At 45.3% G+C, this 72,089-nt stretch overlaps 1 long non-coding RNA gene across 1 annotated transcript; it reads left to right on the forward strand.

The window, feature by feature from the left end:
• Window positions 1-30,551: 30,551 nt before the first annotated feature.
• Window positions 30,552-54,620, forward strand: LOC142830482 (uncharacterized). Its single transcript, XR_012905768.2, has 3 exons — window positions 30,552-30,692; window positions 32,764-32,828; window positions 53,927-54,620. It is a non-coding gene; the product is annotated as an uncharacterized LOC142830482 (long non-coding RNA).
• Window positions 54,621-72,089: the final 17,469 nt, after the last annotated feature.

The following is a 72,089-nucleotide window of genomic DNA, read 5'->3' on the forward strand; positions in this document are numbered from 1 at the left end:
AAATCTACTGGGACAGTAGCAGCGCCGGCAGGCTCTCTATGTGAACGATGATTTTGACGCTAGAAAAGGAAGTGTCTGAGTTGTCCCTCACCACTTCAAGGACCTTTGATCCGAACTGCAGATTGGAGCCTATGGCTATCTTGACAAGCCTCAATCTGCAGCCACTCTTCCCACAGGGATGGGGAGAGAAGATGCAGGATTCAAACCCTTGTGTTCTTGGCACAGAACGGCCAGAGGTGCTCACTGGCAACAACGTCACTCTGGTGGGGGCACCTGGGTTCAGGGGGTGAGCCCCAAATTCCAAGCCATGGGCCTGGGTGTAGAGAATCCACTTGCCTCTCTTGAGACCCAAACCCCTTTCACAACCTCACAGGCAGGAATTCTCCCCAGTGCTCCGATAACCTGCCAGAGGCCACCCACTTTACCGGGGCAGGAGCAAACCTCAGTTAATTCAAGACACCATCTGGGAACCCTATGGGCGATGACAGAGAGATATTACAGTGTGCTGAGTCCCCGTATAACTCTGCATATGTGGATTCTCAGCTGGGTAAGACAAGCCCTTGTCTCCTAAGATAAGTCTACACAGAGCACAGAAGGGAGCCTCCAAGCCCTCAAGGACGGACTTGAAGCTCGTCCCCCACCCTAAGCTTTAGGCCTCACACTGAAAGTGATGTCCAGACTCCTCTCTTTTGAACGCTAGTGTACGCCCAGCCAACCTGAGTCTGTCAGCCCACACTGGGAGGCTCATTTTCGAGAGTCATGCAATGCGGGGCAAAGAGAAATTTCCCATGATTGATGATGGTGCGGATGGATTGCTGGGGGAAGATGCAAACAGAAGGGAAGCAGCAGGAAGTGTTTCTAGTCAGAGCTGTCCTTACCCATATGCAGAATATGCAGTTGCATAGGGCACCGCTGGATCTTAATGTCCACCCATCCACCTCTTCCTATCCCTGTTCTGTGGCTCTGCTTTCTCCCAAGAGGGTCTAGTTAACTTACAAGTGACAAAGCCTGCCAGAGCTATGAGCAGAACACGGAACCGGTGAAAGAGCCATTCGAGTGGTAACGAAGCCATGGCACATGTATATACGCCAGTTTCTGAACTGGCTGTGTTAGTGGACAGGACCTTACTTCAAAATGTGTTTGAAAAATATTTCACTAGAGTGTGGCTAGAGATTATAAAATCACATTTCTTAAAAAGAGTCATCACCCCAACCCAGCTGCTATCAGGCACAGGGGCACAAGTTTAATAGTACCGCGGAGGGCCCCACAAATCCCAAGGACGGCCCAGCCGCCAGTGCCCACCTGGGCTACCTCCAGTCTTTTGCAGCGGTCGCTGAGGCGTGGGTGTGATGTAGGCTTGGAATGGTGATACCAGTCTCTGCTCTGGTGCCTGTCACTGTGCAAGTCAGGGCTCCTCTGCTGGGCCTAACCTGGGCCTAATTATGTCTGCTGGGCCCAGACATAGCCTCAGGTATTCCCTGTCTGCAGTGAGAGGCAGGCTGGCAGCAACCCTCCCCTCTCTGCCTGCTCCCTAGCCAAAGAGAGCCTGCCACCACATCCTGTGATTTATAACAGGGTGTAACAAAGCCAAGCTGTCCCATTTCACTCGCTCTCCAGGCACTATTCTTCTGAGACTGGCTGTTGCTCTTCTCCTCCTGTTTTCCCTCCCATCACCTGATGTGTTACAGAGGCTTCAAGCCACATGCTTGTTCTGCCGAGGCAGCAGTACGCTCACATGTACAGTCGTATAACTGCTTCATGCCATCCTATTTGAGCAAACCCAGATGCCATCGACTGGTAGTTTTACCCTGAGCAGGCTCCAGTTAGTGAGCTCACAACAGTGGGCAACCTGCAATCTATTAAAGAAACAAATCCATATGGTTTTACTCTTGATATATTAATACTGCCAAATCCCAGCACCATATTGATCTGCCTGCTTAATTATCTTTTGTAAACAGCATGTACAATGCAGAATTCTGCCTCGTAGACGATAGTTGGAGTTATGCATGGAAACGCATATGAATGCGCTGAAGCCTAGAGCTTTGATTCCTTTAGGGGAACACGGGCTGGCCAGTATTAATCTATATGTGTACATATAAAAGATACTTCCTGTACTCCCAATTCTCAGATTTATTATTGTTTTGACATTATTAGTTAAGAGGGAGTCATTCATTTTTTGGAACAATCATAGAGAGAATGCAGTTTAAATGTTAATCGTTTTTTAACTTCACATTATGTGATCCGTTAACATTAATATTTAATTTAATGCAGTCAAAGGATTAATGCCTGTGTTTATTTCTAAAAAAAGGCCAAGATGCTGCAGGGTAACATCCAGCCCTGTTGTACTTGAGAAAACAGAGTCGAGGAAAATGTATTCATGCTGCAATCAGACAAATAGCCTTTTCCCCTCACCTCCCTCCTGCCATCTCTCCCATTCTTTATTCCTAAAAATAAGCCATAGGGTTCTAATGGGGACACTGATTGAATATGCTGCACTGTAATTTATGCAAAAGCGAATCCCAACAGGAATCAGGGACTCTGAAAATCTGTTGTGAAATAATTATCCGGAATGACATTGTAGAAATGGTCCATGAGGATGTTGTCAATAATACATTACACAAAATCTGTTTGAAATAAGCCTTGAAAATTACATGATATTCACGGGAACCTGAAAGAATTATCAGTAAACAAATTTAATCAGCTTGATGTTATGCATACCACTCAACCTCTTATTATCTGATCATCTAGATTTTAAAAGGCTGTGGGGAATTGAGTGACAATGAATAGCAAGATATGGCTGTAGAAGCTCATGTGACGGTTGTTGGACTACCTGATTCTTTTAATTTTTGCTCAGCTCTCTTCATTTGCATTCATTTGTTGCTGCCCTTATGTCTTCAGTGCCATCCACTGAGGGTGGCCTGGCTGGTTTATTCTTGCAGTCATTCCCTTAACAAGAAAGCACTTGTTAACAAAAGTACGAACTGGCTCCACAGTGCAGCCTTTCTCATTTTTACCATGCAACGTAAGGTCGCCAAGCCCAGGTCTAGACATTTCTTACTGGCTTTGTCTACACTGCAGGATTTTTGCGCAAGAATCTTGCGCAAAAACGTCTTGCACAAAAGCACGTCCACACCTCAAAAGCGCATCACAAAAGCGATGGGCTTCTGCGCAAGAGAGCTTCCAGACTGCATGGACACTCTTGCGCAAGAAAGCTCTGATAGCCATTCACAGAATGGCCTTCACAGCACCTGTGTTTTTTCTGATAGGCTCTTTTTGCACAAGAAAACCCTGCTGAGCGTCCACACGCACCTTTTTGCGGAAGAGCTGTAGCCGAAAAGGAGTTATTCCTTGTGGGGAGAGGAATAACTCTACTGGCAAAAGCCTTCCGTCATGTTGATTTACTGTGGGGTTTTTTGCACAAAACCACGCTTGAGGTCTGGATGCTCCGTCAGTTTTTGTGCAAAAACCTTGTATTGTAGACGTAGCCACTGTGATAGTCAAGGTGTGCATTGTCAGCAGAACCCTCATCACAAAATCAGGTGTGGTAGAAAGCGGTATTAAATCATCGACAGCATTGTTGTCGTGTCTTCCTGAGACTGCGAGAGTTGTGGTGCACGCGCAATAGAACCCTCAGTCTATATCCAGGATTGTCGCTCTGCGTGGTACTTGTGGGGGGGGGGGGGGCAGAAACAGTCGCCTCCATGTGAAGTGATGGAAACAACAGCAGATATGGGTGAGAGCTTGTTTTGCTCAGAATGTCACCGGGTTAAATTGTTGCTGTGATTCGCTGTCTGTTATCACCTTAGTTCTCAGCCATTTGACCGTACAAATTATGTTGGACTGCCTCTAGTCTGCCACAGCCATCGGGCATTGCATACACTGCTATTCAAGCTTTTAGTCTACTGGTGCCTTGGCTCTTCATTTGCAAAACGTGGGCTATGAGAGTCTCCTACTGCCCTGCGAGCGTACGTTGGTTTGGGAGATACCCAAGTAGCATGGTGAGAAGGGGCCACAGAAATCCCTAGACAGATCGAAAAGTGCTACAGGAGTCTCTAATGCCTTCACTGAAGATTTCTGGAGTTTAGGGTAAAAGCACAGTAAGTATTAAATCTGCAGAGCAAACATGAGTAACAAAAAGGGAATTCTAGGAAAAAAGGAATTTCTGACTGTGATGACCGAGTTGTAGTTTGAGGGGGCCTTGCATCCCTCCTATCTACATGGGTTCTATCTACACTGCACGCTACATCTTGGTCTGTAGGAACTAGACTTACCGACTCATGTCCAGATCTGTGCTTGAGCATTCACGCTGCACTGGAAACCTGGGATTATGATTGCTGGACCTAAGTCAGACAGCTGTGCTAACATGTCCATACTGCACTAGGTGGACCTTCTGACTTGGATCTATGGCTTGACCTGTGATCACGCTGCTAAATGACAGGGTTTGGACCCAGGTAGGTCACAGTGGGACTCAGACTCTAACTCGCTTCTCTAGTACACCCCAATGATCTGGGTCCTCCATGCTGGGTGACCTGAGTTGGAGCGATTTGTGTTTGAACAGAAGCAGGACTTATACTCCAACTGAGTCAGACCCTGGGCTTTGTGTGTGCAATGAAAACGGACAGCTGACATGGGGAAATGATCTTCTTCTCAAGACTTTTCCCACTTCCACACTGCCTCTTGTTAACCCACCTGGAGTTTCATGAAATTCAAGAGCTAAAATCAGCAATGAGGAAAGCTATGAAATGCTGCAGGACTTTTCAGGGCCACTGACCTATCGCTGACGAACCTCTATGAACGTATTAGGCTACGAGGTCAGTATCGTTACACATCGCATAGCTGTTGGGTCTCAAAGGGTATTTAGGTGCCTCGGTCTCATTGATTTCAATAGGAATCAGATGCCTAAGTATCTATAAGGATCTGGAATATTGTGTGTATGTCCGTCAGATGTACGCTATGGTATCTTTGGCATTCATCCATGTTTGAGATGGGAGGTATGATGGGGTGGACTAGGCCCCGATATCCCTGCTGGAGTCTGGAAACCTTTCCACACCCTGCCCAGCAACAGGAGCAGAAGAGAGGTCCTTCAAGCAGAACAGTGGCAGCCTCTGCTGCAGCCAGTCAGGGAGCAGCAGTCTGATATAAAAGAAGCTGCTGGAGCTCAACCCAAGCAGACCTAAGTACTGACTGGGGGAACAGCAGTACTCTAGACAGCTTCAAGTGGGAGCTGGACTTCAGACCTGGTTGGAACTAGGTTCAGCAGCTGAAGACGATCCAGTAATACAACGGCAGCACTTTGCAGAACTCTGGACAGGGAGGACTTGACCACAAAGCTCAAAAGAAAGGGCTGGACGGAGCAGCTTCCCAGGGAAGTGGCCCAGGGAACGTGACAACAACCAACTTCTTTTAGACTCAGCAGGTAATTGCTACTTACAGGGTCCCTGAGCCGGGATCCAGAGAAGTGGGCAGGCCTGGGGCCCTCCCCCATAACCTCCAGCAGCCACAACAGTGGGTAAGAAGCCTGGTCCCAGGCCACATACCGGACACTTCCTCTCCCACAGACAGCTGGGTAGAGAGACTACAAGACTCCTCTCTGCCACCGAGGGGGGCTCACAAGAAGAGCAGAGCCCTTTATGGGGGGGGGGGGAAGGGATGAGAATGAAATGAAGATTAAATCATTTTTTTTTAAGCCAAAGCCTATTGTTGCAATACCCCTCCGCCCCCCATTCATCTTAGAGACCCCAACGTGCTGTACTTGGCTGGAGTGATCTAAAACTGTGTTTAACCTTCCTGCCACAAAGGCATGAACAGATGTGCACCGTCAGTAGAAACACGTGCTGCCAGTTGTGAGTGTGCTGCTAATCAGCGGGGCAGCACCTGAACCTGTCCTGGGTGAACCCCCCAAGAGCACAGCTTCCAGGGAACACTGCCCCACTGTGCTCCAGAGGCATTTTGCCAGCCCAAACACTGAATAGGCATCATGCCTCTTGGGCGTGGCTCTGCCTTCCTCTAGCCAGCAGCCACGGCTTGGTGTGTACAAGCCGACAGCAGCGTGCTTTTCTTCCTGCACGAGCAAGACTTGCAATGGTAACCTTGACTTGAAACCGTTTTCTTTGCGGCATAGATGGCCACAACACATGCACATTCATTTAGAGTTAGAAGAGGCATGATGTGACCTTTGAAGAAATATCTTGCTTGATGCTAGGGCTCTGAAGGAATTTGGAATGGAAAGGAAACTGCAAGTTCAGAGTTCTATCTGAGCTGCTAAACCTGGTAGGATTGAAGATACTGAAGATGATACCAGTCCACAGTACTATGCTGTGCATGTAGCGCTGAATAACTATTGATTGAGCCATTAGAATTTGCTTCACAAATTCTTGCTTTTCTCTCTTTCCTTTCTCCGAGTCCCTATTACCTTCCTCTTCCTCTCTGTGGTTTTAGCTGTGCATTTCCCATCATGACCTTAGCTCTGAGACATGCAGACTTGTCAGGAAAACTGACCAGCTCAGCCACAAATCACTCCCCAATTCTTAGACAAGGCTGATACAGAAAAGTAAATGAAATTGTATTCCTTTAAAAGAATACTTATCCCAGGCAGATGGGCGAGTGGGATTTTGTATGGTTGCCTCTCTAGATTATGTTACAAAGGTGGGATACACAAACTGCTTCCTCTGTGGAAAGAGGAAATGGGAAGTAAGCAACAGGGGATAGGAACAGGAGGAGTTAAAAATATTTGCCTTCAAATAATATACAGCCAGTCCCCGGGTTACGTACAAGACAGGGACTGTAGGTTTGTTCTTAAGTTGAATTTGTATGTAAGTCGGAACTGGTACATATTGTAGGGGAAACTCTAGCCAAACATTTCTCCAGAGCTCAGTTTTATTCTCCCACACCTCACTTCCCTCAGTCCTTTAGTCTCAAGCTGAGGTGTCTGCTGAGAAAAGCCGCTCCGCGTCTCCCTGGTCTGCTGGGGGGAAGCAGCTAGTGTGGGGTTGCCTCACCCCGTTTGTAAGTAGGGATCCGATGTAAGTCGGATCCATGTAACCCGGGGACCGCCTGTACTCATTAGTTTTACTGTGAAACTTTTACCTCCTTTCAGCACCATAGTTTTGCCGCAGGATTTACTAATAAAATACTCAAAATACAGATGACCTAGAAGTAGTTTGCACAGACTGGAACGTAATAAATGGGGATTTTAATTCACAAATTTGGGTTATTTTGACCCAAGTCTGTGTATGAACATTCCTATTTAGGATTAAGAATGTTCTATTTCTACTTAGCTTAAGTCAATACAAATATATGTAAATTAAACTGTAAGAGGACAAGTGTTAATCAAAGACAAGGAGCCACAAACAGACGTGTTCCAAAAATAGCTTAAGTTGTGAAATAAAACTCATTTAGTTAGTTTGACTTAGAGTGTGACTGTCCTCCATGTGTGTTTTTTGAGTTGGTTTAACTTTATTTCCCGACGCAAGAAATAATTACTAGAAACACTCTTGTGTTCACACAAGCATGTCCACACTAAATGGTTGCACTGATTTAACTCAGTCACTGAATTAATTGTGTGTAGATAAAGCCCTTAATTCACACGCCAAAATCTAACCAGCAAGGCAAATCTTCCATAATCTCCTTTGACTTATTTTGCTGACCTCCTTGTCCAAGCCTTTGATTTCTCCGATGCCCCAGACTTTTCCATTTTGGGCAACATTTTCAGATGTCCCTGAGTCATTTAGGAACCTATGTCTTATGAGACTTAGTCTCCCATGTCATGTTGGCATTTCTGAATGTTTTGCCATTTGCATCAGTTTGAATGTTCTGGGTTTTCAGTAACTTTCAGGGTTAGTTTGTCCCAAACTCTTCTTGCAGCATGTTTGCAAGGGAATAATAAACACAGAATTTAGTGCACGGTGAATTTTAGTATATATGTTTATGGAGAAATTTACAGACCAATTAATATTCATAAATGGCCCTACTACCTAGATATGTTAGGAGGTGGGATAAGAATATTTCTTTCAGCATTCATGGTGGCACTGAATTGTGGTGCTGCTTAATATAAAGCAGTTTCTCTGCACTGCAAGTTAGAAGATGGAAATTTAAAGGTAAACTTGGCTGGGAATTTTTTCCCCTCCCATTTAAAGTGGCATTTCCATTGCTACAAAGACTCTAGCTCCATGCTCTTTTCACTGAGTACATTGTAAAAGCTTTGCATTGAATCACGTAGTACTTCTTTGTACCTCACTTGACTAGTTTAGTCACGGGAATCCACTTCTTATTGATTTATGTATCCAAATCCCAACTTTACCCGCTCCTCTCCTAGAAACTGGGATCTTTCCGCGCCCTTCTGGGAGCTTCATAAATGTTATTCCCACCACCCCAGCTGGCTTAAGGAAAACAGTGGGCGAAACAAATGCCACATGGCAAAGGTCACATGGTGTCTCATCACATGTTCTAGTCATTGGCAAGCAAAGCCTTCATCTGGTTTTAGCTCAGATATAAGCCTCTGTCTCTTTCTTTGGTCAGCTCGCATACTTTTCCATACAAATTACAAAAGATACAACATTCAAAGCCTGATCCTTCATATACTACCAGGTGCATATACTACCAATCCCCCCTCCACCCAAAAAAACCCCTCACCAACAAACAGGGAATACCGTATCTTCCTGTTCTTGTAAAGAAGTTGTAGTTTGTCTCGCAAAAGCAAAAATCTAAAGTACCCTAGCACCTAAAATAGATAATTTGTGTGTGTGTGTGTGAGAGAGAGAGTGTGTGTGTGCTTGGAATTTACACTATTGAACCCCTAGATTCTGTGTTGACAGTTATAGAAAACAACTTGTTCAACAAGTGTCCAATGTATCTGTGGTAACCAGTATTGAATCTACTGTCTGGGTTTGGATATTCAGGGCAGTAGCACTCATGAGGCTATTGGGGATGGCGCTGTATCATATATACAAGCAAGCCGGTGGTTGACTGAATTTGAGCGTAGGAAAACAATGCAGGTGACATGAATAGCGTTCGACTGGTACTGAATTGATTTAATAAACAGATGTTAAGATTTAGCTGATAATGATGCATTACTATTCAGACCCCAAACTGATAGGGCTGTGCTTATTCCAAGCATTAATTAGTTTATGCTTCATCATTCAGACAGAGGAGAATGTAAATGGTGTTATTAACTGTAGAGTCGTTCTGTTATAAAATTAATTCATTCTATTAAGCAATAAACCCGCAAATCACAGAGTCTAAGATAAAAATAATTGCATTTTGTGTGTATGTGGAACCACGATCATTTGTGTTTCTTCTTCATACACTGGGAAATCCTACATGGAACATAGTACATGGTGGCTGGATATTTAAACATTTTGGTCATGGGCCAGCATCTTCCTGATGCTCTCATTTAAACTTACAGTCTTGGCTGCTGATCTCCTTTGAAACTTGTTGGGTAAATACTACCCTCCGCTAACTCTGACAAGGAAAAGACTGTCCTTAGATCCACTGATGAACTAAAATAAACAGCTGTTCTACCTTGTGTCTGATATTGCCAGCGTCATGTTTTTCTGACTCTGGACTCCCCAGTTCATCCAGATTTTCTCCCCTTTTCCTCAATCACAGTGCTATTTAATTGCAAGTTTCTATGGCATATGTTGCATTTATGCTACCACCAACCTGTTTTTTTTCGTTTACAGCGGGTCTACACTATGGGGACAGGTGGAGTTAAGCGATGCAATTTGAGTGATGTTAGTTCACTAAATGGCTGTGATTTTTAGATGAGTTGCTTTCCCTCTGTGCCTCACTTTACCCCTCAGAATTCTGTGGTTGGGTATTTTGCAGGCATGTCCTTTGAAGTTCATTAATGTTGATGCAGTTCCATCAAATCCTCAGGGACAGCAAGACATGTATATTATACATGCATCAGTTTCATATGCCATTAATCAAATCTGAAAAGAGATGACTAAGCCTCTTGAGGTACAAAACCCAATTACTGCAGAGAACAGAATCATTTTCACTCGCGGTCAGTATCAGCACTTCTTGGGTGGCCCCAAGAGAGCACCTGGAACATAAAATGAAGCAGCCCCATCTTACAAAGTCTGCAGACAGACTGACCTAAATCAGCTTAATATCCAAGTTTTCTTGCCTGACACTATGATCTCATCTTTTCCTTTCATATTATCCACGGACTTCAGCGTCAAGTTAGATTTCTTACACTGACTTTTAAGGGCAGGGGACTGGACTCGATGACCTCTCAAGGTCCTCTAGTGTTCTATGATTAAGTCACTACACAGTTCTGACACAGACTAAAACTGTAACCCTGTCTCCTATCCCACCATTTCATTTTCCAGTGAAGACTAGGTGGTTTGCCAGATGGGCTCCCCAAAAATACCGGACACACGGTATTTTTTTGGTCGAGCAAAAAAAAAAAAAAGAGGAACGTGGGATAATAAGCCCCCCCCCCCCCCGTTGATCTCGCAACCCCACCTCCCAGCTGGGACTCCCAGGCTGGGAGGCGGGGCCACCATCGGTGCTGGGAGCCTGTGATTGTGCAGAAGCCTGGCGGGGGTGGGAGGAGTGGCTGGGCTGTGCGTTGTGTAGTCTCACCTTAATCTTTGTATTCATGCTCATCAGTGCGAAAAGTTATTTGCACATATATTTGCATGTCCATGCAACCTCACTTAAGCTTCAGCCCTCGGCATATGCTCTGAGTATCACTCTGTCCCCCGGGGCTGCCAACGTTGAGTAGCCCTGATCTAGATGGTGCTTGGTCCTGCTGAGAGGGCAGAGGACTGGACTCGTTGACCTCTCGAGGGCCCTTCCAGTTCTAGTGTTCTATGATTCGGTGTTTCTATAAGCGATGAACATGCTGAAATGTGAGGTTGGAACCCCTCTCCCCTCCCACCAGCTCTGCAATGTTTTGTGACTTTGTCACATATCTACAAGGGGTTCAAGCTGGAACAAAGAACCCAACCTACCCCCCATATTCTGGGAGAAGTCACATTTAAGACTCTAAATCCAAATCCCTAGCTCAGGTACCTCTCAAAAGAGTGAAGTGCCAGTCTTCTATGCTTCCTTCCCCCACCCCCAACTCTGTAGTTCCAATCAGATTACCTCACTCCAGCATGCCAGCTATTTTTCTTCATTATTTTGCATCCCGCAGCTGCAGTGGGGCCTGAATATAGCAACTGATTGACTTAGCTGGTGTCGTGGGATAACAAGCTCAAATAATGGCTGAAAAAGGACAGTTGATTTGAATACATGTAGAGCAGCAAAGTCTGCCCAGTTTTCACAGTGGTGAAATCATTTGGCCAAACAGTGACTGCACTGCATTTCCTGTGGCCTATCTAACCTATCTGCCCCTATCCATTCCTGAGCATCCTGGGGAGCCAAACACACACGGTCTTGTCACTCAGACATGAAAATAATGAAGACACAGTGTAGCTTGAGCATATTTCTTTCTCAAATCCAGGAATAAGACAAATCATTGTCATACCCTGAAAGAAAGCCAGGAAGGGCCATGGGAGTGAGTAGCGTTCTCACCTTGCTCCGGATAGTGCACTGCCACTGAATTTGTTCTCGTTTTAGGGCAGCGATGGGCAATAACCGGCCTTTGGCCTGGCCACAGTTCACCAGGATTAGCCCCAGCGGGCTGCCAGCACTATATTTACCTGCTCTTCACAGATACGCATGCTTGAAGCTCCTGTTTGCTGTGGATCGCCATTCTGGGCCGACGGGAATTGCAGGAAACAGTGTGAACTGGGACATGGCTTCCTGCAGCTCCCGTTGGCCAGGAATGGTGAACTGCAGCTAATGGGAATTCCATGCAACCGTGTCTGCAGTGCGCAAGTAAATAAAGCACCGGCAGCCCTCCAGGGGCTTATGGCCCACCCATGTGCTAGGGGCTGGCTTCAATTTTAACTTAAATTACCACAGCACATCCCCTCACGCTGGTTGTCTCTCTCTGCAGGATTGCAGTACCTCATTGCCAGGTGACTCCAAGTGCAAGCTTTTGTAGGGGCTGAGAGCCAGGCATCCCATGAAAGTCTGGCTTAAAAAGTTTTGACAGGAGCTTTTGAAAGTTGCTTTGGTAATTGTCAGAGAGGGACCTGAACGTCTCCTCTACTGAGAAGGAAAGTGTTTTGCTCCTCGGTTTTCACAAGCATAAACGGGCCCTCTGCAATGAACACTAGGAAGACTGCACAAGTGGGAGGGGTAGCCCCTCCTAGTCCCACCCTGTCAAAGCCCCTGTCTCTCCCTTTAATCCTGTCCTCCCAGAGCCGTTTCCCCCCATCCACACACTCTCCTCCTCTTACTCAACCCGAAGCTCTCGAGTGGCAGGTCCTTACTGCTTCCCAGACCTGGCTCCAGTTTTCGTAGCTGGGCTCTCCCTGGGCAGCTACCAGCATGTGGCTCAATGCAGAGTGGGACCTGGGTGTTGGCTAACCAAGCCAGGTCATGGCGTGCTCCTTCCCTGACAGGTTTTAAATGGCGGGAGGTGGGGCACTGGAAACTTTGTAGAAGTGGAGGGGCCAAAGTCAGAGTGATGGAGGAATTAATTCTTAAATATTCCACATGGGTTTCTTTTTATAAATGTAGGGAAGGGTGCATGGTCCCTAGCCTCCTGGTTCCACCAGCAGTACCCTCCAGCCTTGTCACCCTCAATAGTTTGCCCCTCTTACTCCTTCTCTATTGGACTTCTCCAGCTTCATTCCTCCCTGTGACCTTCATTAGTCTTCCTCGGAACACCTCCCTTACCATCACGCTCCCGCCGGGGTGCACTGGGGCCATCGGTGTCTCTTCTGAGTGAGCAAATCCCAAAGCTTTCCAGGGCTTAATCAACCTCCAGTAAGATCTCTCCCAGACTTCAACCTACTTTAGGCAAAGACCGACCCCCATCACCTTCAAAAAGCTTGCAGGGTATCTGTGGCTATTTTTTACTGCTCCCTTCACTTATTATCAAAATATCACTCTCTATCTAGAGCTTATTTTAAGCTCAAAATTTGGGTCCAGATTTTGAGTGTCCCAAAGTCGGGAGGTGTTTGAATCTAGGGCTTGGATGCATCCCGTTGCAAAATTCAGCTCGGAGTATGGACCAAAATGAGGAGATGGGAATCATATTTGGGGATTGGCAGTAAATGTTTTGCACGCATGACCTCAGGATGGTGGATCCAATGTGCACGTGTAATTTAAGCTTCTAAAATTGCATGTGAAAGAGGAGTTGACTCCATGCCTAATATCCTTAGCAACACTTTTTTCATCAGTCATTTGGTCTGAAATATATTGCCTATCTGAAGGCAGGGCCAGAGAAACTATTGTTCTACTCACATGATTTATGTTGAGGCTTATATGAAGAGTAACAGTCTGACTATTGCAAATCATCCACGCTAGGAACCCCACCACCGTCTAATCCCTGTATAGTCTGTAGTTAACTCTTCCATTCCTGGGCCTCCTCCACCCCGGCTGGACTGCCATCACTCCTTGGAATCAACAGAAGCCTTCATGCAGGAGTGGAGGCCACGTTGCACCAGACAGGCACTGGTCTGTGGTAAGGGCTGGGCAAAGCTGCAGTTTTCCAGAGATGATGCCTGAATTGCGGGTATCCAAATATAAATTGACTTGCTATGTCACCCTGTAGGAAAGGGCTCCTTGCTATGTGTGAATTCATTCTGGCATGAAGGAGGGGGTAGGGTCAGGACCTCCTTCTTGGCTCCTTTGAGTAGCTACAGCTGAATAATTTGTTCACCCAAATTTTGTGAAAAATGGGAGCAGCATGCCAATGATTCATGAAAAGAACAAGGGACTTAATTCATAATGAATTACTTGACCAGCTCAAATAATAATTGTACCTAGAAGTTCCCTGGCAATTTTTAAGTAGGCTCCTTCTTTTCTTGATCCAAATTGTTTCAGGCTTTAAAAACCTTCTGTATTTCATCTCAGAGGTGACTGCATCTCTGCTATTGGTATATGGTGCATATAGGTTGATGTAAAGGCTCCAGTTCTGCAATTAAGTACTCACTTCCTCATGTGCTTAATTTCACTGTTGTGAGGATTCCTATTGCAATCATTGAAATGACCTGAACATTGATATTATACTCCTTATGGTAACATTAAATATGTGTATGAGGGTTCGTAGGGTTAGGGCTAGTTTATAGAAAATACTTGGGACTTTTCAAGGCTGAGTGGTGCTACAAAATTTGCACATATCAATAAATGCAGTATGAGGTCATTAGCATAAGGATTACATGTTTTTATTTACCTATTATATATTTGAAAGAGTCTGTCTGTTCAAGAATTCCTCCTAAATGGTAAGAGCTAGGACCACCAAACTCGGTAGGCAGTTTCCTCTTACCATAACTTGTCTTAAAGCAAGGTCAGGGTTTGATTGTGCCAGGAAAATGGGATGTGCCTGGAATACAATTGCTTCTCATCAAACCATACAGCCAACCGTATGAATGGAGGCAGGGAGGGGCGGAGCTTCAGTCCTCCCTAAAAGACACATGGGAGGTGGGAGGCTGAGGAAGTCTCATATGGGAGGGGCATGCCCCCCGCCAACTCCTTTCATGAGTCTGTCTTCCCCTTAATCAGGGAGCAAGGGGAAAGTGCCCAGTTAGCTGCATTTCTCACTCTAGTGGGGAGGGGGAGAGGGCAGATGAATCTGGATTTGCCCCAGCTGGGGGACATGCACCCCTCCCCTGGACGTGCCTGCTGGAGCTGCAGCAGCCATGGAAAGGTGTTTCTCACCTGGCCCCAACCTGCTGTGGTGAGAGTTGTCCTCTTTTCCCGTGACAGCCTGCGTACTGAACCCCTCATCCCCAACTCTTCCCCAGAGCAATTATTTGGACATTTTCATTTTATATTTAAAAAAAACCACACTCAAAAACTGAGTTAAGCACCATAACAATGATAATTAATAACTAATGAAGGAATTGGAGTACATTTCCTTTTGAAGCCTCTCTTCATATGCACATCAATATTTTTTAAAAAAAGCACAGTGTGAATAAGTGGTACAATAAAACAGACTCAGTGGACTGGGAGCATAAACAGCACCTGGTACATGGGGAATGGGTTCAAAGACAACATGTCTGTCTGAAACCTTGGGCACTATGCAAGCAGTTAATACAGCAAAGCTTGCATGTTTTATCCTTGTTTTAGTTGCTCCTTTTTATAAGAACCGTTATTGTCAGTCGAACCATTATCATATTTTAATCAGAGGAGATGTCTAAAACACATCTGTGCTGCAACTATGTAAATAAATAATATTTAGTCCTCTCTCAATGGCAGTAACAATAGCTATGCGAGAGCTCTTTGGGGAGGAGGGAGGTAACTTTCCGTCCAAAGTCGAACTACAGTACGTGGATTTATGGTGCTTTTTCCAAATGGAAGGGGGGAAATATTTTGCTCTGGGAAATGAGAATTTACTAGTAGATTCAAGTGTAACTTTAGAGAACTACGACAGTATTAGATGTGGCAATATCACAATATTGTTTTATTGGCAATTAGATTTCAAACTGGAAGGGATGTATGAAAATAAGCCTCAATTATGGGACTGTAGAGTTTCAGTGCCATCTGTCAACCGTTTGCTCCTTCTGCCACAACATGTGTACTTTTGGAGGGGAAAAAAGATTTAATGGCACGAGAGAAGAGGTAAAACACACCAAATTGTACTTCAGTTTTTGTAAGTAATGCTTTCATTTATGGGATTTGATGTGGTATGAGCAAATTTACATTCACCATGGCCTACCAGCTGCAAGGTCTCCTGGTTCTTGTGATAGATTGTAAAGAAAAGCAAGATATACAGCTTGCGATCTTCTAGATGTGCTTGCAAAATCTGATATAATACATGCATAAAAAAGGTGTCTCATAACTCATAAATCACTGGTGACCGTAAATTATCTGTCTTGTGAATGAGATGGAAAAATTAGGCCCCTCACAACTTGTGGACATTAAAGATTTTCAAGGAACATTTTGTGATGGTCCTGGCCAAATCCTGAGACAATATTATGATTATTTATTATCATTTGACTCTTGTCATTTCTTAGTAGGACAAGTCATTCCAAGACACTGCGCATCTGATTGCCGTTACTTGAACACTTAGGGTACGTCTACACCAGCGTTTCTTAAAGTGTGTTTCGTGGCATAGCAGTGTGCCACCAGCCAGTAAGAGGTGTGCCGCGGAGAGAACAGAATTCAAAATAGCCACCATTAAAAGGACAAGCCTCTTTTTTTTTTTCTTTGCTCAACAACTTTTCTCTGGGGGCTTTTTTTTTTCCTCAAAAAAAAAATCCTTGGTGTTCCCCATAAAAAAAAAATTGTTTGGTGTTCCTCAGTCTTAAAAAGCTTGAGAAACACTGGTCTGCACTATGTGCTTATTTCGGAATAAACCCCCTGAAATAGCTTCTTTTGAAATAGTGTGTCCACACTGATTGGAGGCCGAATCACATTTAACGCTCCCTGGAAGCACTTTGGGCAGGGCATCAGGGCAGTAGACACTTCCTGGAGCTGCTGCCTGAGGCTCATGCTTAAAAGGACTCCCCTGTACAGTTGTGTGTCAGGCTCTTCACCTTAGTCTGCCTCCTTGAGGGACAGCAAACTCATCTCATTGCCTGCTCTGGTTGCCACCACAGCACTCCTGCCATAGAGCTAGACCTGTGGAAAACAGTCGCCAGCTCTGAAACCTGCTGCTGCACCTCCCGGTGCAGTTTTTGCAGGCTGCCCTTGTGGCTCTGCAGGAACAGGACCCGCCGCTCCCTGCAGGGCACCTCCTCGCCTCTCTCCACGTGCTGCACGAGCAGCAAAGCCCCTCCCACCCTTCCCTGCACACCATGCACTGCCGCTTCCGGTGCTGGAACACCGGTTCTGACTGGCGAGACCTCATCGTCCTGGAGCAATGGGACGACCAGCAGTGTCTCCAGAACCTGCGCATGCAGAAGGCTACCGTCCTAGAGCTGTACGAGTGGGCTTGCCCCTGACCTCAGGCGACGGGACACTCACATGCAACCCACCATCTCCCTCTGGAAGTGGGTCACCACTGCACGTTGGAAGCTCTCCACGCCCAACAGCCATCACACGGTCGCGAATCAGTTTGGTATGGGGAGATCAACCGTTGGGGGTGTGCTTATGCAGGTATGACTCTTGTGCCCAGGAAGATGGTGAACTACTGGAATGGGGTCCCCAAGGGAAGGGGGGAGTGGAGGAAGCCCCCTCCCTGGAAAGCTTTTCAGTCCTGCCAAGGGATGGAGTAAGTAGGGATTGGTAATGGTGTGTGGGAAGGGGGGTTGGGCTTGGACGCCCCCCAGCGGCTCTGGGAATCCTGTGCTTTTCTGCTTGTTCCTTCTACAGGTGGTGAGGGCCATCAACACCATCCTGCTGCACAGGGTTATCATCCTGAGCAATGTGGACCCCATCATCGCTGGCTTTGCCATCATGGGTTTCCCCAACTGCAGGTGGGGTCATTGATGGCACCCACATCCCCATCCGGGCCCCTGATCACTGGGCATTCAATGATATCAACTGGAAGGGATACTTTTCGATGATGCTGCAGGCCCTTGTTCTGTTGCTTTGCTTCCTCTGGAGAAGATCCAGTTAACTTAAAAGTGTGAAAGCCTGCCAGAGCTATGAGCAGAACCCGGAAGCTGTGCAAGAGCCATTCCAGTGGTAATGAAGCCATTTAACAGGCATTTGCCAACCCCAGGCATATACTGCCAGTTTCCGAATTGACTGTGTTATTCTATAGGACCTTAGTTTTAAATTGGCTTTAAAACGCTTTCATCGGTGTGTAGCTGAAGTTTATAAAATCACATCTCTAAAACATCATCATCCTCACCCTGGCTTCTATTGGACATTGGGGCACCAGTTTCATAGTACTGCGTGAGGCCCTATCAATCCTAAGGATGACCCTGGCATGTCTTATTTATATAAATACTTAAAACGATGAATTGTTTTAAAATCAGTTTGTTAAATATTTGTAATGCCGTCTGGGCAGTCATCGGTTTCTGCTCAAGAATCCCGGGATCAAGACTGGGAAATGTTGATAGTGAAAGCATCCGTTTGTACAATTTCGTTTTCATCTCTAGGTTGTGGTGCTCTTCTTGGGTTGCTTGGGAGCTGTCATTTAAGACTCCCCTCCAGGATGTATAAGGGAAGGGGTATGTGGAAGTAGATGTTTCTCTTACACTAAACTAAATCAGGATTAATTCCACAGAGTTCAAAAGACTTACGCCAGAGTGAGTAAGAATTACGCCAGAATTACCAATGGGTGAGTAAGAAGAGAATTAGATTCCTTGCAATTCAGTGCTTAGCTGCTTTTGCATGAACTCTGATCATTATTGATTTAAGTGGCTTCCTTTCCTCTTCTCCCACGTAGCACCATAGAGGGTTTTCCCTGCTCTGTAAGGAGGAAAGAAGCAGTAAGGAGTTGGCACCAGCTTAGCTTAATTCAGGCACAGGCTGTGCAAAAAAGAGCATCCCTGCATAGCATGCACAGGCTGAGGGGTGTGTGTGTGTGTGTGTGTGTGTGTGCGCGAGAGAGAGAGTATTAAGGTCCACATCTGGAGAGGAGAGCCTAGATGTGAAGGATAGATGGTGAGGAAACAGATACAGAAATTAACTCAGCTAAAGCAAAAATATGGAAAGGGATCAAAACCGCAGAAGCCAGAACAAAAAAGAAATGCAAGAGAGAGAAGAGAATTACAAGAGGATAAAATTAAACAACAGCAAGTGGTCTGGTAGCACTTTATAGACTAACAAAACATGTAGATGGTATCATGAGCTTTCATGGGCACAGCCCACTTCTTCAGATGTATCAGGTAGGGAGGAGAAAGATGATCGATAAAAAGAAACAGAAACATACACAAATAGATATTTGAAAAGTTATTGAAGATGAGTAAAAGATCAAAGAGGAGGGGGGAAAAGACTTACTAAGAAGTCATCCGATTTCTCACGAATAAGAGCAAAGATTGGCTAGGGTCATCAATCCAATTATTCAAACACTTCTGATATAATTTTTGACATGATTTCATTATATGCACATTGAAAATTGCCATCATATGTTTGGGGTACTTTTCTACACTGGTTCAGATGCTAAGAGCAGAGCTGGTTGAAATATTATAAAAATGTCCCCGCTTCTTGACCAACTATAAAAGTGGGTCCCTTTTTTAATTGTGGGGGAAAAAAATCTTTGAAGTATGCGTACTGAAATTTTCTAAAATTATATTAAAGAGAAAATACTGACACACATTTTTTCCTGTGAAATTGCCCATCTATTTTTGCCCTGCTCTAATTAACAGAGATACAGATCCTAGACCAGGGTTTCCCAACCTATGGGCTGGGACCCAAATATGGGTTGCCATTACATTTCAAAAGGGTCACCACGTGTCTCCCCAGGTGGCTCTGTCGCCTCTCCTCCCGCCGTTTTTGAATTGCCTTGGGTCACCAAGTCTTCCTGAATTGTCAAAATGGGTCCCCATCTGGAAAAGATTGGGAACCGCTGTCCTAGACCTACAAGGAGAAGCTCTTACAGCTTGATCCTTTGCATGCTATGCACTGTTGTAGCAATGCTTTCTGCCCCTCATATTAGATCCAATGTAGCATGTGCTTCGCTCGACCACCTAAGTCAGTGAGGGTATGTCTACACTACCACCCTAGTTTGAACTAGGGTGGTCAATGTAGGCATCTGAAGTTGCAAATGAAGCCCGGGATTTAAATATCCCGGGCTTCATTTGCATCTTGCCAGGCGCCGCCATTTTTAAATGCCCGTTAGTGCAGACTCCATGCCTGCGGCTACACGCGGCATAGAGTAGGTACTTCGGATTAGGCTCTCTATTCCGAACTACCGTTATTCCTCATGGAACGAGGTGTACCGGTAGTTCAGAATAGAGAGCCTAATCTGAACTACCTACTCCGTGCCGCGTGTAGCCATGGGCATGGAGTCCGCACTAATGGGCATTTAAAAATGGCGGTGCCCGGCAAGATGCAAATGAAGCCCGGGATATTTAAATCCCAGGCTTCATTTGCAGCTTCGGATGCCTACATTAACCACCCTAGTTCGAACTAGGGTGGTAGTGTAGACATACCCTGAGACTCTTCAGGTGGTTAAAGTTATGCATGTATTTAAGTCCCTTGCTGAATCTGGATGAAGTAAAATCTATCCACAGGTTGTTTATACAACAACAAAAATCCACACTTTAGTTTAATGGACTGATGATAGTAAGAAAAGATAGTGCCATCTAGTGGTGATTTGCAACATAGCTAGTTCGGGTGTATACCTATTCCTTCTCGTTAATAAAGCTTTTATTGCTCACTGAGGATATGTCTACACTACCGGGTTTTGTCAGAAAAACGGCCATTTTTCCGACAAAACCTGAGTTACGTCCACATTGCAATTGCGTTCTTCCAAAAGTAAATTGAAAGAACAGAGGGGTTTTCCCGGCATTGGTAAACCTCTTTCTATGAGGAAAAAGTCTTTTTCCCAAAGAGCTATTTCAGAAAAAGGCATGTGTGGACCGGGAAGAGGGAGTTCTTTCAAAAGAAGAGGAGAAGGCGGAGGTGCCCGGGTGGCCACTCCGTCCATAGCAATCACAGCTAATGCGAGATAGCGTTCATTCAGTGTGGATGCTATCGAAAATGCAGATCGCTTTTTCAATGCACTTCTGTGTGTGGAGTAGTGATAGAGATGCAGCTGTGTTAGTCTGGTCTAGCTGAAACAATAGACAGAACTATGTAGCACTTTAAAGACTAACAAGATGGTTTATTAGGTGATGAGCTTTGATGGGCCAGACCCACTTCCTCAGATCAATATGTGGAAGAAAATCGGCACAACCATATATACCAAAGTAATACAATCAAAAAAATGAATGCATGTGAAATTGACAATCAAATTTTAGAACAGAGTGGGAGTGAGGGGGGAAGGTTAGTGTCTATGAGGTAATGACATAGGGATGATAATAGGGGAAGTTTCTGTGAGGTAATAACATTAGGGGTGATAATTGGGGAAGCTATCTTTGTAATGGGTGAGATAATTAGAGTCTTTGTTTAAACCCATACATAAAGTGTCTAATTTAAGCATGAATGACAATTCTGAAGCTTCTCGTTGAAGTCTGGAGATGAAGTTTCTTTGAAGCAATATGCATGTTTTAAGGTCATTGAAGGAATGGTCAGTCTGGCTGAAATGGCAAGCAACAGTTTTCTCTCCGTGAGAGAATCTTATGTCTGTTTTGTGTGCATTGATTCTTTGGCAAAGTGTTTGAGATGTTTGTCCAATGTACATAGCAGACGGACACTTTCGGCACATGATGGCATAAATTATATTTCTGGATAAACAGGAATATGTGTTGACGCTCTTTCAGAAGAAGATTTTTCAGAAGATCTCTTCCAAAAAAAAAAAGGTTCTTCAAAAAGAAGCCTGCAGTCTAGACATAGCCTGAAAGTAAGAAAGCAGATTTGTACCTGAATACTAGCTGTTCAAGCTTGCTCTGTTTTTATTCCACCAATGCTGAAATCTCATGAACCTCACAAAAGCGCAGCAAAAGGCCATGCAGAAATACAAGTGGGAGAATATTGGAGCCAAAATTAAGAGATTCATTTGCCATAACACGTGGCACAGAGCCCTTGTCTGCTGCAACTCCTTGTGGAACAGGGTAGTGGTGGCCCTTGGTGCCTGCAAATCCCTCTCCCCTTCCATGCTGAATGGTCACGCATCCCTGGCAGTGGGTGATTCTTGCTCAGGAGAAGGCATAACCAAAGCAATATGCCTGCAATAGCCAGAGAGATCTGTACATCCACTGTAGCTAGGAGAGGGGTGGGCATTAATTTTTTGCCAGGGGCCACTTCAGAAATTTTTGAACTGGCCCTGGGATGCACTGGAAGGGGAGGGGCCTCAAGTGGAAGGGGAGGGGCCAGGATTCTTCCTTGCTTCCCCACCTACAGACCATAATTGGTCTGGGGTAGGGAAGTGCTTCTCCCCACCCCCCAGAGGTTCCTCCTTGGCGCCCATGCCCCTGGCAGTGGGAGGAGACTTCGTGCATGTCCCCAGACCAATCAGGGTTTGGGGGCGGGGGAGCTCATGAGGTCTGCTCCTGGCAGGGCAGAGGAAACTTCATACGCTCCCCCCCTTATCCCCAGGCCCTAATTGACCTAGGGGCGGGGGAGTGGCAGGGCCTCTGGGGGCTGGGCCAACTTGCTTGGCAGGCCGGATCCTGCCCACAGAGGCCCTTTTGCCCATCCCTGAGCTAGGAAACCATACCAGAAAAGTAGCTAGGTTCCCTCCTACAGCCTTTGGTGTAAGTCATGAGACTCAATGGAAGTTGCATCATCTTATACCCCTGCCAAAACTCGGACTGAATATAGACTGTAAACACGAGCACTCTAGATCATGAGGCTGGGCAAGGTGGCACAGTGAAGGGCAGGATCCAACAATTACTGGCTTGCAAACTTTAAAAAATATGTATAGCAGGGATGTTAAATATCGTGTGTTAGGGTAAGCACGTAACTGCTGAACATCTCAGTGTTGGCACAATTAGCCACACAGTTGGCTCCGCAATATAAAGCAGCAGCACTGGCCGCCTAGATCCCGGGGAGGTGGTTGAGTGTAACCAAGACCATTAACCGATGAGCACCAGAAAATACTAATGACAGTTGTATGACCTTGTTACTTTGTTACTAATTTTCAGATGGTTTTCTTGGGGGGGAAGAGTATAAGAAATGTACAAGAAATAAAAATAGAATTCCAATTTGCCTATGTTATTTGGGTACCTATTAAATTAAAAATCACACAATTTTAAGGGCTCTGACAAATTTTCAAGACCCGATGGTAGAAAAAGTTTGGGAAACCCTGCTCTGAAGATTGCCCCCGGATTGAATTTAAATACCCAGAGAAAAGAGGGAAGAATTAGAACCATGGGGTTAGGAGGGACTGCAAGGGTCATGTAGTCTAAACCCCTGCCAAAATGCAGAAGTTGTGATTCTGTCTTCATTGGTTTAGACACCAAAATCATAGAATACTAGAATTGGAAGGGACCTTGAGAGGTCATTAAGTCCAGTCCCCTGCCCTAATGGCAGGACCAAGCACCATCTAGATCATCCCTGACAGATGCCTATCTAATCTGCTCTTAAATATCTCCAGTGAGGGAGATTCCACAACCCCCCTAGACAATTTATTCTAGTGCTTAACCACCCTGATGGTTAGGAAGCTTTTCCTAATGTCCAACCTAAACCTCCCTTGCTGCAATTTAAGCCAGATGGCTATCCAGCCTCTTCCCCTGTTCCTCAAAGGACTCCTCGGAGGGAGCGGGGGGGGGAGTGTAGATGGGAAAGGGGAGAGAGACTCACGTGGAGTATCTGGAGAAGTTAAAGGTTACTGTGGACTTATAGCTAGGATCAATAGAACAAAACAATGGACTAGCACAGATTGAACGACAAGGCAAAATACGTTGACTGGAGTCATCATTACCTGTAATAATAATGCGACAGGAGGAAAAATATCTTGTCAACAGTGCCTGTGAAAAGAACAGGGAATTGAAACGCCAGTAGGCCACAGTACTGCAACATTGTAGACTGTGGCCATGGAAGATATGAATACAGTGGTATAATGGCTGAGGTTCCTTCTTGACCCCGCAGGTTCAGATTTGATTCACCAACATGGGATAGGCAGTGTTGTCAGTTACAACTTCCCCACGAGTCTTCTGGTATTTGAAGTTTATTTTAAAACCTTATTCTAGGAGCTAGTAATCCTGCTTAAATCTCAGCTTTTCATCGAAAATATTTTTCTAGCCCCAGTGGAGTGGAGAAGTTTCAAAACCAGAAACCTAAGGCCTTTTAATATGCTAGAAAATTAAGTTAGTTTAACTCAGTTGGTTAACTCCCCTGAACAGTGTAATTAAGCAGATCCAAGTCCCCATGCTAGGTCAATGAAATATTTCTTCTGTCAACCTAGTTACCACCAATGACTGTTGGTGTGGGTAGTGTCTGCGTTGACGCATGACAGCTGGTATTGCTATAGTGTTGTAAGAGTAAATAATGACCTGGATGTGATGTAATTTCCCCCCCTGTCACTTAAAGAATTACTTGTTCATAAGCAACCATGTGAGTAGAGGATTACAGGCGGATGTACTTATTACAGTTTGTGGTACATGTGTACTTGTCACAGGTATCACTTTACATCCTGAGTTCTAGACGAGTGTGATCTTGAGCTTTCAGAATAGAGATGACTTTTGTCAGGCGGAGCAGGAATGAGACCCAAATGTTAAGGTCGTACATTAATACAAGTTTCTGTAAGAAACAACGTTTTGTCTTTTCCGAGTTCCATGTCACCAACACACATTTTCAGTCAAATCTGATGTTAATATTGTTGAGTTGTGGCTCTCAGATCATCCCTCTCTGGAAATCTGACATGGTGAAAATGCTGCGCATCTGCTGACAGTGTGTGGGATTTCTGAAAAAGGGACCGATAGAATTCAGAACAACTGCAGGTAACTGTCTCTCCTCACAGCGGTGCCACCGCTCAGCTGGTCCCTGTGCCATTCTCAAGCCATCAGACAGAAAAGGGCCAGTATTTGGATTGCCAGCCCAGTCTGGGGCCAGGGCATCTGGAGTCAGTGGACACATGTCTGGGGGCTTGTTTGCCAGCGTAAGAATCCCACGGAAGCAGCAGCGATGACAAAGAGAGAAGCCGTAGTTGACCGATGGAGGCTGCAGGGCCTGGTCTGACTCCTGCTGAAGTCCGTGGAAATCTTTCTATGGGAGGCGGATCAAGCCCTAAAATAAAATGTCGCTTTAAGCAAACCCAGTCCCCCGTTCTGTTAGTTTTACTTACTGATGGTTCCCACAAGCAAGGTAAGGATTGGGGGAAGGGAACAAGAAGGAAAAAAGAGGGGAAAAAAATGAAAGGAAAAGCTCCAAGTGGCTCCTGACAGATGGTGCTAGAAAATGAGTATCTCTTTGGCACTGTGAATGCTCCCTCTGGGCTTCCTCATTCTCCGACATTCTCTCTCTCCTTTTCTTCTTTTCCCTTCGCTTGCTCCCTGACACTTGCCTTCATTTGCTGTTATTTAAATGAGCAGTGCAGAAAAAGGATATTCAATTTTAATATGTAAAGAGCTACTCCTGGGTTTGAAGCAGCCATTTAACATGCAAGCTGAGTGAAAAGAGGAATGGAGACAGGGGCTGCTGGCTGTCAGTTTCTGCCACAGCAGTTGCTGCCCGTTCCTTGGCTGCTCTCAAAGATTCATCAGGGGAAGCCGCTGCTTTTGCAGACAAAAATAACAGATGGTGGTTCATGTTTGCCTGCCTCCAGGGGCCTTGCCACAGTGAGCAAGGTCCAAGAGAATTTGAATAACGAGAGTGGAGGCGGGGGGTGTTCTTTTGTGCGTGTGTGTTGAGATTTTTTGTGTTTGTTTTTGTCTTTGGATTTTTATAAACTTGCTAATGAATTTAATGATGAACCTCTAGATTTCCTGAGATGCTTGCAGGATGTATTTGTTTTGAAGTGAGTTTTAATTAAATTTTTCCAGTTCTCATCCGCCATTTAGTACTGTTCTGTTGCAAAACAAGCAGCTTACCACAGGTGGCAGGGCATTGATGTAGCTTTGAAAACATCGTTTCCTGCTGCCAACCTAAATAAACAGGGGTGTCTCTGGAAAAGTACCCGTAATGCTATCCCTCCGCCCCTTCGGCAAACTAAATGCTGCGTAAGCAAAATAAATATACAGGCCCGTGCACTGGGGGGAGTGATGGGTGCAAATGCACCCCGCTGTGGTCCTCCAAGTAAGAGTGAGGCTGGGGCAACATGTGGGGCAGGGGCGGGGCAGCCACTAGCCCCTCCCACGGCTCACTCCCCTGAAATTTCCGTGTATGGGCCGTATGTGTGTGTCAATGAGAGAGTTTGAGCAGAATAAAATAATCAGGTTCCGTATTTCTCTGTATTTTTAGTTCATTTGAGTCATACCTCCTGCAACTCTGATAATTTGTAGGCTAGTTGGTTTCTTCATTACGGGGATGGTCAGTTACCTACAACTCATCAGCAGTCTGTCTGATCTCAGACATCTAGTACATATTGGAGGTGACAAAAAGGACCCCTCCCCCTTTTTTTTGCCTGTCTTGCCTCTTTTCATGCTCTCATGCTAATAAATGCTGAGATTGTTACATTGTACATAGCTGAAACTCATTGCCAGCTAGTGAAGAATGTCCGTTTGAAGAAATGAGGTTGCAAAGAAGCAAAGTTAGTTATGATTTCCCCTCTGCTTTTTCCGCTGCGTTCCGCGGCAATTTTTCCTTCCTCTAAGTGGCTGTCATGTCCCAAAATTTCAAATGGGGATTAAGGTGCCCAAAGGAGGGATGTAAAATCCTGTTTAATGAACGAATTAAATGTTGAACGAGTTAACTGATGAAACGGGGGTGGCCCTCCTTGTCACGGCCAGGTGGAATGGCCCCCGTGCGGTGGGGAGGGGCTGCTCCGGCCCGGTTGCTTCTGACCCCACACAGGACTGGAAGCACCAGCCCCTCCCCGCTTGTAGCCACTTCCTCCCGGGTAACAGTTAACCGTTACTAGGGGCGGCCCACAACATTTTGGCACCTGAGTCGGGGAGCTCAAATGACGCCCCCTCGCTTGGGCCAAAACTTTGAAAGGTCTCAATTCTCTGGGGCCTAGTGGTGTCCCCCCCCTCCCCTCAGTCTGGCACTTGAGGCAGTTGCCTCAGTTTGCCTCATGGTAAGGCCAACCCTGACCATTACCCAGCAAGCATCACTGGTTAAGGTTACCAGTTCACATCTCGAACCCAAAGAGAGCGAGGCTTCACCCCTTCAGTAAAAATGGCTTCCCCAGGGTGTGGAGGCAAAGGGAAGGGGGTGAGGTCTGCCGCGGCAGCCACGCTAGGTCCAACCCTTGCCCCCACGCTCCTGTGCCTGCGTGAGATGGAGAGGGAATGACATGCAGAAGCACAAGCAGTGTTTCCATTGTGGGGATACCAGCTCTCGTTGCTCCTGAAGGCAGGGGGCTGCCCCTAGCAAAGAAGTTTCCCGTTGTTTTCAGTGGAAGAGAAGCCTCAGATCCTTCTAGAGGAGACGGATACTGTGTCACGCCCGCCAACGAGCTTCTCCGTCTCCCGACCTGCCTGGGAGTGACGCAGGCAATCAAAATGTCTGCAGTGTGGAACGCTTGGCTTTTATTGCCGGCTGTACCCTGACTGAGAGATGATAATGGTAAAGGCTGCTTTCCCAGTGTGTGAATGAGTAAGAGATTCGTACAAAGAAAACATTCTGCCATGTGAGACAATAAGGATTCTCCGTGCAGCGAGCTTTGGACCTTAGATATTGAGTTCCCAGCACTTGAGCTAAAGTTTATCCATTACGTGGAGTAAATATTAGAAGGGGTAGTGTCGAGGGGCGCCTTTCCCATCCCCCTGTGAGGGCGGTGACAGACCCTCCACAGCCCTGTCAAACTGTCTCTCGGGGTAGTGTGGCCTAACAGCCCTCTCCCATTTTGTAGCTTTGTTTGATCTTGAGATCTCAAAGGGCGTCCATTAAGCGTCACAAGGCCCCTCTGAGGAAGGAGTGTTACTATCATCCCCACTCTACAGATGAGGAAACCGATGCACAGAGATGTGTAGACTCATCCAAGTCACTGCCCCAACTCACTGGAAGAGGCCTGACACCCAGACGCATGCGACAACCACCATATACTCCAGCTTGCTTGGCAAACAGGGCTTGGCAAGCAGCAAGAGAAGATGACCCACCATGCACACTGAAATTGATCTGAGCCTCCTTTGTGATACAATTATTTTCATTTTTTAAGGATCTCCGGGAAGGGGGAGAGGTAGCCAAGTTAGTCTGTTACAGAAAAAAACAACAAATGGTCTGGTAGCACTTTATAGATTAACAAAACATCAAAATATATAGATGGTATCATGAGCTTTCGTGGGCACAGCCCACTTCTTCAGATGACTGGAGTTATGAGTAGGGGATATGAAAACTCAGAATAAATAGGAGAGGGGTAGGGGAGGAGGGAGAAGGAGAAAAAGAAAAAAGGAAGGGGTGTGTGAGACAGAGCATCATTAAGTATCTGGAGAACGGGTACTTAAATCTAAGCAGATAAAAATCAAAGTCAATAGATAGATTGCTAGGACAGGAAAGATTTTAAAAATCTGCGTCTGTCTTTCCATTTGTATCCCAAATCCTGTGAGAATCTCTGTTTTCTTAGTATTTCTCCCAGTAGGAAGAATCAAAAAGCTCTCCGGATGGTAGAACAAGATGGAAAACATCTACATTTTGACACAGAATGGAAACAAGATCTTCCTGATATTTCCAATGACACATCCTTTCCCTCTTTCAACAACCTTTCCACATAACTTGGGAGATTCCCAGTACAATACTGCACACTGGTTAGAATCTAAAATTTAGATACTGGTCTTGAAGGAGTACAACAGAATTGAGCTTGACGCAGGAGTAACTGGATGAAATTCTATGGCTTGTGATTTACAGGACACACGCCAAAGGATAGTCTGGTGTTAATGCCCATGAGGAAGCAGCCACATTTTTAGTCAAACCTACAAATAGCTTAGAACTTTATCATAGAATCCTAGGGTTGGAAGAGATCTCAGGAGGCCATCAAGTCCAGCCCCCTGCTCAAAGCAGGATCGACCCCAACTAAATCATCCAACCCAGGGCTTTGTCATGCTAGGACTTACAAATCTCTATTGATGGAGATTCTACCACATCCTTAGGTAACAGGGCCGGACTAAGGGGTGGGCAAGCTGGGCAGCTGCCAGGGGCACCAACCGATGGGGGGCACTTGATGGCAGCTGTAAGGGGTGCGCAGTGACCCCCCATGCCCGCGGCACTGGCCAGCAGCGCCCTTCACCCCACGGCCGCGGGGCCCTGCACAGCCAGGCGCGGCCCACTTCGGGCTGTGCGCCAGCAGCGGTGGCCAGGCTGGGCTGGGCAGCGCATGTGCCATGCGCCCCGGGGGTGGGCCCGTGTGCCCTAAGGGGGGTGGGACCATGCCCCAGAGGCAGGCTCGCGCATGCGCCTTGTGCCCCGGGGTGGCGCCATGTGCCCAGACTCAGGGTGCTAAAATGGCTCCGGCCAGCCCTGCTAGGTAACCCATTCCAGTGCTTCACCAGCCTTCTAGAAAAACAGTTTTTCTTAATATTCAACTGAGACCTTGCAGTTCATAATACTTTGCTCACACTTAGCTGTGAAGCCTTTAAAAGCAGGACTTAGACCAGCATTATTGACAGACTCATAAGTACATGGGCATTATTTGACTTGGCTATAAATTCGTCACACAGAGAACAGTCTCCATATAATACATTAATGTCATCAGCTAATTTATCTGTTTACTGAGTCCAAACAGCCTGACTAATGTAGTGAAATGTATTTTACTACTTGATCATACATACGTGTATCTAAAAATATAAGCCTGATGAGTTTAGCTGATAGATGATCTTGGACTTATGTTACAGTGTTTGCTTTGAGCTACAGTATCTTTCCCCTTTTGATAGTAAAAAGTTTACTACATTCAAAAAACTCCAGTCATCTGAAGAAGTGGGCTGTGCCACGAAAGCTCATGAAACCATCTACAAGTTTTGTTAGTCTATAAAGTGCTTCCAGAACATTTGTTGTTTAAGTTTATCCTGTACAGACTAACTTGGCTACCCCCTGAAGCTCAAAATTACTGTAATGATTTTCACTTACTGAATATATGTCAAAGCCCAAGTCTTTGGTTTATTGTACAGGTTGAACCTCTCTGGTTCAGGACTCTCTGGCTCGGCAACATCTGTGGTCCAGTGGGATCATGGATGTTGCCAAACCAAAGAGCCACAGCAAGTAGGAGCTGGGGCTAGCTGGGAGTTCGGTGTTGGAGTGGCTGGTGGCTCGGAGCCTGGCTAGGAGCAGAGCTGGCCCCACAGCTGGGAGTGAAGTAGGAGGCTAGCCAGGAGCAGAGCCAGTTGCGTGGCTGGGGGGCTGGGAGCAGAGCTGGTGCCGGAGCCTGGCCAGGGGTCAAGGAATAGAGCACGAGTCCAGCTGAGGGGCTGGGCGTGGAGCCATTTCTGTGGCCGGGAGGCTGCTGGCTCTTCTCTACTCCCAGAGCCTGGACAGGGGGCTAGGAGTGGAGTCAGTCTGGCAGCTGGGGGCAGCGGAGCCTGGTGGCTGGGTCCAGCCATGGGGTTGATGGCCTTGAGGGGGATCATGGCAGGGAGCCTGGCAATCCAGGGGGAGCCTGAAGGCTAGCAGCAGAGAGGCCGGAATTAACAGCCCATTGTCTAGCAAACTTCCTCGTTCGGGACCAGTTAAGTCCTGAGGGCGCCAGATGAGGGAGGTCCAACCTGTACTTTATACAACAAGGACCAGATGATGCAGTCTTTAGTTTAGCAAAACTCACATTGGAGTCAATAACCCTCATCTAAGAGTTTCCGCTGGTTTACACCTTGTGACGGGGCAGACAGGCCCCGCACTGGCGAACAGGGGATAGCCCAGGCCCAGCTGGCGGAGGAAGCCCCGCCCCTCCGACCCTGCTGGGCATGCTCCCAGCAGCGGCCGGGTATAAAGGCAGAAGGAGCCCGGCAGTCGGAGAGGCCACAGGCTGAGGGAGGAGCCCAGGCCGGGCCAGGGTTCTTGCAGCCGCTGGGACCAGAGTCGCCGCCCGCGCCGGACCCTGACACGGAGGAAGCAGCCGCTGGCCCAGGGCGGCAGGAGCGCGCCCGCAACCCCGGCAGGTACGGCCTGAGAGGCGAAGGGGCCGGGGGGAGCCAGGGCACGGTAGGGAGCAGCCCAGGGCAGGGGAGACAAGGTTTGGCTCGGCCTGTATCGGCCGGATCCCCCGCCGAGCCGGCAGGAGCCACAGACCCTGCCTCAAGGGCCCTGGGCTGGGGCCCGGTGGAGAGGGAGGGCCCGGGTCCCCCTACCACCCATTGTCCCTTCCCTGGACAAGCAAACCCCAGGCCAGGGGAGGCTTCTCAGAGCCGCTAGGCCTCTAGTACCGTAGATGCCCTGATAGAGGGGCCTGGACTTTTACATTGGGACTTTGGTTACCGTATATGCCCTGATAGAGGGGCCTGAACTTTTACACTGGGACTTTGGTTACCGTATATGCCCTGATAGAGGGGCCTGGACTTTTACATTGGGACTTTGGTTACCGTATATGCCCTGATAGAAGGGCCTGGACTTTTACGTTGGGACTTTGGTTACCGTAGATGCCCTGATAGAGGGGCCTGGACTTTTACATTGGGACTTTGGTTACCGTATATGCCCTGATAGAAGGGCCTGGACTTTTACGTTGGGACTTTGGGGTTCTATACAGGCCCGGTAGGAGGGGGCCGAACCCCTTGACAGGGGCGTACCCCCCTGACACACCTATTTTCTAGTCAGCTTTGCACGTAGATTGCATCAGCTTGGATTCTCTCTTAGGCCCAGGTAAACTGATTACCACCCACAAAACCACCATTCTGAGATTTACAAACCCTTACACAGCCACTGTGTAATACTAATAGCTTCCATTGGTGCTATTAATGATCTGGGTTAAGCACAAGCCTCTAAGATACATTTTAAAAACCTACTTTTACCTGACCTATGATAAAAAAGGGGTGGACTTTTGACTAAGGCACAGGCCAGGTCAAAAGAGACACATTTTTACCACAGATTGCTTGTGTGACCTGAAGCAAGTCCCTTAACTGTTCCGTGCCTCAGTTTCCTCATGTATAAAATCTATAGTTAGTGTGAGGATTTATTGTCTATAAAATGCTTCTACATCCATGGAAGGCACAGAAGAAGATATAGAAGAATTATTATAATGTAATAATAATAGTCACAGCCTGGCTTCCAATCAAGTTTCCACTGAAGTCAGTGCTGCTTTGGGAGTTGGATTAGGTCTGTGGAAATCACAGCTGAGTGAAAACAATAAATAATTTGTCAAAATTAATATTTTCCCGTGACACTATCTGTGAACAGATTGAAAAATGGCAATGAATTTATTCATTGCAAAATCATTCCATAATTTCCAGTTGAAATAGTTCTTGCTCTACAGCTCATTTGCTAAATATTTGTTGAAAATATTTGTGTTGTGTGTAACATACCAATACGTCAGGTGGCACAGTTTCTGCTTTCTGGTTGGATGGCTGGTGTAACTAGAATGTGAATGACAAATATAATCAAATATACAATTCAAAATTCAGGCTGCATTTATTAGATGGACCATCCAATTAGGGAGCTGAAACTGTGCCTCTGTAGGTAACATTGACTAATTATATAAACTGCAAGTTGTGCAGTAAATTAGAATGTGCAAATTGAAAAGAGGTTGGTTAGCGAAATATGTCACATGGCATTGCTTCCTTCCCATAGTGGAGGAGTTATGTAACTAACACAATTGCGACTTGAGAATTTTATAATCGTGCATGCAACTCAAAAATCACGTTAAGCAAGTATTTGAAACCCACTTTTTGCAGTGTTCATGGTTACAATGCATGAGTGTTTCCGGAACAAATACCAAAATATACTGCATCATGGATATTTTTGGACAGTTTTTTCTGTTAGGGTCTCAGCTCTGTTGAAGATACCCTTGCACCTAGACAGGGTAAATCTGTCTTTGTATTTGATCCAGTAGAGGACTGCTGCCAAGGATGGTAGAAACATATGAGGACCTTCCAATGGAAGAACTTTAAGTCTGGGATTCCAACAGACTTTTCCAGTATTTTGGCCTTTGTATTCTAGTTAAAAAACAGCCATTTCCGAGTAGAGAATGGGACAGCCCCTGTTTGTGCAGAACATCAAATAGACCTTGTTAATTCACAGGGCACAAAGTGAAATGAAATGATAGCCTGTGCACCAACATTGACCACATATGGCGCTTCACCAAGGTAAGTGTTTCACCGGATGCTATAAACACAGGTGAAAGCGGGGGTGTAGCCATGGGTGGGCCATGGCCCACCCTCTTTGAACCTAGGGTCATCCCCTGGAGCTTACCTCACTCCAACCAGCACTCTGGCTAGAGAGTGGGGGTGAAGTTTACCCCACTCCGCCCCAGTGCTTTGGCTGGGCATGGCTCAGGGCTTACCCCTATCCCTCCTGTCCCATTCCCCTGCTCCTCATTCTTGCCCTCCCACCTGAATTTGGGGCCCACCCACATGGACCCTTCTGGCTACACCACTGGTTAAGAGTACAGCCACCGAGCATCTACATCATTGTTACTTGTCATAAAGCTGCCAATCGAAGGACACAGCTCAGGAAAAAAAAAATCCACAAAGTACCTCACAGAAAAGATGATCAAATGGTGTTAATTAATTAGTATGCGCAATTCATTGGACTTCAAAGCTTATTCTTAAATTGCTTCCTGATGGAGAAGAAATGAGAATAAATGCCTTGTTAACCTTAGACATGCCAGGTTTAGGTCAGGAGAACAGCCAAATAAACTAACGACGAACTGTGTAATAGACAACACTGAATTCATTCCCCGGAATAGGCACGTGCTCTAGCTCTCAGGAATGTACAAAAAAAGAGAGAACTGGTAGAGAGAAGGCCTGGAACCTGCTGTGCAAGGGAGGGCTAGAGGTACATGCTGAACAAAATGGCATAATAACACTAGCTGCTGCACTACTTTGGGGCCTCTTGGGCCATTGGCTCCCTGGCAGCCCCTCCGGAAGAGGTGTGGTCCCAAGAAGTAGGCATGGTTGGTTGCATAATTGCTCCTCCGCACAATGTAAATGGATCATCAAGTAAAGCTGCACAAGACTGTCAGCCCTACCGCTTATCACCAAAGCATTTAGCTAATTTTATTTGTTACTCTTTAGATGGTGATAGGCCTTATGAGCCCTAGTCATGGACTAGGTCTCATTGCGCTATGTGAGCTAAACAAACCATATAGGTAGTATTCAGTAACTGTGTGGCAGCTAATAGTTAACAGCAGGTCTAGCCTTACCAGTGGCTTAGTTTACCACAAAGTATATTATGTAAACACTTCATGACTTTCTGGGTGTATAGCTGCCCTCCTTCCCCTACCTCAGACATTTCCTTGGTAAGATAGCATGGTCTACTTCTTCTGAGCTCTCCTGGGCTACGTCTGGACTACAGGCTTCTTTCGGAAGAAGCTTTTTTTAGAAGAGATCTTCCGAAAAAACTTCTTCCGAAAGAGTATCCATGCTGAAAAAGTGCATTGAAAAAGCAATCTGCTTTTTCGAAAGAGAGTGTCCAGACTGAATGGGCGCTCTTTTGCATGTAAGCTGTGATTGCTATGGATGGAATGGCCACCAGGGCACCTGTGCTTTTTCCTCTTTTTCTGAAAGAACTCCTTCTTCCCTGTCCACGCATGGCTTTTTGTGAAAAGTGTCACAAAACCCATGGCTGAACGGGAGGACCAGACTGGGTGGTGGTAGCAAAATAAGACAGTATTTGCACAAAAGGAATTATTCTCTGCAGAGGTGTAGAAAGACTTCAAAAGCAAGGAAAAACACAATGGGCCAGTGTCTGCTTTTGTTTACATTGCAGGTAAATCTGGAGTAACTCAGAAGCAACTACTCTGACTCTGGGTGTACATGTAGCATTACCTCTGTGCACTTGGAAATTAAATGTATCTCACCTGCTATTTGTATTGGGATGCTGATCTGCAGAAAGGTGGACCGTGTTGCCTAGAATGCGCCGTTCCCCATCCCCAATCTCTACTCCCTTCTTCTTTTAGGACCATGACCTTTGCCTGTTTTTTTTTGTCTGATCTTCAGAGTATGGGAAGATTTTGCCAAAGTTTAGACAAGCTTTTTTGCATCTCAACGGTAGCTTTCCCAGTATTTTCGGTCCCCGCTGTTCTGTGTAGTTCCTGTAAGGAGGTGTATGTGTAGAAATTATGATTTTTATGGCCACTTTACGCTTTACTTTTTCAATGCCCCCCAAACCAAATCAACCAGCCAAACAAAAACAAAACAAAACCCCTTATGGTATTCTATAGTAATGGTCCAAAATGCTATTAACATTTACAAGCTGTAGAATTGTTTAGTAGTTATATAGGGATCTGTAGGGCTGCAATAAGCATGCAGAATACTTTGAGCATACAGAGAGTTAAACATGGAGGGGATGGAACTGGAAAATTAGATAGAAAGGAAATTGCTAAATTTCTTGCAATGTTGCCAGGATCCATCTCTGAAATTATTTATCTCCTTTTCATAGTCATTGGAGACAGCTATGGAAGATAACCAGATGTTCAAGTATCTCTCTCCTTTTTTTTTATCACATTCAAAGGACCTGTGTCTTAGCAACAACAACAGTTAATGTTTAAAAACCCTTTGCTGGCCCAAATCAAGGCAAAATGTTTATATGTGCAAACAAATCCAAAACTCCATAGAAAGTTCTTGTGGTTTGAGGCGATGGAGTAGGAAAATGCACAATGTGCAGTTAAAGCTGAAAATCCCTGCAGACCAGCTCTGTTAGAGGCAAGCCTTTAGCAAGTATGTAAAAGTTCACGGCCATTTCAAAAGCAACCAGTAATGTAAATAAGGGAAGATGCCACCAAAATGTAGAAGATGCTGTTATATATGTAGTGGACATGGTGAGAGTTTTCCTCTTCTTTTGGATTAAGACGAACACCTTTTTTTCCAGAGTGCTTTCAAAACCGAAGCACTTCAAATGTTCTCTGAGGCTCCTCTTCATGAGAAATAGAACCTCCTCCCATGGAAAACAATAGCAAAGTATTGTCAGAAAGTAGCAGTTCAGGTTAATTAGAATGACAATGTTACTGAAATTGTTTTCTCATCTGAAATGAATTTCTTCTAAAAAATGGTCCATCACTAGAAGGGAAAGATCTGTCTGGCTCACACCACAATCTATAGCTATGTCCTTTACTGATTCCTCCCTGCTTGGCAAGTCTGATTAGAAAGAATAGAATTTGCATAGGACTGAAGACTAACCCGGCAGCCTTAGGACAGGGTTGAGGCAAATGGATCAGACAGCGGGAGGATGCTTATGCTGGTGCTGTCCACGCTCTAAGGTTACTATTTATTGAAATTGCAATAGTGCTTAGAGCCGTGGCTTTCATCCTTTCCAGAGTCCAGTTTCAGGAGTTGGATCCATCTTGTATACTCCATGTTTCACCTCACTTTAAAAATGACTTTCTTACAAACTCTGACACCCTACTATGAAAGTGCCACAGCACACTAGTGGATAAGTTTGTGGCTCACAGATTGGGTAATCAGCGATAAATGCAGTGCTTTTATTAAGGCCTGCTCTATACTACGTGGTTCAGCTGACGTAAGCTGCTTTGCACTGATCTAGTTGAAGACATGTCTCCACTTAAATTTGATTCCCACGAACCTAAGTGTCTCTTTATACTTCTTGGGGAAATGGTGTTACTAGTTCGGCATAGAGTCATGGTCAATGTAATTATGTGTATGCAGTGTTAGACTAGATGCTATGTTGCTTAGGTCGACTGTAACTGGCTTTTGGGGCTGTCCCACAACATTCCACACTGACAATAAAATTGGGTACAAGTGTGCCATCAATTTGCATACTCACCAGGGGCAAGGAGCCAAATGTGTGCACACACGAGTGATTTAATAAAGGTAGTAGTCATATGCTGACGTCAATTAGGTCAACGTAGTTTTGCAGTGCAGACATTGCCAAAGACCATGTTTTTTAATGTCTAGGAAAGTTATGAATTTAAGCTCCCAAGCTTGTCTTTGAAAGTGTTCGGCAGATTTTCTTTGAGGATGAGGCCTGCGAGCTCAGATGTAGAGGCACTGTTTTGTGTTCAGCCACCGTGGATGTGTTTTCAAGATTGATCACTTTCCTGTGAGAGTTCATTGGAGAGTGCTGTGATTGACTGGTTTCACCCCCATATTGGGTAATGGGGCATTGAATGCACAGAATGAGGTATGTCACGTGTTGATAGGCATGTGTAGGGCCCATGCATCTTGAAAGGTGTGTTGGAGGGGCTGTTGATCTTATAAAAGCTCACTTCCTGTTGTCTTGCATTTCCCTTGGGAGTAGCTACTGTTGGTGACAGGTAGTTGACTATATAATCAGTGGTCTGTTCCAGTATGGCATTCCTTGTGAATCTGCTCTTTCCAGGAGTAGCTAATGTGACAACGGAGAGTTTCCCAATCAGGGGTGTGATGGTACGATAATCTGTAGGGTAGGCCTAGGAATTGGGCATATCCTGAACATAGAGTTCCCTGTGTGCTGTGACAGTCAAAAAACATAACAGTGTTAGGAACCATTAGGAAATGGGTCGATAATCTACTATGGAGTTGAGAAGTTTGTCTGTGTTTAAGGACTCCTCCTAATGGTAAGAGCTAGGATCATGACACTTGGTATGCAGCATCCTCTTACCATAACTTGAAGCAAGGCCACGGTTTGGTTGTGGCAGGGAAATGGGATATGCCTGGAATGGGATTGCGTCTCATAAAAAAGACAGTCACCCGGTAGGTGAAAAGGGGTGGCTAGGGGTGCCTCCCCATCTGGGACTGCCCCAGCCCTGAGCCTCCCACCCCTCCAAGCACCCTTTAAAGTGGGTGAGGGGGCTGAAGCCCCCCAATTCATATGGGACATTGTTGGCTGTTCCCCTTTGTCAGGGAGCGAGGGGAAAGTGCTCAGCTGGCTGCATTCCTCAGTCTGGCTGGAGAGTTCAGGGGTTAATTTAACGTGGACCTGGGGCATGCATCCCTCCCGTAGACGTGCCTGCTGGAACTGCAGTGCCATGGACAGGTGCTTCTCACCTGGCCCCAAGCTGCTGCAGTGAGAGGGGCCTGGGGTTGTCCTCTCTTCCGGGGGCAGGCTGCGAACGGAACCCTTCCCCAGAGCAATGATTTACATAATGCACGGACATTTTGCTTTTATTTTCCAAAAAACAAGGACCCAAACAACACTGGGTAAATCTTCTAGTTATCAACAAAGCATGTGTTACAGAGTGTGTGAGGGACACAGAGATCTCCACAAGCAGTCGTCATTGGGGGATCATCATTGATTGGGACAGTTTCTAGTAGGATTCAGTAATGATCAATACCTGCCCCGATCAATGACCTGGAAGTCACTCTACAATCACAGATAATAAAACTTGCAGATTGTGTGAAGGTTGGAAGAGAGGTAAATGAGGGATCTGGATTCCTTAGTCCCACAGCCCCCCAAATGCCTTTTAATACTGCCAAATGCAGTTACACACCTAACAACAAGGAGTACATCCTGGACAGCAACGACTCTGGAAAGGATTTAGGAGTAACGATGGACAAGCTTCTCCACAGGAGTTCCCAGTGCAGTTCCATGGCAAAGGATGTTCACATAATGCAATTCCTGGGCTGTGTAAACCAGAGATAGGGAATAGAAGGGAGAAGTGATTTTTGCCTCAGTATGTAGCATTAGTGAGGCCAACACTGGAATACTGAGTGCAGGTCTGGTGTCCACAATGCAAAAAGGATGTAGAAAGTGGAGAGGGTAGGAAAAGAGCCACTAAAATGACTTGAGGGCAAGAGAAAATGCCTTGCAAGGGGAGATGTAGAGCTCAGTTTGCTTATTTTAGAAAAAAGAAAAGTGAGAGGATTAAGGTGTGTAAGTTACAGTCAGTGAGAGAAAACCTAGGTACTGAATGACTAATGACTCTCTAATCCACCATAGATAGACACAGCAAGAACGAGTGGTTGGAAGCTGAAGTGACATAATTTCAAATGGGAAATAAAGTGCTCATTTTTTTATGCGGAGAGTAAAATACCATTGGAATAAACCACTAGGGAAATGGTGGATATTCCATATGTCTTCAAATCACAAATGGGCGGAAGAGACTTCAGCTCAACAGATGACATTCAATGAATGAAATTTTTATCTTTGGGAACGATGCAAAGATGTTGACAGTGGCTGGTTTTGTTTACACCTCTCTACGCATATTGGACAAAATCATTTCAAGCAGCTCTCGATAATAATGGCGCGATGCTTTGCCTGCACCTGTGAATCAGGAAGCCATGTCCTGAGGGGTGAGTCTGGCATTTGATTTCCACCTACAGCTGTTGTCCCCCCCTGAAGCAAATGTGTGAGAGAAATGTTCTCTGGGGCATTTTTAAGTGATGCTGGAAGTTTGTCAGCCAGTACCGGGTTCTACGTGCATTCTAGTGGTTTCATTTCCTCTGCCTTTTCCCATCACCCTTCTAAGATGAAAATGATGTGAAATTCACCATAATGCACAGCCAGTTATCCAGCAGTTGGGGGCCTGGCAGCCTGCAGACTTCAGTTTATGATGAGAATTGTCCCTGGCAAAATTCTTCACACACTGGGGAACCAGGCTCATGCTGTCTCGTTAGGTACCGAGAGGCTCTGACGTGCTTTTATCGCATCTCTGCAGGATAATTGTTGCTTGTTATTGGAGAGTCTAATACCTCCCCCAAGTCTTGGCAGTTCTGTGCAGAGCTCTGCGATTAGAATGTTTCATCAAAGACAGAATCTCTGCGCTTGGAGAGCTTGGTGGATTGATTGGCTTCTGCCGCAGCCGTAGAATGACTTGCACATGCGCATCCTTCAGCTTCTGCATCTTCTTGAGCCTTCATTTCTGAAAGAGCTTCTTTGATGGTCCTCCCTAATGTACAACCTCCACTCTACCACTGAGGAATGGGTGGCAGGGCAGGGGTAAGGGGAAGAGAGAGAAGACACGCAATCTTTAATATTAACCCTTTTGGTTTTGAGAGCATTTTCTGTCTGTGGTGGAGTTGAATGCAAGAGCAAATGTGAGGAGGAAGGATTGCCTACTGGGCCAGGCACTGGTTTGGGACTCAGGGCCCTTGTGTTCTGTTTTTGACTCAGCTATGGATACTCATCTGTAAAAACAGGGATGATACCTTACCTCCCTATTCTACACATATGCCAGAAGGATAAAATCCATTAGTGGATGATGATGCTTTTCAAAGCACTATACACAGGAATACCTACCTCTTCTTTGATGCCTTGTAAATACCAGGATAGGCTAGAATAACACTAAAGTGATGGTCCAATTCAGGTTGGACCTCCCTCATCCGGCACCCCTAGGACCTGATCAGTCCCAAACAAGAGGATTTGCCAGACAAAGGGAGGTTCTTCCCAACATGTTCTGTGCTGCCCTGCTGCCCCTGTCTAGGGCTCCAACCTGTCCTTGCTGCTGCCTGCATAGGCATGGCATCCCCAGGTTGGAACTCTGTGGCTGCCACCAAAGCTGGAGCATTGTGACTGCTGCCACCAGCCCCTTGCTAGTGTCCAGCTACAGGGGCCGGAACTCCCTGTTGCTCCACCCACCTCCACCAACTAAGTTGCTGGCTCCCCATGCTGCTCCTGCCCCACTGCCCGATCTCCCTATGCCTGGGCTCTGTGCTCCAGGAACATCTGTGGTCCTGCCGGACCAGGGATGTTGCTAGACTAGAGAGTCCTGGTTAAGGGAGGTAGACCCTGTAGGAGGTGGTCAATGCATATTTTCCCCATTTGATACATTTATAATCTACAGTGATTCCAAAACGTCTTTAAATTCCACTGATGTAAAATTAAAATTCATTTTAAAAATAGAAGGTCTTATCTGTTACTTTTTCTCTGGGATGTTCTCCTACACAGGTCACATTTTTTAAAAAGTTATTAAAACAGAAAACAATGTTTTTGGATTAAAAGTGCATACAGTCACTGAATTTATTTTAGTTTTTGGTCTCAAAATCACATGTCTCTAGCGTGTGATACAGTAGTGTATTCGTTCAGTGGGAAGGACTAGATAAGCCAGGGAGGCCCCTCGAAAGGAGAAAACGTATCGACAATATATTTGAGAGCGCTTGTGAGTGAGCGAGTCTGTCTGTCCATCTGTCTGTTCAAGAACTCCTCCTAAACGATAAGAGCTAGGACCACCAAATTTGGTACGCATCTTCTTCTTATCATAACTTAAAGTGAGGTCAAGGTTTGGTTGTGCCAGGACAATGGGATGTGCCAGGAATGAGAATGTTTTTCATAACACGGAAAGGGAGGGGGCTGGTAGCAGGGACCGTTATATTGTGTAATGATCACAGGGGGGGCAGCAAGAGGCCAGAGATGGGGACAGGGACAGGGGCAGCTATAACCCCATGGAGACAGGGGAGCAGGTATGCTTCCTGCCTGCCACCTGGGTGTTGTGGCCCCCACTGGTTCCTGACTGCCCCACAACTGCAATCCCATGCTTTGAGCCCCTCCTCAACCCCTACCCTGAGTCCTGCACCTCTCCACATCCCCATCCCTCTGCCCTAAGCCCCACCTCACACCCAAACCCTGATACCTTCACCTCCCAGCCCCTACCCCAATCTCCCACATTGTGAAGCTCCTGTCTGATTCCTGAACCCCCTCTCCTCCTCCCCAAACCCTTAGCCTCCTGCCCTGAAGGACCTGAGCAACATTGGCTAAATCTTCTAGTACAGTTAATTTTTTTAGCATTTTTTTTTCAGCCACATGCCAGTCTTACACACTGCGTTACTTGCATCCTAGCAACACAAACTGCACCAACAGTAAAGACGCGAGGTCTCTGTAATGCAAACTCGAATGGTGATTCATAGATTTAGTTATATTTAACGTTCTCCAGGCAAATGATGCTCACATTTCACGAAACTCCGTCACACTGGATGTGCGTATTCCATTACTCACCGGAGTCGTGTCTCTTTCACAATATTGTCGTCGGCTTCAAGGCTGCGAAACAGGTTGGTCTCCAAAGTGTCAAGCCTCAGGAAAGAGGTAAAATTGCAGGCACAAAAATAGTAAGCTGGAGCTCTGAGAGGCGCTGCGTGTTTCCCCTGAGCTTCCTGAAGCTCCTGATAGTACTGCAGCTCCTCTCGTAGGCTTTGCCGGACCCAACCATGATCCCAGCTCAGTTAATGGCAAAACTCTCATTGACTTTCACAAGGCAGGGGCAGACCTTTCTAGTCCATGTTGCACTTAGAGCCTGTGATGGAAGAATATTGGTGTTAGGGATGTTAAATATTGGTTAATTGAATAGTCGAGTAACCTCATGAATTCTTATTGGTTAATCAACTATTTGAAAGTCCTTGGGGGCGGGGCTGGCAGTAGCGTGGGGTGCAAGGCAGGAGCTAGTCCACAAGGGGAGCTAGTTTAAAAACCAGTTCCTCCTGCAGACCAGCTGCTTGTCGCCCTGTGCTGCTGCCTCTGATAAAGAGGCAGCAGTGTGGGGTGGCAGCAGCTCCTGTCTGGGGGAGCTGGGTCTGAGCTCCTGGACCCGGTGTGAACTGAAACTGAGCCAGCCTTCCTGCCCGCCCAAGTGCTAATACGCTTTAAATGCACAGCCACAGCGGGGATAGGTCCCGGACCCGGTGTGAGCCAGAACTGAGTCGGGTTGCTGGCCAGCCTGCTAAAAAATTTACTAGTTGAGGGGGAGCGAAATACATGTAGTCTATAGCATTGACCTAAAAATAAGCTTTTTCTTATTGGTGAATCGGTTAATCGATTACACTATTACATCCCTAATTGGTGTCGGTGGGTAAATTTCCCTCTTTCCTTAAAACACTTAGGTAGAAGATGTCAGCTGGAAAGTGAGCAAAATACAAGCTGAAAACACTGCTGTGCTGGATCTGCAGATCAGCGAGTGCTGCAACAAAAGAATGTGTCTTGGTTGTTTGAGAGGGTTGTGGGCAGGAGAGCAGTAGAAGTAGGGCTCAGTTGAGGGGCATGCTCCCCCCTCGATGGTACAAGTGTCTCTGCCTAGTGCAAGGCTCTCTCTCTGGGGCAAGCACAGCCTGTAGGCTGTTTTATACCCAATGCCCCTCTACCTGAGAATAGATGGCCCTGATGTCAAGCCCAAAAGTACCTTCCTTTCTCCTGGGGTATTTATGGCCCTGCGGCATGGTCAAAAGTACGTGCCCCTCTACTGGGGTATTTATGGCCCTGCCACCTGGTCAAAAGCACATGCACCCCTATTAGGGTATTTACGGCCCTGAGGCCTATTCACAAGTACTCAGCCCTCTCCCAGGACATGGACAGCCTTCCGGCCTAGTTCATAGTTCATTTTTTGAGGAGTACAAGATCTTTCGAAAAAGGCTTTTGGAAAGAAGTGCATCTAGACCGTGGTTTCACTTTCGTAATAGCGTTTTTTGAAAATGCTGTAATGAAATTATGCAAATGAAGCACGGGAAATTCAAATCCCGGCTTCATTTGCAATTTTGATATGTCTAATTTACATCCCTCTTTTGAAAGAGGAATGTAGACTAGACATAGCCTAGGTCTATCTCCTGCAAAGCATGCAACCTCAGGCCAAACCATGGGACCAGTGTAAGTACCTTATTGAATCAATACCCTGCTCTTTCCATACAGATGCTCTGTGCATGGCCACCTCTGTAGTTCACTATCTGATATTTGCATTTCCTGTGGGGTCTCGTCCAGTAAGGAGCCAAGTCAGCAACTCCCAATCACACTGAGTATTGCCATCAGCTGCTCTCAAAAGTCTGCATCTATGTGAGTAATAATGGCTAGCTCTTTTCATCTGTAGATCCCAATGTGCTTGACCAAAGGGATCAGTATCATTATTCCAATCTGGACCACCGGGAAGTGAAGGGATAGGAATAGAACTCGCATGTTCTGAGTCCCACTGCTGTGTTCTATCTGTTGGGTCACGGAGGGCGTGTCTACACTGGGGAGTTATTTCGAAATAACCCCCTTTTATTTCAAAATAACAAGGTGAGCATCCACACTGCCAAGCCGATTATTTCTAAATAATGGGCTTGTTATTTCGAAATAATAACTCCTGCTTGTGGAGAGGAATAAGCTTATTTCGAAATAGTTATTTTGGGAGTTATTATTTCAAAATGACTTATTTTGAAAGAACTCCCTAGTGTAGTTATAGCCAGAGTGATAACAAGGAGTATGGCACTAGGCCTGTTGGGTGCACAGAATAACTATCACAAGCCCTTGTTTGTCTGACGCTAATCACACATGAACCATTAGCCAAATGCAGTCAGGGGGAGCATGTTTCAGCCTCCCACAGTGGCACAACTGGTGCATACAGTCAAGAGAATGTGTTTAACCCCCCCCCCCCAGCAAACTATCTTGGGCAGTGCAGTGTCTACCGACAGGTTAAGTGCTCACATCGTGGCAGGGTTTGGTGCAGTGCCCAATGCATCCTAGCAGCACTTCGATCCAAGAGGATGGCTTGATCCTTCCGCTACTGTTTGAGTCTGAACCTCCACTTGTCCAGATTAATTTGACAATTGCGTGATATCTAATGCCACAAGCGTCAACCAGACACCTGTTGGCGGCTCAAGCAGGATCAGCCAGCCTCCAATGTCATGCTTCGCGGAGCAGCTAACAAGTGCAGTGATATCTGAGTTTTTTTCGCTACTCTTGTTTTGTGATAATATACCAGCCGCAACAACTTAAACGGGCCCTCTAAAATGTCAAGCTTGGCAAAAGTACTGGGGCAAAACCACAGTCACATGTCATATTAGTTCAGTCACAAAAACGACACAGAATGTTAAGTACACAACAGTCTGTAGGAAAAACATTAGAGTTATCCAAAGTGGGTGAATGGAGGTTTTGCTGTGTTTGATTAGTTCTGAACATCTGCACCCTCTTTAGACCTCATGCAATGGCAGATACCACCAATACTCAATCCCAGGGCAATGCCCTGACTTTTAAGGAGTAAGTCAGAATTTTAATTTCTAATTTTAATTTCTCCTGAGAAGGGTGTGCATACTTGTTTGTGCACTCATATAGGGTTTGCAGGAACAAGTCCATGTGCCCCAAAATGGAGCATTTGCATGCACAGATGGACAGCTGTGTATTTTGGCATGTATAGTTGCACGGTTTACAGGTAGGTATGGCTATGCATGTTTTGTCGTCAGAAAGTTGGTAGACACATTTCACAAATTGGTCCTTAGTATTAATTCAAGGTTAGGATTTTTCTTCTTTTAAAAAAGAAATGTAATAAATACTGTAGGTGACAGTGCACAAGGGCTATGTCTAGACTGCAAGCCTCTTTCGAAAAAGAGCGTCTAGACAACAAGAGGATTTTTTGAAAAAAGCGGCTTGCTTTTTTGAAAGAGTCTGGCCGCTCTCTTTCAAAAAAGCCCTGTTTTCATGCAATAGCGCCTTTTTTCAAAAGATGACTTTAGAAAAAAGGCGTTATTCCTTGTAGAATGAGGTTTACCATCATCGAAAAACCGCCGCGTTCTTTCGATTTACTGTCGACAGAACGTGGAGGTAGTCTAGACGCAGGTAAAGTTTTGTTGAAAAAAGGCTACTTTTTTCGAAAAAACCCTGTAGTCTAGACACACCCAAGGTATCTAGGCATCTCTTCCATTATAAGGACTATGCCTGAGCTGGTGCATCTGAGCTTGGTGGCATTCCCTGTGCACGGTTCCATGCACTGAAGGGTAGAACCCAGTCTAAAAATTGCCTGGTGATGCCTTTGCCCGAGATCAGTCACTGCGTAGGCCTCCATGACAATTAGACATTTGTGGCTGACCTTTAGCTGATTTGGGCTTGCAGGACCCTGGCTAAAGCCAGTCTGTTTAATTGCCGGGTAGGCTTCTATATTTGAGCTGAATTGGGGCTCTACGTCCCAGAAGTAGATAGAGATGTACTAGCCCCCCAGCCCAGGCCCTGGGAGCCTGAGAGAGGGGGCACAGACCATTCGTGGGCTTCTCAGTGTGTAGACCTGCCCTGGTGTGGTACCGTGACTGATGATGATACCAAGCGACAACTGGACTTCAGAGCAACCTCTGTGTGGTGTTTGGGGACAAGACTTCTGGAGGGGAAGAATGTGGTCAATGAAGTTGACAGGTCCTATAGAAACCAAGGCAGGGGAGAGGGCACCATGGGGCTCTGTGTGCAGTGCAGAGCCTCATGCCAGCCCCCCACCAGGCTCTGGATCTGCTGGCCGCTTCCAGGGTGCAGAGAGGGGTCCCAGGACAGGCAGGCACCAGGCAGCCTGTCTTAGCGCTGCTGCCCATGAGCGGCTCAGGTAAGCCTGAGCACCCCACCTTGAGTTCCCCAAACCTCCTGCACCCCAAATCTCTCATCCCTAATCTCCCTCAAAGCCCACACCCTCTGTTAAGAGCCTGTACTTCCTCCTGCACCTTAACCCCCAGCTCAGAGCCTGCATCTCCTCCTACACCCCGCCCCAAGCCTGGAGCCTTCTGGCATTCCAAACCCCACCTCCTGGGCCCACCCTAGAACTTGCACCCCCCTCCTGCACCCAAACCTCCCGCCTCAACCTGCAGCCCCCTCCTGGATTCTAAATCCCTTGGCCCTACCCCCCCAGCCTAGAGCTTCCTCCTGCACCCCAATCCTCTGTCCCAGCCTTGAGCCCCTCAGCCCTGGCCCCAACGTTGAGCTCACACCCCCAGCCATTGCCCTCACACCCCTGCACCCAATGCTCTGCCCCATGAGCCCCCTCCCACACTCAACACCCCTTGGCCCTGCTCCCCATGACATGAGGGCGATGTCTCGCACATCCTCTGTGTCGCACGTCCCCTCCCCACTGGAGCACAGAACCAAATTCACTCCACTCCGGGGTGGGAGGAATGAGAGGGAATGCTGCTCAGGATCTCACAAAGAAGCGACGACAGATTGAAATCAGGCAGGTCTCCGCGGGTGGTGGATTTCAGCAGCAGCCTTGTCTGGGGCAATCCCCAAAGCATAACAATAAGCTGGCACAGGTGAGACACTGCTGCACAGGTGAGTCCCACTCGCAGCTCATGCAGCTTTCTAAGCAAGGCTCCGGACTGGAATAGCAAGCGTAATGGCAGGCCAGGGTGGCCAGACCTGCACTGGAAAGCTGTCTAGTGCCTCATGTTAGAAATGGGCCCACTATAAGTTATCAGAACCAACCTCACTCTGCTTCTTGGAAAAAGCCTGTGTCTGAGGACCATCTCCCCTGCCCTCATAATGCCCAGCTAACCCCAGGATCAAGGCTCCATCGCTGCCATGAGTCCAGAGCCACATCATGCTGCTGCGGTCATATTTTATTTAGCTTGCTGGGCATTGCCATTCTGGCTTAATCACTTGCCATCTAACCTCGCTGCCAACCATTCCTCTGCTCAGGCATCCTAAAATGCCTGAACCCACTTTTAATTTTGGCCCAAAGAGATCTGATTTCTTGAACATCTGAGGAGAGATGATGGTTTGATAGCGATAGCTACCTCAGGAGCATGTAGAAGAAGTCAGCAGGTCTGCTTTCCAGGCCCTGACATCTGGGGTGTGTCTAGACTATAATTTTTTTTTAAAAGTGGACTTTTTTTTGAAAAAACTTCACCTGCATGCAGACTGCAGCTGTGTTCTTTCGAAAGTGAATAAAAAACGTGGCAGTTTTTTCAATCGCGGTAAACCTCAGTTTATGAGGAATAACGCTTTTTTTCAAAAGTACTCTTTTGAAAAAAGGCACTATTGAATGCAAACGGCATTTTTGAAAGAGCGCCTAGACTCTTTCAAAAAAGCGGCTCGCTTTTTCGAAAAACTGCTTGTAGTCTAGACGCTGTCTTTCGAAAGAGGATTTTTCGAAAGAGCCTTTCAAAAAAGCCTCTTTCAGAAGAGGCTTGTAGTCTAGATGTAGCCTCTCAGAATAATGTTACGTAATGAATAAGTGAGTGCTCCTAGCTTGCCTTCTGCTCGTTAGTAAATGCCAGGCATATCTGAATGGCTGCCATTTCCCCTTCCATATGGACCCTCTTGGATTTAACAACACCTTGGGCTACAAGGGGGCCAGGCCACATTGTCTTGGTCTATCAGAGGGTCCAGTTGGCTGGCACAGTGCAACTTTTGAGTCTAGAGTACAAAATGCCATTGGAAATCAAAGAGCGGATGTCATTGCTCTCAGAGCGGATGGAAATCCCTGGGGGTTCCTTAGAATGGGACTGTCTCCATATGCTTGCACTGGCTGCAAGAGGCAGATTGGCAGTAAGGGAGGCTGTGTTAATGACCAGGGACCCAGATGGAGCACTGAGAGGCAGCAGCGACTACAGCAGTTGTTGTCAGTTCAGACAGAAATATTTGGACCTATGGTTTCCCTGCTTCAAGACCATTCCAGACGATCATTTTTGGGAACCTGGGAGAATATGCACAAGGAACTCAGGGATGATGGTGAGTTGAAGGGAACGGGGAGTTAAATAGTACTAGGACAGGAACGCTGACAGGAAGATCTAATGTGGGCTGGACTGAAGGACCATGATACCCTATTGGTAGCTGCTATAGCTTGGAGAGGGGTCCAGAATGAAGAGCAACTCCGAGATTGGAGTGCATTCCAGGAGAAGGAACTAGGAAGCAGGGACAATCAGCTACACTGTGTGTTCTAAAGCAAAGCAACATTTTCCAGTATGTATGAGTCAGGCTGATTTCTGATACGGGTGGGTACATATAAAAGCGTAATTGTTTTACCTGGCCTGGCTGTATTCCTTAATAATCTGATTATAAAGGGAAGATTATACAATATGTGAGACAGACAAAACTAATATCTTGATTCTCATAGCACTTTTAATCTGAGCATCTCAGACGTAAGTGTCAAAGACCTCTACCCTTGTAGGTATCACTTTATTGTTGAAATCTCATTGGATTGCTGAGTGTTAGGTAATAGTATCAGCCCATTTACAGAGGGGCAAACTGAGGCATAGAGGATGGCATTTTCAAAAGCTCTTCTTAAGTGAGCTACAAACCCACTTCCTGTTTTAAAAAGTCACGTAGGGGCTTAGATCCCTTTGAGTTTTGGTGTAAATTGAACTTCTAAGCAAAACTGGCTGGGCATTTTTCAATGTAATGACAAGATTTTGAAGCCAAAACTTCTTGCGGGAAAGGGTTTGTCTCAACAAATTTCTCAACTCACAAATATTTTTGGGAACAAAAGCATTACAATCGTCAAAATCCCATTTCAGCACTTGGGAAATTAAAGATTCTGATTTTCTGATTCAACATGGTTGGTTTACAAATGCAAGCTAATGATAGTACAGAGTCTTTTTTTATTTAAGAAGGATAAAATTGAGGTGAAATATTCCCAGATGATGAAAATGAAGCATTTTGATTGATCCAAACTGATTTTTGGTTAGATTTTTGGTTCATGGAAATTTCAGAGATTTCAAGTTCTTGTTCTGATGAAAGATGGGGAAAAAAATTCAAATCTGTTTCCTATCTTATTGTCCTCTCAAGTCAAGTAGGTGCTTTTGGAAATGCTTCCTGAGGTGGGGTGAGCATCAGATCCTACTAATTTCAACGGGAGTTGGCGTTCTACAATGCCACTACAAAAAAGGTGATCAGTGATTTGCCCAGGATCACATGATGAGTTAATGGCAGTCTTGGGAAAAGAACTTAGAACGTCTAACTAGAAAATCCCATGCTTGATCGTAGCTACCACTCCTGTATGACCTGAGCTAGATGAGTTATCCTATTCCTCAAACACCCCCAAATTTTCTGAAGTGGTGAAAGAATTCCTATCCTGTCTTCTCTATAGCTATTCTCTCTGTATACAGAGCATGTTCCTAGGCTGAGGAGAGGAGATGTTATGTTATGTACATTTAAAGAGCAAATGCAGTTTTGCTGATTTTTTTTTTCTTTTGGTGTGACAATTTCCCCCCACTGCATTTGTTGCCTCTAATCCCCCAAAGCAATCGGTAAAACTGAGATGCTTGCCTTTGGGCTGTGAATTGACTTCTGCCAACAGAGACTTCATTACTGACTCTTAGGAAGCCACTTACTTAATAATGTGGTGTAACTGGGAAGATGTAATTCAAGGCTGTTTTCAAATGGCTTCATCCATCCCTTCAAGTAAAATGTAGAAGGCTTAGTCATTCCTGTTTCTTCCACGTCCCTTTCTGTTATCCTGGCACTCTGCCTGGGGGAGATTTACTGCCCACATCACTTTACAATAAATGTGGGTTTTTCTGCCCCCAGAAATACACATGAACCAGTGTTTGAATCCTTCTCCTGCTTCTCAGCTGGTCTCTTATTTGAATGAACAAGGCATGCAAAAGAGTCTTTCCTGATCCTTATGCAAACATGTGTACACTCGCTTAGAAACCAAACATACTGGGAAAGTGGCTTGTTCTTAGCACCGAATGCCAACTTTCATAGAGAGGCAGTCACATGGCTGGTGTAACTAAGAATAGGATCTGCTTCTCCCCTCTGTTATACACACTGAACCTCTCTAGTCTGGCACCCGTGAGACCTGACGGGTGAGGAACCAGAGAATTTGCTGGACCACAGGAGGTAAATATGGTTTTAAAACATCACCAACACTTCCACTGCTCACTGGGCTCTTAGAAAACATTTAGGGGTAAATTAGAGCTAAATAACAGTACTGAACAGAGAGCCAGAACTGGTGGTTGGAAACAAACATTATGGGACTGAGGGAAACTAGGCCACATCCATGATAAGCGGACAGCTGGCTAACTGAAATCATGCCGGACCATGGATGTTGCTAGACCAGAGTGCGCTGGACTAGAGAGGATCAACCTGTACTGAGTTTATGCTGCTGTAACTTCATGGATGTCAATACATGTTTAAACTTGGCATCAGAGAGTGAAGAAACAGCCCCTGTGTCTTCTATTTGCTTGTACCCGTATATCTATGCTTGAATCTATATGATCGTTTGTCCTGCGAAACTTTGCCTCAGGAATGGAGGCCTGAGGAGCATCTTCCTGTCTGACTGACTGAGCTAATACTGATGTCTTTTGGGCAGCAATGTTAAGATGGATTTAAAAAAATATACTACATGAAAGTAGACTTTGTCTGTCAGGAGAGCAGCAGTCACTACTGGTTACTTCATGGTAACAAAAGGAAAGGGATTCTGAATGTATCTTCACTTTTCAATTGGCATAACTGTAAGGATAAATTAGTTACCATCCCCCACCTAAGACAAAAGGGTTATGGGAACTTACTCGGGAGCTGTGGTTTGGGAATGGGTTCCCTAGGGAAGTAGTGGAGTCTCCATCCCTAGAGGTGTTTAAGTCTCGGCTTGACAAAGCCCTGGCTGGGTTGATTTAATTGGGATTGGTCCTGCCTTGGGCAGGAGGCTGGCCTCTTCCAGCTCTATGGTTCTATGATTCTATGGGAGGGAGGAGGGGCTTTTGGGTAATATGCAGAGGTGCCAACTTGATCCCTACTCTGCCTCAGTCCCAACCCTCACTTCCTCCCTCCCTCCACCCAAACTTCTGCACCCACCCCATCCTGTTCTGCCCTTTCTTTCTGCCTTCTCCTGCCACCACTCCTCTCCCCATTTCCAGTGCCTCTTGAACATCGCTCCACAGCTGATGTCTGGTGGTTGGGCAGCTCTGGACGGAGGGGGAGGAATTGATTGGTGGGCTGTGGATGGGAGGTCTGGGAGGAAAGGGGTAGGAACTGATCCATGGGAGTTCCAGCAGGCTATTTTCCAGCCCTGGAGGAATCACAAAGACAGAGCCAGTGGTAGTGTGTGTGCATGAGGGATGGGAGAACAGCAAAGAGACATACTCAGAGGCACGTAGCAAGAGAGCCAAGCAGCAGCCTGGGAGCAGAGCCTCTGGGGTCTGTTGGACGGTAAGTTAAGAAGCAATCCTTTCCCTCCTGTGTTTGGAGAAGCCAGACCTTGCAGGCTTCTTTTACATAACCAAGTTTGCATCAAAGAAAATATTAGATTCCACCATCGGTTTCCGTCCCATCTAAAACATTGCCAGGGCCTTGTACTTTGACTAGATGCTTGTGGTCATAAGCGGATAACAACATCGTTCATACAACTTGCAAACCCCTTTCTGGAAGAGGAAATCTTTGCAGCGCACTGTGTGCAACGGGTTCGGATCTGCTCCAGTTCTCCATGTCATTCCAATGGGATTCGACTTTTGGAAGGCACATCGGGCACTTCTGCTAGTACACAGGAGACACTCAATTAGTAACCAACCACCGACGAAAGGCCGAGGGGGGCGATTGTGCTAAAACCCAACATGTCCATCCCCTACTAAGAGGTTGCACATAGTGCTCTCTCAAGAGTCCTCGGTTTCCTTAGTAGCTAAATTGCCTTGTTGCCATGTGCACTATCCAGCCCAGTTGCAACCTTGCTTTGAGGGAATGCTCCATCAACTAATTATTATGCCCTCCTTGTCTGGTGTTTGAAAGTCTTCCTCTTGAGGGGGACATGACTACAACTTAACTTGGATCAGAGTGCAACCCAGCTAAAGGGCCATTGGGAGGCTTTCTTAAAGGTACTCCAAGATTATATTAAATGTGTTTTCAAAGGCATTACGTTGGCCTCCAATAAAGTCACTTATTGATTTCATGGTTCTTTCATTTACTTTTAAGCGGCTGAATAGACTTTCTCCATCATAATCGTCTGATCATTTCTCCATTTATATTTTGCATCACCTTTTAAAATTTAGAACTGGCCAGTAATTTATTTTGCCCTGAACTGAATCTAATAACAATGGAGGGGGCTGGAACCATTCTGCATTGATGTACTTTGCACCAGATCTACGGGTGGTGTAAACTCGGGTAGCTCTGTTGAATTCAGCCCTTAACTCTGAAGGAGCTATGTTTAGACTCTTATGATTATTATTATTTTTGTGTGTCACGGCACTATAGTTTTGGCTAGAGACCCCAAACTAGATGGGCCCTCCATTGGGCTAGCCCTTGTAATTATAGCATCTGCGCAGTAGAGGTGTCGTGACATGATTTTGGCCAAAAAAGGGTTTTTTCAGTTTAAATGAAAATTTCCATAGAAATTTGGATTTTCTTGTTTGTTATTCACATGACAAAAAATATCGTTGAATCATTTCATTTTTTTAAAGCTTATGACAACCCAAAATTTTCATCTCACTCCCTCTGCCATTCTTTTCTCTTTTTCTTTTCCTCCTCCCTTTTCGGATATGTTTACACCGCAGAGATTTTTCAGAAAAAAAATTTCACTTACTTCCACACTGCAATCGTGTTCTTTTGATAAAAAATTGAAAGAACAGAGGGGTTATTCCGACATTGGTAATCCTCTTTCTATGAGGCAGAAGCCTTTTCCTGAAAGAGCTCTTTCGGAAAAAGGCATGTGTGGATGGGGAAGAGAGAGTTCTTTTGAAAGAAGAGGAAAGAATAAGAAGCACAGGTGCTCTGGTGGCCACTCCGCCCATAATAATCACAGCTTACATGAGAGAGAGCGTCCATTCAGTGTGGATGCTAACATTCAAAAAAGCAGATTGCTATTTCGATGTGCTTTTGCTATGTAGACGCTCTTTTTCGGAAGAAGGTTTTCGGAAGATCTCTTCCGGAAAAGCTTCTTCCGAAAGCAGCTTGCAGTCTAGACATAACCTTCCAGAGGGGAAAGCCATTAATGTTCAGTTGACTTGCTGTTGGAAATAATATTTTTAGTTTATGTTGAAAAATAATGCAAAATTTTATGGAAAAAATCTCAACAAAATAATTTTTTTCTAGATCGTTTCACGTAAAACACCCTTTTTGACCAGTGTGGCTCAGTGCCTTCCTCTATCCATTAGCCTCTCCCAGTCAGTAGCCGTATTTAAGTGTAGTCTGAAAAACATGGTTGCTTGCTGCTGCTTTGGTTTGTTGTTTATTATGTTGTTTTGTACTGAAGCTGTGCACAGCACTTGGGGGATGTTGTGCGGGATAGTACTGGCTTGTTGAGCTACATCAGGATAAAAAAAAATCAATATAAACGCAGGTAATTATCGTGGGGTTTTTAAAGCATTTGTGTAATTTACAAATCACACAGCGCTTGTAGGCAAACTGTAGAAAAATGACATCGTAAGTGTCGGCACCTACACGGAGAGACACGTTCGCATCTGCCAAATGGCACAGGAAGGTATTTATTTTGTCAGTAATCGGTATAACAGTGTTTATGGCCCCCCTTTCTGTATTTTCTGTGTTTCATGGCAATTAGACTGATCTTCACCCAGTGGCAAAGATGAAAGCAGAATAGATGACTTGTAGTAAGAAACAGTGCCACATCACTGAAAAGGCACTAGCTGCGTAGTGATCAAATTGTATTTGTTTCTGTTCCTCCATCACCCGCCCGTCCTTCCCCCCCCCCCCCAACTATTCTTTATGTATTACACAGTGCCACTGTTCTGCCCAGAGGCTAGGAGAGGGAATGAACACACGCTGCATACCTGCAAGAGGAGCGAAAGACTGGAAAGTTCCAGCTCGAAAACAGCGTCTGTGCAATAAAGACAGGCTCCTACATCTTCTGGCCCTGGTGTCCTTGTTATTTGCAATCAAGGCCCCAGCATGAATCAGTGCAATGCGGCAGCCGTCCAGCCGATGTGACTTGCATTATGATCAGGTACCTGGATGGATGGAGGACTGGATGTGACTAGCATAGCAAAAGGGCCGCTGCCGCCGCTGCGGTGTGATGGCAATCTGCAATGAGGACAGAAGCCCACTCAGCCCCACAGAAAAGTTGGGTGTTCTTTAAGGACACAGTGAACTCCTTCTTGTGATCGGTCCCAAGGATTTTATTCTGCCTTTGATATGCCACCAGCCTGTCTAGAAAATGCCTCAACAAACCCCGTGAGGTTCGGCGAACACAAAGAGGAAGGCAACTGCACTTGGTTCGGAGTCCGCAATTTCAGGTGCTTGATTTTTGACATACAATTAACTTCAAAAATGGCTGACATGGATCCCACCCAGACCAGACTAGACTAGCTCAGAAGCTGGTTCCCAGCATGATACGGAACTATCCTCTTGTCAGATCTCATACTTCACATCGATAATATGACGGCGTCCCTTCCTAAGGCTTTGGGATGATGCTTGTGTTTGGGATGATGCTCACTGCAGTGTAACTCCTCTGTCTTTGGTGGAGCAGCTCTTGGTTTTAAGTGAGAATCGGGCCCATGCTATTGGTGCAATCTGCAATGTGGCAAAAACCACCCGGCCCCTCCCTCTCTCCTAAATTGTGGTGATTATCAGCAGCTGGCAACAGAATTCTGCTTTTGGATTTCCTGCGAAATAGGGCAAGAAGAGCCCCAAAGCCTGTTTTTCTTGAAAGCCCTTTTGAAAATCGAGACAAGTTGTTAACAAAATGAAATGAGTAACATATGAAAGAGGGGGGAGAAATATATTAGGAAAATAAATTTTGGCTCTGAACATGAAGGCAAAACACAGCTTTTCTCAAATATGAAAAAGCACATGTACAGCAGTTAGATGAATGGCTCTTAAACTCCCAGAACTAGGCTCCTCACACGGCACAATAGAGTGCTATACGTATTGCAGTGACCCCGAGAGTGAGTCACTGAAAGATATTGCTTACTTTTAAACCAACCCTCCAATCATCTATTTACATAGGAAATGTGATCTTACGGAACAGAGAAAGAGGATAATCAGAAAGACTTATGTTTATAAAGCACTTGAAGGCGCACACTCCGAGCTGCCAACTTATCATGGGCAACCAGCCCTTCTATTTACCGTATTAAAAAAAAAAGTTAGATAGTTGATATCCGAAACAATGGAGACATTTAATGGAAACGAATAGCATTTTTGCACATTTTATTCCTAGTTTTATGCTTCTGCACGTTGAGACGTATCTTTAATCGTACACGGATAACGTCCGTGTCTGCCTGTTTTCTTTCTTTCTTTCTTTCTTTCTTTCTTTCTTTCTTTCTTTCTTTCTTTCTTTCTTTCTTTCTTTCTTTCTTTCTTTCTTTCTTTCTTTCTTTCTTTCTTTCTTTCTTTCTTTCTTTCTTTCTTTCTTTCTTTCTTTCTTTCTTTCTTTCTTTTCAGAATATTGTCTGAGTTTTACAGGTGGATTAAAAAAAGACCCCAAGGGTTTGCTTGTGGGTCAGTTTTTCATCACATTTGTACATAGTGAAAGATCAGTTCTCAGCCCTGCTGTAAGTTAAATTGGCCGGTTATTTTGGAGAACACAAAATATGCTTTTCATGGACGAATGCTGTGATCAAGAGATACCTCATGGCCTGAAAGAAACAAGGGAAAGACCTCCTTTATTAAGACAGATTTAATCACAGGAAAGTGCTTCCAAATAGCCAAAATATGCAGCAGGAGAACTTGTTTGGAGAGTTGCTTGTGGCATTGATAGTAGGCAATCAGCACTGCACCTAATACAAGGAAGTGAGCAGATTTCTGTCAAAGCACAGGGAATTTAGTGACGTGATAGCTCTGGATATGTTACTGGTACATGAATTGCTAGTCCTGTGAAGTTAGTGGCATGGTCACTCGACACACTGATCCTTATCCTTGTTTGACACCCCCCTGCAAAAAGGCTTCTAAAAGGGCTTTATTGCTGTGATAAGCTTGTTTGTAAGTTAAGTTCTGCCAGCGATGTTTGTTCCATTAGCAATATTGGTTCCTGACCAGTGTTTTCAGCTGACGGTAGCAGATCTGTCTTTACATAAGCAGTTGATAAAACCGCTGGGGTTGATATCCCAGTGATCCAAACAGCCTTATAATTCTCTATCTCTTGGATAGAGGCTCAGCAGTTGGAGCTTGATTAATGTAATGTGACATCCCCAAACAGAAAAGGGAGGTTTGCTGGTAATGGAAGGGGGGGGAGAAAAGAAAAAAGAAAGCAGCTGTAGGAGGCTGTGTCCCTAGCTGACTGGTTACTTCTGTGTAGCCAGGGAGGCCCATGGCTTGGGCTAGACTTGAAAGTTGTATGGCAACACTCTTCACTTGTCCACACAGCCTGGCAGATATCCACACACAATATTGTGCCTTACTGACAAACCCGCTCTGTGAGCTGGCAGCGATTCACCTTTTCAGAGTGCTTTTATCACACTCTGGGCTCCAGTCGTCTGGCCCGTAACGTAACTTTGCATCTTGCCTGCAGTCTAATTCTGTAATCATAAAGTTACCTCTGTCTGTCTACATGCGCAAACTTAATTCTGGTTTTTCCTGATGTGAGAGAGCTTGTCTTAAAAAGCAATGGTAGAAGACCATTACTAGGGCTGTGTAATGTCATTTCCTATGTATTTTAAAAAATGTTTTTAAAAGAATGCAACCATCATGGTCCCAGCCTGGGTCCTTTGCAGCATTGGGATGTTTAGATCCACAGAACAGTCCCCTATCACTTGACTTAAAGGAGTATCTGGCAGTAGCAGCTGCCTGTCACCCATGTAGACCTGCCTGGAGACACACACTTTGACCGTGACTTTTATGGCTATTTGAATGTTGAAACTCACAGGTAACAGGCTCAATTCCAGGTCATGAGTCCTAGTGGTTACTGACTTCCCTTCCTTACATCCTTCCCTGACTTCCTGCCTTTCACCCTCACCCTGCATCTCTTCCCTCCACCCTTCTCCGTTCTTCACCATTCTGCATTCTAGTCAGGTTGCTTCTTTCTTCTCTGCCACATTGCCCGGGGCTCTAACAGGAGCAGCACTGAGAGCACAGGAGAGACAGACTCCTTGCTCTCACTTCCATGGCCCCTGGAGGGCTAGGAGGAGTATTTGCAAGAAAAGCCTGGGCCAGAGCATATTTCAGTTTCCCTATGGGAATGGCACAGACATAATCTGGTTGACACACAGGAGCTGTGACGGGATGGAGCATGCTCAGTGCAGACATAATCTTCTGAGAATTTAGCTGCCAAACTCTCACAAGTCTTGTGTGAATTGAGATTTTTTTAGAGGATCACGATTTGGCCAAAGGTAGGCGAATTTTCACAAGCATAGCAAAAATCACATCCCTGCTTACCACATGTCAAATCCTTGCTCCAAAGTGTTAAAGAGCTAGAGCTTTCACCTAAATGATTCTCAGCAAATGTTTGAAAATGAGCAAAACAATCTGTTTCTCCCTAATCTTAACCTGAGAAATGGGTAAACTGTTTTAGCTGACACATCCTCCCCCAAAATGCAACCTAAGACTCAGCATGGGAAATTTCAGCCCAAATGGCTAAAATATGGCAAAGTTGTATGTGAATAAATACAGAAGGTCTTATAATAGAAAGTGTCAGGCAACCTTATCTCTAAGGGCCTATAATGTTCTCACTAGGGATTTTAAAATATCGGTAGTTGGGTAACTGTGTAACCACTGAAAATCTCAGAGATTACACAGTTACGCACACCTGCAGGGCGGGGCGGCATCCTTCCGGTTCCTCTCTGGGAGATCCAGCTGCCACTCCGCGCTGCTGCCTCTGATGCAGAGCCAGCAGCCTGAGTATTTTGCATGCTCAAAATATGTATGTAAAAATTCCATGTGAGGAAGAAAATATGTATATGAGAACTTTTGGGCACAAATATAGAAGCCAGGTTTCAAAGGTCCCTTTCCTCTCAGATTTTTAGCCCATTTTTTAGACTGTTTGTAATAGAGATCGTAATAGAGGCTTTAGCCAAATCCCCAGCTTCAAATTCCCCCACATTTTGGAGAGATTTAATTCTGAATCCATACTTCATTGCAGGCCTATATACCCATAAAGAGCTAAATCAGAAGCCTGTTTCTGGACAGCCCTAAGTGTTGCTCAGACCCATCTCTAGCTCAATGGTTTAGATAACGATCCAAATGTTTTGATTATTTGTTCTCACACAGAACCACTGCACTTTTTCCACCAGTCAAAGTACATTGTATGGCACTGAGCTGCATGTATCGCCCATCTTGTGACCCAATCTTTGTTAGTTGCATTCTGATAGTTTGCTGAATTATTTATGTCTCCATTTCAGCATCCCCTTTAGATGGTTCACTGGAAACTCCAAGACTCCAAGACAAAAAGCCTGAGGTTCGTGTAGTGCCATGCTAATTTACAATACTGCAGGGAAAGGGAAATGCATGTCTTATAGGTACAAAGTCACAATGTGTAATACAAGCTATTACGACATATAATACATGGTCCTACTGTGAGGGCAGGGGACTGGACTCGATGACCTCTCAAGATCCCTTCCAGTTCTGCGAGATGGTATATCTCCATATATATCTTGATGATAAGGTCGTGCAATGGAGGTAGGTATTTTAATTTCTGTGCAGATAACGGGACCCTAGCAGAGGTCTATAAAATGATTCCATTTTAGTTTGCAGCAGTTGGGGGGGGCGTAATTTCAGGGGAGTGTCTCTCATGCACAGGTGGAGTCAGGCAATCAGCCACTCAAGGCATATGAATGCTCCCTTCCACCCTCCTCACTGTTTACTTGACCCTGGTCGACACTAGGGAGTTATCTCAAAATAACCCCCTTAGGTCGAATTAATAAGTGGAGTGTCCACACTACAAAGCCTACTGTTTTGAAATAATGGGGCTGCTTATTTAGAAATCTGTACTCCTGCTTTCCTTGAGGAATAATGCTAATTTCAAAATAGTTATTTTGAAATAACATTAGTGAGGATGCTATTTGGAAATAATGACTCCCCAGAGTAATTTGAACTAATTACTCCCCAGTGCTTCTTGGGGCTCTGAGTTGAGGTAGCAAGTCCACGTTAATGGAGCCTGCCTCAGACTAATTTTGAGGCTTTCTCTTGGCGTGGACACGCTGTTTCGATTTTGTTATTTCTGGAGTTATTGAATTGATTTTAGTTATTTTTGAAATAGTTTCCTAGTGTAAACACAACCCATAGGTGGGCTATTCCTGATGAACCTCACTGGGTCTCTTGCATTGAGAGTGAAGCATCAGCGCCTGAAGAATTTTTAAATCTGAGTCTTTGAGCCAGAGGAAAATGTAAAGTGTCTGTAGGTCCTGGATCCCACACTGCTCCTGACATGAAAGGTCCTGTGCTCTGGTAGAAGACATCAGGGCTTTTTTTAAAATGGGAACTTAAGAACATAAGTGTAGAGCTGGACTTGGTGATAAATGATCACTTAGAGTGTGTCTACACCGCACTGTAGTTTGAAATAAGATATGCAATTCAAGCTGCGCAAATTGTGTATCTTATTTTGATGTTATTTTGAAATTTGAAATTTGGTGCTGTCTCCACAGTGCCAAATTTCAAAATAACCTGCTATTCCAAATGTCCCTTACTCCATGTAGAGTGAGGTTTACAGGGACGTTGGAATAGTGAGCCCATTATATTTCGAAATAATGGGCTTGCTGTGAAGACACAGGATAGCTACTTCAGGATATCCCAAAATAGTGTTGCAGTGTAGACATAGCCTTACATCAAAAGTTAGACTACATTCAGGTTGCTTTCAGTCCCAAGAAACCAGTCACTTACCCCAGATCATACACTAAAGCCAATCTTACACAAAAGACAAAGATTGGAGCCAATTCTGTAATAACTATCGAAAGACTTATTAAACTAAGAAAAAGGAATTTGCGAGTTATTTACAGAACAAAGCAAACATACACACACAAATGAGTTACTCTCTAAATCCTAAGACTGACAGAAGTCCATGAATTGCTAGCTGGGAGAGGTTAACCTCTACTTCCCCATCTCCCACTGGAGTTGCACTGGACAGAAGCAGGAGATGGGGAGATTGAGGGTGAAATGTGAATGGGGCCACGCCTGGTGATTTGGGGTGGTACAGCCTTCTTCAGTCTATGATACCTGCTGCCCATAAGAGATCTGTGCATTCAAAGTATATTTCAGGGAAGACCCAGAGCTCTCTGGTCCTTCAGAGTTCAAACAGCCAAAAAGATAGGAAATTGTCCGGTGGCTTGGTTTGCTTTCCTTCATTAGTTTCTAAGCTCACAGGATGTAGCATGTAACATTTCCCAGATGCAACAGTGCCATTAACCAGTCCCGTGTACTGCAATGATTCTTGATGATCCATCTGATTTTGATAGTCCTTCTGGATGATTCCCATGCCTGAGTTCACAAGAGTCAAGGCAACATTTTCAAAGTTATAAAGCAAAACGTATGTATTTTCTGTTAGTATGGAATACAGACGTGACATGGGAGACGAATGCCTGCAGGAACTTACAGACAATGCTCAGAGTCTAAACCCTCAATACACTCTTATAAGATGAATACATTCTTATTTTGAGCAAAATTAACATACAGGGAAATCTGAACTCCGGCTTCTAGGTTACCAGTGTTTAGCTAATGCCTGCAGCCTGGGTAAGAGCAGGATTCAAGAGCTGCCCAAAGCGGGTGGTCTTTTGTTTTCAAGGGAACTCAAGTAACTTCTGGGTGAGAAGTGTGGATTCCAGAAGGTGTTAAACGAAGTGCATGCCCAACAGAAATTGAAACTGATTTAGCTGTGGATGAAAAACACTTGGTTGTATCAAATTGTGTCCGTCCACTTCCATTCTGCCATACTGAGTTTCTTTTTAACAGCCGGTTGTTATCTCAGACAAGAACATATGATGGCAAGTGGAAGTAATGTTTTCAAAAGATAGGAGCTATGCTAATGTAGTAGATTCAGAATTGCGAATGCATAAAAAATGAATAGCTAAAACCATTGGAAGAGACATTAGAAAACATTAATGAAGTCTCCAGGGGCAATAACTTAAAACAGATCAAACTGATGGTAGTATTAGTCACTACCTAATGTTTAAATAAACCATCTCCAGGTCTTTGCACCAAACATCTTATGGGCAAATCCTTCTTTTTTCACACTGTGGGGGAGATGGCCAGCTTCTATATGCTGCAGGAGTACTTAGAGGTTCCAAGTAAGATCTGGGCCACCTTTGGGTAGGCACTGGTTATGTATGGAGTAAGAAAATACTAATTCAAAGAGCTCACCTAGATAGATTCGACAGACAACAGGGGGGAGAAAGGAAATAGCCCCTTCCTACTGATGGGAAACCGAGGCACAGAGAGATGCTCATTAGAGAGATTGAGCTGCATGTTCAACATGAAATTAGTGGTACCAGCACATGTGGGTAGCTTGATCAGAACTTTGGTGATATGTTTCCCAAGGTCACACAAATGTCCTAAATCTCAATCCAGGGGCTTCACCATATCACAACACTTCAGAAATTCCATAGTTGAAGAGAATGGCAGCGGGGTACCCCCTGTACACTGTCAGCCTGACTCTGCAGCTCTTCTATGACTTGCTAGCTGGTAAGGTCTTTCAGTCTGAAATCCCTTTCCGGGTACAAAGAATGAAAAGAAAGGCTGTTCCTTGCCCTTCAGGGCTAATTAGAAACAAAATGATCTCTACGCTGCCACTAAAAACCAATGGCTGTCCATGCCCGCTGACTTGGGGTCACAGGGCTCAGGTTGAGGGGCTCTTTAACTGCGTTATAGATGTCTAGGCTGGGCTCAGTCTGAATGTCTACACTGAAATGATCCAGTCCCTTAGCCTGAGCCCCACAAGCCTGAGTCAGTTGGCAGGGGGAGCTGTGAATGTCCAGTTGCAGTGTGATGTTTTCATTCCGAAGGGTTACATCTAATGTTCTTTCTGGCTCCTACTACTGCCTGTGCCCAGCAGTAGGGTCAATTTTGTTTGTTCTGACTGTTGCCGGGGGTATCCAGCCAAGGAATGACTTGCTGGCAGCCAACAGTTCCTTTTAATTCAGCCTGGTGGGCCTTGATTGGCTGTGGAAGGACCCGATCTCACTCATTTCCCCAATGGCTGCTCTTTTCCTCGCAGAGAACTGTTTTCTGGGGAGAGGTGTAGTAGAACAGCGGGGCCTTCAGTAGGAGATCGTGAAGGCCTAGCACACCCCACCACAGAGATAATGCACAAGGTAGGCCAAAGAGTGAAGCAGTAAAATGGCTAATTGAGCATACACAGAGCACTGAACTCAAAATACAGATCACATTGACGTTATATTATTGTTGCATTTGGGGTGCAAATGCACCATGGTTCTGTCAGAGCGAACTTCAGATTAGAGCCCCAGAAGAGAGAGAATACAATGCAGCAAACCACCGCTTGCTTTGGCAAAGTGTCTTGCATGCCAACAGTCTCCCCAAAAGCATCACGGAGTTAGAGAATACCAAGAGAGTTAAATAATAGCCAGCAGAGAGAGAAATTAAACAGGCTAGGCAAGGGGGACAAGACATATCACCAGACGAGATTTGAAGAGTGATGGCAAATCAATGAAACAGAGATATAGGAAGGCTGTTCTAAGCGGGAGGTGCTGCCCCGGCAGGAATGAATGGTGGAAAACTGCATGCACAAACCTATTTGCTAAATTGGCCTCTCTGTTTGATCAGGCCCTGCTTTTCCATCTGCGTGACTATTTTTTTGTTTGCACTAGTGTCTGGGCTGACACGCTGCTTCAATTGGCTTGCGCTGCTTTAACCCCACTGAAATTGCTCCTGATGAAAAGAAACTCAAATCAAGCCCTTGCAGGAGTGAAAGCTGCTCCTCACAGAGCAGTGGGTCTCACTTTTTGGCTCAATGCAAACCTTTCTGTGGACCTCCAGTTGCTAATGGAAATGCACCGTTAATTACACTCAAGCCATTTTGCTAGCAATACAGCTAGGGAGAACGGTTGACCTTCACCAGTAAGAAAGGAAATATTACTTTAAATTACTAAACAGACTAAGCGCTTTAACTTTCTCATGTTAGTTCATCAAACTTCATTTTAAATATAGTAAAATATTAATTTATGTCCAGCACAAAAGATTCCTATGTTTTCCTTATTTATGGCTGGGGTTCAGTGTGCGGGACAGGGCTGCGAGCCCTGGGACAGGGATGTGGAGTGCAGGATCTGGGTGGGAGATGAGGTGCAGGAGGGGATGAGGTACAAGGTCTGTGTGGTAGGTAGGGTGCAGGGGCAACGGTGGGTGCAGGAGCAGGCTGGGGATAGGGTGTCTGGTCAGGGGGGGGGGAGATGCAGGAATGGGCTGTGGGTAGGGTTGTCAGATACTTTCACACAAAATCCCGAACATGCCAGGGAAAAAAATTGGTTGAGAAAAAACAAAAATGGGAGACCAAACTTGTTGAGCAAAAATCCACTGCGCCTTTAAATCCCCACGCGCCGCTCTCCACCTGCCCCTGCCAGATGTGGCAGGGGAAGAATGTCCCAGCCGGCCTTCCGTCTGAGGAAAACAGAAAATACCGGACATTTTACATGCCCAGTATTTTCTGTTTTTTCTTACCGGATGGGGCCACAAATACCGGACTGTCCGAGTAAAAACCAGACACCTGGCAACTCTAGCTGTGGGTCAGGTCTGGCCAGGGGGGAGGGTGCAGGAGCAGGCTTGTGGTAGATATCTGGTCAGTGGAAAGGGTGCAGGAGCAGGCTGAGGCTATGTCTACACTCATGGCTTCTTGCACGAGAAATATGCAAATGAGGCTAAGCATGGAATATCGCCGAGCTTCATTTGCATACCTAATGAGCCGCCATTTTTGCAGAAGAGACTTTTGCGCCAGAAGGAGCTGTCTTCACTGCCCCTTCTTGTGCAAGAAAAACCCTATTGCGCAATCTGTTATTCCTGAATATAATCGGTGTAGCGGCATTGCGCAAGAGGGTTTTTCTTGCGCAAGAAGGCGCAGTGTAGACAGCTCCTTCTGGAGCAAGAGCCTCTTCTGCAAAAATGGTGGCTCATTAGGTATGCAAACGAGGCTCGGCGATATTCCATGCTTAGCCTCATTTGCGTATTTCTCACGCAGGAAGCCGCGAGTATAGACCTAGCCCGAGAGTGCTCAGTATTGCCAGGAGTATGTGTGTGAGGGGGATAGGAGTCTGGACATGAGCGGGTGGGAGGGCATGTACTTGCTTTCGTGCCCCGTGCTACTTCCAGGCATGGCCTCCCACTTCTCCCATTGGCTGGAGTCCAGTGTGGTCTCCCCGCTGTGGGAGGAAGGAGGAGGACTGAGCTTAAGCCACGGACCACCTGGAAGGTGGCCACGGACCACTAGCCGAGCACAGTTTGAGAACCTCTGCTTTAGAAAATACTTGTGTCTTTATTGCTGGTTTGAAACAAAAAATATGACACTTCCTTCTGCCATATGGCTAGCCTCCAACAGCTGGAGATTCATGTCTGCCTCATGTAATACCTTGATGCTCAAGATTTACATTTAGGAGGGCTGGCCATGGGAAAATCGGAATATGTAAGGAATATTGTTGTAATGTTAAGGAGACGATTACAGCAGGTGTTATTAATAGCTGTTTCTTGCAGCTTTCTCCCCTCCCTCTTTGCCCATCTATGTGAGAATAAGATTGAATTTTCTAGCTTGGGTTACTAAATTTTCAGCTCCTGGAACTGCAGTTATTAATCAGCTGTCACAGCACACCGTAAAGAAGTGGCTGTAAAAACCATGTTTGCTTTTCAGGCTGATCGTCCTACAAGGGGAAGCAGGGAGAGTGATGCATACCTTTCCAAGCGCCTAGGATGCTGCTGCAATCTTTAATTTGAACGATTTGTTTTAATTTTCAAAATAAGTATCTGAGATGATTTGCCAACAAACTGATTAACACATTTCTCCCAGCAGATGACTTAATTTATTTGTCATGGCCTCATTTAGAGAGGGTGGTGGTGGTTGTTTTGGATGCTTTTTGATCATTGGTTAAGAGGTGTTGTGAAGCAACAGATTAGAATACAGTAAAACTCCAATAGTCTGGCATCCAATAATCTGGCACTCCTGATAGTCCGGCATCAAAATGGCAAAAGCCTAGTGAGTGAGCTTTGGCAAAAAATGAGTCACAAGGTAACAGCAGCAGCAGCTGAACTGAGCAAAAAGGGTAAAAAAGACTTTAAAAAACCTAAAACATTACAATATACTGTATACAGTATGTACAATAAAAAGGGTTAAGAACACTTTATATACAGTATATAATGTATACAGTGTATATATATATATAACCATCTTATAGTACCTCCTGATAGTCCAGCATATTTGATAATCTGGCACCACCTAGGTCCCATAGGTTCCGGATTATCGGAAGTCTACTGTACAAAGATTCACTGGACATGAAAGAAGCGCTTGGACCAACATGCAAGAAGGGAAAGAGCTCCTCTTGGATTTCCTCAGGCTTCCCCTGTAATGGGGGGTTCAACTGGAGGTGTAGCTACTTCGGTGCACAGAGGAAAAATTGTTCTAAGCCGAAATGGAGTCCTCCATTTATCCACAAAACAAGGGCAGCAGCAGTGTGAATACCTCCTGCTCAGGCCCTTTGGTCTGGGACACCTTCTGGTACACGAATCCACTACAGATGCTTCTGTGCAGTCACCCACACTTTTATTGTTAGTTCCCACCACCTTGTCTTTACAAAGCTTTCAGTCCATTCAGTCGACTCCTCCATCTGCCTGGACGCACACTCAGCCACACCCTGGTTCCTTGATCCTCCTTGCCCCCTCCTGGCTTCCTTCCTCTGCCTTATATAGCCCTCTCCCAGTGAGGCTCACAGGTGCTTCTGATAACCCTTCAGCCTGGGCTTGCTCAGCTGTTTCCCATCAGCCTCTTCAGCCAGGCTACAGTGGCAGAGCTCTGGCTTAACCAGCCGTCTGTCACACCTCCCGAACGTGCTGCAGCCAAAACATGGCATCATCTCTCTTGCCTCAGTTCCCCAAATGTAAGATGGGGATGACACAACTCCCTTTCTCTCAGCCTTTGTTTTTTTGGATTGTGAGCTCTTTAGGCCAGGCACTCTCTCTAGGCATTGGCACAGAGCCTGCCACAAGAGGTCTTGGATCTCAGTGGGAGTCTCTCGGTGCCGCTGAAAGATGAGGAATAAAGAAAAACAACTGAACATTCTTCGCTCCATGTAGGACCTGGCAGCCTGTGTGAGTCTGGTACTTACTTAATAGACAGTAGGATGGTCTCTTTTGGTTACTAAAGGTGTACCCTTTTTTGTTCCCCTGAGCTATAGTAAAAGACCAATTGGATTTTTAAAACAACCTTTCAATTTGATACTGCCCTGTGTGGCTACAATACAATTTTTCATTTGAAATGTACAGCATGCCGTGAAAATTAATTATGATTAAAACGGTATCTTTGCTTCCACAAATTCTTTGTGAGAATAAAAGCGGAGGAGAAGGGTGAGGATAATCTTCAATGACAAATGGATAGAAATGTCAGCAAGGTCTTCTCATCATTAAAAGATACCCATTCAAGGCCTGACTATAAATCTTTAGCACACCTGGCCTCTTTTCAGGAATTCAGCCATTCCTGCTGTTCCGAGCATGGACATTTTTGCAGTTCCGAAACGCAGACTCAGATTTCGGAGAGGAAGGTGAACAATGATTCTCGACAACAGAAAATGAAGATGGCGACTGAGGAACCATTACTGAAGTATTCAGACGCCAGTTGCTTGGGACGTGTTGCTGTTCTGGCAATTTACAAGCAGAAGGCGAGGTTTCAGATGTGCTAACAAACTACCAGTGGGCCAAGAGGGAAAGTGATGTGCCTTGAAACACCTGAAGAGCAAGGTTTGGATGTGCGAGACCTCTGATGGCCCCAAAGATACCATTGCAATGGCATGGGCTTGTTTATCGTAATGGCCCTCCTCCTACCAGTGCGACCTTGCCTATGTGGAGAACGTCTGTGCCCAATCTACTTATAACAGTGCTCCCTCCTGGCCAGCCTGGGTGAAACTTCAATGAGGTCAGTGTAACAACTAGAACTTAAGATCGGCCATATTGGGTCAAACCAATGGTCCATCTGCCCTAGTATCCAGTCTGCTAAAAGTGGCTAGTGCCAAGTGCTTCAGAAAGAATAAACCAAACATGGAATAATCAAGTGAACTATCCCATGTTGCCCATTCCCAGCTTCTGGCAAATAGAGGCTAGGAACACTTCAGAGCATGGTTTTGCATCCTTGCCCATCCTGGTTAATAGCCACTAATGGGCTTCTCTTCCATGAACTTATCTAGCTCTTTTTTTTAGCCCTCTTATAGTCTTGATCTTCACAACATCCTCTGGCAAAGAGTTCCACAGGTTGATTATACATGGCAAGAAGAAAAACTTCCTTTTGCTTTAAACCTGTCTATTAATTTCATTTGGTGACCCCTAGTTCTTGTGTTATGAGGAGGAATAAATAACTCTTTCTTATTCACTTTCTCCATACCGGTCATTATTTATTTTATAGACCTCTATCATATCCCCCCTTATCTGTCTCTTCCCAGCTGAAAATCCCAGTCTTATTAATCTCTCCTCAAATGGCAGCTGTTCCATACCCCTAATCATTTTTGTTGGCCTTTTTCTGGACCTTTTCCAATTTTAATATATCTTTTTTGAGATGGAGAAACCAGATCATCACACGGTATTCAAGATATTGAGCAATGCAAGAACTAAGCACGGATGAAGCCTAGGTGGAAGTAAATTTATAGGGAGCAGTCATTAAAGTTGCATATTTTGTTCATCTGATGTTTTTATAGGTTGGGGGGGAGGGGATTTTCCAAAGTACTCAGTGTTGGCCTAACTCCTCTATTATTTGAAGTAAATGAGTTTTACCATTAACTTCAACTGCAACAGAGTTAGATCAGTGCTGAATGCTTTGGAAAATCCCACCCCTAATGTATTATGGCATAAAGAATGCGATAGTAACAAGTTTGAGCGTGATCCTGTTCACTCTGACACTAGAGCAAATCATAGAAGTCAAAGGAATTGCAGGGCCTTAATGTGTTTTAATTAATTTTCTTCAGATTCACGCCTTTAGTTAATTTGGATTCATTTTCCTGAATGGCCTTGTGTACACAAGCCCTAAAAGTGATGAATAAAAGTCTCCACCAAAAAGTTAAATTTTACACATCATAGCAATGGACCAAAGAATGCCGGGTTAAGATACCTACAAGGATTGTGAAGTTTAAAATTATATGGTACATTTTTATATTAAACTACTAACCAGCTGTACAAATCCTGTGCTTCAAACTTAGTCACTGTGGAAATGGATAACCATCAGCTTGAGTATGAGTGATTCTTTCATTGTATCCATCATTTTTAAATATACTGGCGGAATTTTTGATTCCCTAGTAATTTTTATTGTCTTAATGTCTGCAGCTGACGAGTCTAGGTTAAGTGTACCTCAAACATTCCTTTTGTCCAAAGTGGGGAGCAAACCAATAATGGCTCCAGAAATAGCCAGAATTGGCAATATTTGTTTTCTGTACAATCTTGTTGCATAAAAATGCTAAATAGGGAAAGGGCTGGCTAACATTATGCTCCCAACACAAATACACTAATTCAAAGTCTTGCATGAGGTTGAAACCCCCCCGCAAAGTTCATAACATTAAACCAACTCACATGGAAGCAAATGAAACCAAGTCCTAACAGCAAAACAGAAAACCCACCCAAGGATAAAGCCAGGGAAAGAAAAAGAGAGATTAACAGGGGGACACATTGAAACAGATTGTGGAGAGAGATTTCCTAAGAAAACAGAATGGAAAGTTTTTATCACGAGGAAGATAAAAAAATACCAAAAACTACTGCATGCTAAGTGATCCCACAGGGGAAGATAGGCTTCCAGTGCAGGTGTACTGACTAAAACAGGTTTGCTTATAATAAGCAGATAGGACATTGTCAGAGAAGCTTGGCTATACATTATTTCCATCCTATCATTCACTGTTCCCCTAATAAATTAAATTAATGATGGTTGGCTGACAGAAGCCTCGCAGTCATAAAACTCAAGATCCACCCTTAATAGGCAGATGAGGGAGTCAAAAGCAGCATGTTGCTCATCTCCATTTTTGACCTTGTGCCTAACCAGAGACCTGTCTAAAAGGAGGAGGAGAGCAGGCACTCTGGGACACTAATTCAACTTAATGCGGAATCTGATTGAAACTGTCTCTGTAGGCAGTAAAGTGTACACTCCATAAGGTCTAGGAATAATGACATGCTGTAAATTCATTTCATTTTAGTTTTAAAAGCCCGCTCAAAGGTAGAATTACTGGAAGAGCTTCAGCTTTTGTGGGGAGCTGTGGTTTTTTGTTTTTGAAATCTCTGGCTTCTCTAGGCTGCCTTTATTCAATTACAGCTAGAGCGCCAACTGTCCAATAGTCTGGGTGCAGGTTGTAATACTATTACAGGACCATTCACATTAAGGATCAACAGAATTCTTCTGGCCGTTTGTAGGTTGGTCTTCCCCTCACCCCAGCCATCGTGACGAGCCTCATATAAATTACTAGGAGAGAAAACCTACCAGCTTTTACAAAGGGTATAGAGTGTGTCTGTCTTTGTACGCTCTGGGGGCTGAATTCTGACACCGACACAATTGGCCTGCATGGGGTTAACGGAGAACAGAAAAGGGCCCGTTAAATCGGAGTTGGCTTGTGTTTGCAGCACAAATAATTAGCAGGCTGGGGGCAAGTGAGAAAACTAACAGCGTGAACTCCAGCCCTGCTGCAGGATTTAGAGTGACAGCAAGCTGCAAGAATCACACACCACTTAGGAACACCAAACCTCAGAACATACTCGTAGGGGCTGATTTTACCCTTGGGGCAGGGCATTGTTGGTAGCTGTTTGTGGAAACAGCAGAGTTCCACCAATTAACCCTTTGGTGGGCACCCCAGCCAGTTCCTCACTCTGCTCTCTTCTCTCACAACGAGCCTCCAGAGAGATCAGCAATGCATGGCTTGCCATTACTAGCGCGTTTATGATCTGCCTTTCTAAATCAGCCATCTCTGTGGTGCATCAGAACAGACTAGAACCCTACACATCATTAATCAGGCTTTATTTGCTCCCTGGAGAACACTCCAAGTCTTTCTATCCGTTTTGCCGCTTGGCTCCCACTACCTACAAGGCATTGCACCGTGGCAGCTGTCCTGCTGGTCAGGAAGGGAGCCCATGGGCATTGCTCATGTACCAGCTGGAGGGGTTGCCAAAGAGCGACTCAGAGTGGCAGCCTCATAAGGCAGGCTTTGATTGAGATATGTTATGATCCGTAGTCAGTACTTTACGCTGCCTTCGGGCAAGATCCTTGTGCGTTAGACTTGCCTACCAACTTCCAGTGGTCACTAGCCGTCACGGGTGACACGAAGCAAAGCAATCCATTTCCACCCTGCTGGGCGGGCCGAGACATTCTGCTTTGCGATGCTCCAGGGCCTGCCAGTGCAGGAACGAAGGGTTTCGGTGGAATATTGCTTCTGTATAGTTGAGCTGGCCAGATGGAACTTTGGAAAACTGCATTTCTTAAAGCTGTACAAGAAAGTGCATGTCACAGAGTGCCTCTTTGGTTTTAAATTCCCGTTCCACCGTGTTTTCTACCTTGTACATCCCATTGCAATTATGACTAAGAAGCTGCTGTTCTGCAGTGAAAGCAGATGTACTTTCATGCATTTATCAGAGTGCGTTCTGTGCAGTGAATCGTCAGAGTGGTATTCATTCCCAAAGCGGTCATTCACCAGGAAATCCTTTAATAAGGCCTGGTCTGAATTAATGGGGAAAGTCAACTTAAGATACACAACTCCAGCTACATAATTAACATAGCTGGAGTTGTGTATCTTAAATCACATTTTGGCACCATCCACACAGCATGAAATTGACGGGAGCACATGCTGACAGGAGTGCCCTCTCAGTTTGAATTAGTGGGTCTTCACTAGACTCAGATTCAAATTCAACCCTGGAAGATCGACTGTGGCAGTATTGATCTCCTCCATGGTGTAGACAAGGCCTAAATGAGTTTGCCAGCAGGAATGTTTGTTGAAAGGGGGAATTTGAAGCAAAAGTCAGAATGCCAAGTTTTGATTATATTATTGCCAATATCCAAACAGAAACCTGTTTCTCAGTGTTAATCATCTGGTAATGTAGTCAATACTATGTGACTTGTGCATGCAATCAAAGCAGGTCAAATTTCAAATACTCCCAACAAAGCTACTGGCTATTTTGCAGAAATGATTCAACCAATAATTGTAACAGCTCTTATGTGTTTATGAAGTGCCTACCATATGGGAATCCTTTATCCTGATTGGGTGAAAGGAACTTACATTTCTTACAGGTACTGTCCTATCACAACCCAGGTCCCTGCCAGCTTTTTAAATAGCTCCCTGCTGGCATTTTGCCATGGCTCAGGCAGTTCTTGCTGGAGCTGTGCACCCAGGCACCCCCGCTTACTTTCACCTCTGCTCCTATTCTTAATGTTAATAATGAAGTACATTTGAGAAAATAGCAGTATCTTTGCAGACAGTATGGGAGCAGGAAGAGTGAACTTTGTCCTAAATGAAATGATTATGAATTACTCACCAAGATCTAAAATCGCTGACACACATTGATCTTGTGGCAATGAAGGAGTTAACACACAACTAGACATGGCATGACAGGCTGGACATTTTCCACTGTGAAGTGTCTTAATTTTTTTCATTTGAGGCTACTGATAGGTGAATACTACAAATCCTGGATGATATACACACAATTACGGCAGTGAAACTGGCATTTGGTTTTCAACGGCCTTTTGATTCTGTGGTCCCACAAATGTGTAGAAGAGCCTATTTTTGTTGCCAAAAGTATATGCAGAAAAGAGAAAATTTCCTGAACGCTCTTGTCCATTTGCAATGCTAACTTCATTGGAAGTATGT

The sequence above is a fragment of the Pelodiscus sinensis genome, chromosome 8, assembly GCF_052426305.1.
Source record: "Pelodiscus sinensis isolate ZL-2025 chromosome 8, ASM5242630v1, whole genome shotgun sequence".
Lineage (NCBI taxonomy): Eukaryota > Metazoa > Chordata > Testudines > Trionychidae > Pelodiscus > Pelodiscus sinensis.